This window comes from Scyliorhinus torazame, chromosome 17 (genome assembly GCF_047496885.1).
Source record: "Scyliorhinus torazame isolate Kashiwa2021f chromosome 17, sScyTor2.1, whole genome shotgun sequence".
Classification (NCBI taxonomy): domain Eukaryota; kingdom Metazoa; phylum Chordata; class Chondrichthyes; order Carcharhiniformes; family Scyliorhinidae; genus Scyliorhinus; species Scyliorhinus torazame.
This window is the reverse complement of record NC_092723.1, coordinates 42761387-42825396: the sequence shown is the minus strand read 5'-3', so window position 1 is coordinate 42825396 and position 64010 is coordinate 42761387. Positions and strand designations below refer to the sequence as shown.

At 46.4% G+C, this 64010-nt stretch overlaps 1 protein-coding gene across 1 annotated transcript; it reads left to right on the top strand.

Annotated features, from left to right (window-relative positions):
• Positions 1-9070: 9070 nt before the first annotated feature.
• LOC140393530 (peptidase inhibitor 16-like) lies at positions 9071-55258 on the top strand. Its single transcript, XM_072479831.1, has 6 exons — positions 9071-9386; positions 27514-27732; positions 37446-37555; positions 38367-38455; positions 51589-51867; positions 54753-55258. Exons 1-6 carry the CDS (start codon positions 9234-9236, stop codon positions 54848-54850), a joined length of 948 nt encoding a protein of 315 aa, XP_072335932.1. The 5' UTR covers positions 9071-9233; the 3' UTR covers positions 54851-55258.
• The last annotated feature ends 8752 nt before the right edge of the window (positions 55259-64010 follow it).

Below are 64010 nucleotides of genomic sequence, written 5' to 3'. Positions count from 1 at the left end.
TGCTGGGGCCTCTGTAGTATACATAAATGATTTGGACGAAAATGTAGCTGGTCTGCTTAATGCATTTGCGGATGACACCAAGGTTGGTGGAGGGGCAGATAGTGTTGAGGATAGTCCGAGGATACAGCAGGACCAGATAGGTTGGAGACTTGGGCATAGAAATGGTAAATGGAGTTTAATCCGGACAAATGTGAGGTAATGCATTTCGGTGAGTCTTAACATAGAGGGGAAGTATAGAGTAAATGGCAAAACTCTAAGGAATATAGAAAGTCAGGGGTCTGGGCGTCCAGGTCCACAGATCTTTGAAAGTGGCAATACAAGTGGACAAAGTAGTCAAGAAAGCATACGGAATGCTTGCCTTAATTGGACGGGGCATTGAGTATAAAAACTGGCAAGTCATGCTGCAGTTGTATAGAAACGTGGTGAGGCCGCACTTGGAGTATTGCGCACAATTCTGGTTGCCACATGACCAGAAGGATGTGGAGGCTTTGGAAAGAGTGCAGAGGAGGTTTACCAGGATGTTGCCTGGTCTAGAGGGTGTTAGCTGTGCGGAGAGGCTGAATAGACTTGGACTGTTTTCATTGGAACGATGGAGGCTGAGGGGCAACCTGATAGAGGTTTACAAGATTGAGGGGCGTGGATAGAGTGGATGGGCAGGCACTCTTTCCTGGGTGGAGAGGTCAGTCACAAGGTATAGGTTTAAGGTCCAATGGGCAAAGTTTAGAGGAGATGTGCAAGGCAGGTTTTTACACAGGGTGGTGAGTGCCTGGAACGAGCTGCCAGGGGAGGTTGTGAAAGCAGATATATTAATGGCGTTCAAAAGGCACCTTAACAAATATATGGACAGGGTGGATATAGAGGGAAATGGCACTAGGAAGTGCTGAGGGATTTGGCCAAGGGTGGTAATCATGACCGGCACAGGTTTGGAGAGCCGAAGGGCCTGTTCCTGAGCTGTATTGTTTTTTGTTTGTTCTCTGCATCTGTGTCATGTTGATGATTCATAATAACTTCCTTTCTATTATCTCTGGGTGATCTTTGAGTTCTGGCTTTTCCTGTATAGTTTCTTCTTCACGATCAGTAAATACTTCTAATCTTGATATTGGATCGGATCAGCCGCATTAAACATCTCTCCCAGGTTTTCGCTCCAGTGTGGTCAATAAAAAGGAAAATTGGGAAAAGTATATTCAATATCACCAAATGTTAATGTTACCCCTATTATATGACTATCCAATCTTTTGGCATGGATTGTGCTCTGCATCAATTACTTGTTTTACCAAAGTGCAACTTTAATCAACACACAGCCTGGAATATGAATACAAGATATAGATTTTGGATTCAAAAATTCAGTTTTGAATGTTTTACTAAAATTAAAAACACTGGAAATATATGGCACTCTTGTCAGTTCCTGGATTGAAAATAGTTAATGCTTGGAGTGTTGAAATTGAATTCTGATGAAGGCTGCTGTAGACTTTAACCACCAAGATTTTTATATTTTTAATGCTGATGGGTCTGTTGGATATTTCCAGGACTTTGTGGTCATTTATGTCAAGTTTCCAGCATCTGCAGAATTTGTTTTCTCTTGCAGCTTTGAATATTCACCGCTGAAGCGTCTCAATTAGCTCAAAGGTTGTTTACGTTTATTATTGCACAAGTGAAAGTTATTAGCTAATTCAGAGGTTTAAAAATATGGAGCCTAAAAATAGCATTTTACGGTAAACATTTAAAACTAAACCCCCAAGAGCTTTAGCAGATGTGAAGGTATTATAAATGTTCTTTATTCATTTTCTTGGATGCAATTGAAATGCAAATTTTGTCAAAGATCAGACTCTGTTTATAGATTAGAGCTGGGATATGTGGCATAATAAAAATGATTGTGATGGGTACATTGGAGAAATAGATTAGAAAAGGAAAAGTACACAAGTTAATGATGTCTGCTCCCACTTTTTTGACAGTTATGTAGTTAATCGCATCTATGCTCTTTTCATATATATCGATATTCATTTTAATGCGTGCTTTTTGGGGTAGGGTCACGTGTGGTGCCTTTGTGTCTGTTTTTGTCTATCGTGCTGTTTATTTGATCAGTGCTATTTGGCATAGAAAAGTTGAAAGAAGGTATCATACAGGTTTCATCTAATAATTCAACAGATTGCACAGTGGTTAGCACTGCTGCCTCACGGACCCAGGGTTCAATTCCGGCCTCGGGTGACTGTGGAGTTTACACTTTCTCCCCATGTCTGCGTGGGTTTCCACCGGGTGCTCCGGTTTCCTCCCACAGTCCAAAGATGTGCAGGTTAGGTGAATTGACTATGCTAACTTGCCCCTTACTGTCCAAAAGGTTAGATGGAGTTACGGGGATAGGGTGGAGGCATGGTCTTAAGTAGGGTGCTCTTTACCTGGGCTGGTGCAAAGCCGATGGACCTAATGGCCTCCTTCTGCACTGTAAATTCTATGATTCTGTGATTACTGATTTTTGTTTTTCACATTTTGACTCCAGGTGCCTTGTTGAAGTGTGATCCATCCAGTTATAGTGCTTCTTGTTTGACCTTGGTTGCATATTCTGTACTGGGACCAATGCAAATTTTTGTGAATGTGGATGAGCTTAAAGAAAGATGACATTCATCTCTATAGTGGCTGAGTAAAACAGAAGCAAAAGTAATTTAAACTTTAAAAAAACAATTTAAAAATTCAGTATTGAGTATTATTTTTAAGGGCAATTAGGGGTATAAATGCTGGCCTAGCCAGCGATGCCGCACTTCCTGTGAAAAAATAAAAATAGGCATAATGAAATGGATGCAGGGGAAGCTTTTTCGAATGTAATGCTTGCATTTAAAACTAATATATAGCTGCTATTCTGGCACCCAAGTTTTTAAAAACTTCAATAGTAATGTACCTTGTAAGGTTAATCTTTGCCAGCTAAAAGTTCTTTTCCCAAAATTAGCCATCCAAGGATCCCTGAAATTCCCTAGTGTCTGCAGATACTCAAAGATGGTACCTGAATTAAAATAATTTCATGGATTGTTGGGTATAATAGGCAGCTAGCAGGTCTAGGGTACACTGCATGAGCGGGACTCACTTGGAGCATTTGTGTGCGATTATATTGTCACAGATTCCCTTTGATTTTATAGCATGAAGAGTTAGGCTAGTTTGCAATTAATGCATTGAATATACATTTGTCCTGCTGGCTAATTGGGATTGATGTGCTAGGTGATTTTTGAGATGTTTGTGGGGTACAGTTTTATATTGAATAATGAATAGGAACCACTAAGTTTTTAAACTTTGGTATTAGTCTTATTAAACATGCACCCTGTGGTGAAAGAACATATAGTGGTGTATAAAGAAGAGCAATAATTGGTGTTTGTAGGATCTTTCGGTACACTATTTAGGTAGCTTCTTTGTTGACATAATATTGACTGCATTTCAGTTACAATTCATTGGATGTGAAATGCTTTAAGCCATATTCAGAAAAGTTGTAATTTAAATCAATTCCTTTTTTCTCTAAAACATGTTTTTCACTCGTTCTGTTCATTTTACAAGAAGCAGCTGTGCGTTGGATTTGTGTCCACAAGGGTGGAGATGGAAACAGCTGGTTGTTTTGCTTGTAACTCCCATTTACATCTGAATCATAATTTGGATCCTTCTTGGTGAATGATAATATTGTGCCAAAATCCAACGACTCAAAGTTTGCACAGATTTTGGAATATAACCCTCAAGTACAAACAGCTGAGAGTATTTAATAAGAAACAATAGCAGTCCAAGATAATATCCGTTCTCTGGGCTACTCTGGACCATTGTACAGACTTAGGAACAGTGATAATTGATTTACATTGAAGTGGTTAATGTTTATGGTGAAATTCCACCTTTGTCATTAAAAACATCTTATCTTAGCGGCCATTGTGCCGACAGATAGGAAAACAGAAAATACGGCAGGTCAGTCAACTTCTGTAAAGTGAAAATAACTGATATTTTGGATCAGTACTCTTCCCTCTTAGTACATCCATAGAAATTACAATATTTAAACATGTCATAGGGTGGCATAGTGGTTAGCACTGCTGCCTCACAGCTAAAATGACCCAGGGTTCAATTCCGGTCTCGGGTGACTGTATGGAGTTTGCACTTCCTCCCTGTACCTGCGTGGGTTTCCTCCCACAGATGTGGATTGGCCATGCTAAATTGCTTCTTAATGTCCAAAAGGTTAAGTACGGTTACGGGGACATCGTGGAAGCGTGGGTTTAAGTAGGGTGCTCTTTCCAAGGGCTGGTGCATACCCGATGGGCCGAATGGCCTCCTTCTGCACTATAAATTCTATGATTCAGTCCAACCAATCCAAGTCAGCATTTATTTTCCTTCATTCACAAATGCAATCTCATTTTGAGTATTGACACAGTTTTTATCTCAACAACGCACGGTGGAAATGCCTTTTGAAAGTCTCGGTACATCAGCCTCAACATTTGGGTGGATGTGCGGAGAGGCACAGGGCATGACCCTTGCAATAAAATGGTCCCGAGATGCTTCCTGATATTGGACTCCGGGTGTCCAGTGTAGGATGTAATTTAGTGCTATGGTGCATGGGTTTGGGGATAGTTGGGGTTGTGAAAAGTGGGGAAATTGATCAGATTGAGAAGTCAGCTTCAACCTGCTAAATTCTGCATTTAACTCCAGTGCATTAGGCTGTACGCAAGACAAACTTCCCTTTCCCAAGGAGGTTGCAATTTCAAACGGATTAAGTGTTCAATTACAGTGATGGTAACAGGGCGTTTGCAATTTGAAAGTCCATGGATTTTCTGGGTTCATGGAAATTGCAAGTGCTAGTAAGAGTGCAGCAGTAATTTATTGTGCTGAAGGCAATGAGGAAATGTGTCAGCAAGTACTGGCACCTCAGCTGTGCAAATGCATCACAGTATAATGCTGAGAAGTGACTTTCACACTTCTAGTTGCTGTGACTATTTGGAGATGTATGCCTGATTTCCACTTTGGCGTTCTGTTACAAGCAGATTGAAATAGATGTAATTTGTGCTGTTTGCCTTGGTGCTGACCTCAACAGCAGAGTATTGTATTCTATGTGACTAATATTGTCACCAGGTAGGTGGGACCCCACCCCCCACCACCACATATCTAACAGGCAAACAAGACAAGTGCCCACTGAGGTCTAGTGCTATCTCCACTGCAACTGCTAGATGCAAGACAGCAGGAGAGCCTTCTCTGGTTCTCTGCCTCTCCCCAACACCTTTTGCAATGAGGCTTAGAAGAGACCCATAATTGAGCCTATTGGCCAGTATGGATTAGATGGATGGAAAGCATTTGTTGTGCTTTACTATGAGAGAGAGGCATAACAGTGACAAGATGTCTCTTTAAATGTCAGAAAGACCAAGGAACTGATCATCGACTTCAAGAAGCATAGCACGGCACACACTCCCGCCTGCATCAATGGCTCCAAAGTGGAGATGGTTGATAGCTTTAAGTTCCTGGGAGTCACCATCAACAACAGTCTGCCCTGGTCCACTCACGTTGATGCAACAGTCAAGAAAGCCCAACAACGGCTCTACTTCCGAAGGAAGCTAAAGAAATTTGGCATGTCTGCATCGATTCTCTCAAACTTCTACAGCTGTGCGATAGAGAGCATCCTATCCGACTGCATCACAGGCTGGTATTGCAACTGTTCGGTCCAAGATCGTAAGAAACTGCAGAGTGTGGTGAACTCAGCCCAACGCATCACACAAGCTTGCCACCCCACATTGATTCTGTATACACCTCCCGCTGCCTCAGGAAGGCAGCATTATCAGAGACCCCTCCCACCCAGGCATTGCCTTCTTCCAGACCTTTCCATCAGGCAGAAGGTACAGATGTCTGAAGACCCGCACATACAGACATAGGAACAGCTTCCCCACAGCTATAAGACTCCTCAACGACTCCCCCTCGGACTGATCTGTTCCCTGTAAGAATATTATTCATGATGCCCTCTGCTGCACTTGCTCATGTATTTGCTTTGTTTGGCCCATTGTTCCATACTGTAACCAATCACTGCCGATGTACTATTTGTCAATGTACTCTTGGTTATTCTTTTTGTCTACTATGTACGTACTGTGTACGTTCCCTCGGCCGCAGAAAAATACTTTTCACTGTACTTTGGTACATGTGACAATAAATCAAATCAAATCAGATGAGGGCTTGGCTGTGTATGGAACAGATGGGAATGTGAGGAAGTGCATAGATGGAGAGGACTGAGTGCACCTATAAGGTAAATTGCTGTGAGGAGTGATGTGCAGGAGTAGTCTTGAGAATGCATAATGAGTTAGTGTGACATTTTTAATTCATTCATAGGATGTCATTGGCCAGGCGATCCCTAATTGCCCTTCAGAAGGTGCTGAGCTGCCTTTGTGAACTGCTGCAGCCCACATGTAGGAACACCCCACAGTGCTGTTTTGGAGTTGCCGGATTTTGACCCAGTAACAATGAAGGAACAGCAATACAGTCCCACATCAGGATGGTGTGTGACTTGGAGGGGAGCTTGCAGGTGGTGGTATTCCTATATATCTTCTGTCCTTTTCCTTCTAGGTAGAGGTCACTGGTTTGGAAGGTGCTGTTCAAGGAACCTTGGTGACTTGCTGCAGTCCATCTTGTAGATGGTGCACACTGCTGTCACAATGCGTCAGTGGGAGGGAGTGAATGTTGAAAGTGCAGGATACATTTCCGATCAAGATACATTCAACAGGATGTTGTTAAATGTGCCACTGTAATCCCGTTGCCCTGCTTAGGTCACTTGAACCAATGTTAGCATTGAGTGTGACCCAATACCATGAGTGTGACCCTGCTCCTGAGCTCATGGACTTCTTCATCCCAACTTGACTGGCAGGCTATCCTTTCATCATCGAATATCTCCCTACAAATCGCCCCATTTGAGGAGGCACAGACATAGTATGAAAACGCCTGATTATCGGAAGCTAAGCAGATTCAGGCCTGGTTAGTACTTGAAGGAAGGAGGCCTTGTGATGCAGTGGATTGTGTCCCTGTTCTTGAGCCAGAAGCTCCAGGTTGGAGTCACAGCCCAAGGCTGGATGGCCATGGGAGGTGAGTTCACATAATCATCATAGTATCATAGAATTTACAGTGCACAAGGAGGCAATTCGGCCCATTGAGTCTGCACTGACCCTTGGAAAGAGCACCCTACCCAAGCCCACACCTCCACCCTATTCCCGTAACCCAGTAACCCCACCCCACCTTTTAGACACTAAGGGCAATTTAGCATAGCCAATCCACCTAACCTGCACATCTTTGGACTGTGGGAGGAAACCGGATCACCCGGAGGAAACCCACACAGTCACGGGGAGAACGTGCAGACTCCGCACAGACAATGATCGAACCTGGGACCCTGGAGCTGTGAAGCGACTTAACCACATAACAGGTTTGAGTGTCAACCAGTCCCTGGTGACAGGCTGGTGACCTGTTCAGGAAAAAAACACTTTTGGGAACAGATGAGAAATCTACCCTGTGCAGAGAAAACAACAAAACATGGGCAACACAGTAGCACAAGTGGATAGTACTGTGGCTTCACAGCGCCAGGGGCCCAGTTTCGATTCCCAACTTGGATCGCTGTGCGGAGTCTGCACGTTCTCCCCGTGTCTGCGTGGGTTTGCTCCGGTTTCCTCCCACAGTCCAAAGACATGCAGGTTAGGTGGATTGACCATGATAAATTGCCCTTAGTGACCAAAAGGTTAGGTTGGGTTACGGGGATAGGGTGGAAGTGAGGGCTTAAGTGGGTCGGTGCAGACTCGATGGGCCGAATGACCTCCTTCTGCACTGTATGTTCTGTGGGTGCAGACTTTGCCCCTAACTCCTGTCGTCTTCATGTTGCATGTTTGCAACTTCAGTATTGAAGGAGGACACTCCAGTTTGAGCTTGGGTGGCTGGGGAGGACGCGCACAGTTCCTCGATCCAAGGTGGGGGGTTCTCTGGTAGGTGGGACCCAGAAGGACAAAACAATTTAGACCAGTTGAAGCCCGATTTGGTGCTGGAGTGGTCTCAACTGAATTTTAGTGGCGACGGCTACTAAACTGGCGGTTCTACTGGAGTAATCGGAAATCCAGTATTAACTTCCATTATTTGCAGGGGACATCACCCCATACCTGTTGTCCTGCCACTTTTATTGAACCCAACCCAGTACAGAATGCCTCCGGGGATGTTGAGGAGTGGGAGGTACAGGGTGGGTGGGAAGAGGGCCACCTTTTAACGTGGGTTGAGAAGCAGCCTTCCTGCTCCTATGAACATGGTGTTCCGATAAATCGGAATGCCTTAGTATGCGATGCTGCGAGTTGAACAGGTGGTGACAAAAAATGTTGGCTTGATCCAAAATGGAGAACAGCAGAATCCGAATTTAAATAAATCAATTGAATGTTGTTGAAGCCAGCACAATGTATCCAATATAGCAGATGGCCTTTCAGCTGCAAGTGGATGCATTGAGCCTGTCATACTGAAGGCTAAGAAAACTGCATTTCTGCTCTCAGCTTCTAGCCCATTCTAGTTGGAGAACTTTCAACCGCACGTCGATATTTTAATTTCTGCAAGAAATCCAGAAGGTTAGTCTGACAGGATGTCCCCTCTTGAATATAATTTGACTGATATTTGCCAGTTAATATTAGGCTCCTAATGTATATTTTTGATCAGTTGAGTCAATGTCTCACAAATGTGTTCGCAATCTCTTTAAATTGTAGAGCATTTTGGATAAGGGTATTTCACTTTCCCCTTCGGGGAAGAACATGTTGCTCTTGTGTTCCCTTTTACTTGGAATATCCAGACTTTTGTCCTATACAGCTCCTGATCCCATTAAACCCACGGTTAATCCGATATCCAGGCTAAGACTCGCCAGGGAGATTAGCTTGTCTGAAACTGTCTATATTGTGGGATTGGGACATAGAATAAATCTATGCATTTTAGATTTATGAATTTCTTGGGAATTACGTGACTCCCTTCTCTCTCTCTTTCCCCCCCCCCCCCCCCCCCACTCCCCCGGGTGTTCCCTATTCAGTTCTTGCATCCTCTTGCACGTCGAATGTTTTGGAACGACAGAGGGATCAATGTAAACTCGCAGCGGTTATAATAACTAGCGCAATGGAGAGCTCGCGTCATCCTCTCCGCGATTAGAAACACCAGAATCGCGCCTCCTTTCCGCTGATTCGGAGACACCCCCATCTATAAAGTGGAGCTGATCTGTGCCCAGCGGAATCGGGATCTGAGGAAGGATGGCAGCTTGGTCAGTGACAATGGCGCTGCTCGTTTGTCTGACATTCCCCGAGCCTGTCCGCCCTCTGTCCGAAGCAGAGAAGGAGGATCTGGTCCATGTCCACAATACGTATCGCTCCCAGGTACCTGATGCATCCAGCATGCTGAGAATGGTAAGGGACTCGAGTCCTGGAGATGAAGGACCTGTCCGTTTTTACTGCACTCTGCTTCTCGAGGCTACAAGTTCACTTGTACATTATTGTACTTGTACTGGTAATATTGACACTGACTCGAGTTGATATATTTATATTTTTTTTGCAGGAGAAATGCAATCGCACTTATTTATTAAAGGAGGGATTTTTTTCTCGCAGATCCGCAATATTTAATTACCTAATTAACAAAACCTTTATACTCGGGTACTATATTTATTTTCAGAAAGTTGCCTTCAATCCATCGGTATCGTTTGGCTTCTTTTTGGCGACAATGATTTAAATTGGATATTGAAATAAATATATAACATTCCAAAAGTTTTTTTAAAATTCGACTTAACCGAGTTTTTTCTCTTTTTTTTAACGTTTTGGTTGGGAGGAGACTGGAGGAGTCGTGAAGGGGCAGGGAGCAGGGTTTTTTTTTGTTGCAAAAATATATTTTGTCCATAAAATATCTCGCAAATATTACAAAACGTTTCAAATTGTCTTTAATATATACATAGAATTTGCAGTGCAGAAGGAGGCCACTCGGCCCTTGGAAAGAGCACCTCACTTAAGCCCACACCTCCGCCCCATACCCGTAACCCCACCCAACCCCTTTGAACACTAATGGCAATTTAGTACGGCCAATCCACCTAACCCGCATGTCTTTGGACGGAAACCGGAGCTCCCGGAGGAATCCCATGCAGACGAGCAGACAGTGACTCAAGCGGAAATCAAATCTGGAACCCTGGAGCTGTGAAGCAGCGATGCTAACCACTGTGCTGCCATGCCAAGCACGGAAATGGTAAAGTGCAATGATATTCCCATTTTCTCCCGAGGTCAAGGTGGGCTCTGAGGTGCTTCAATTCAGTAATAAGAACGTTACAAACTTTTCAATATTTTCATAACAAGGAATAGAAATCTTTTCGAACTGTATACATTGGTCATGTTGCATTCTATGGTTCTTCCATACAGTTCGATATGGTTAAGATTAAGCACACAGAGGGCAGCATGGTGGTGCAGCGGTTAGCACTGCTGTCTCACGGTGCCGAGGTCCCAGGTTTGATCCCAGCTCTGGGTCACTGTCCGTGTGGAGTTTGCACATTCTCCCCATGTTTGCGTGGGGTTCACCCCCACAACCCAAAGATATGCAGGCTAGGTGGATTGGCTATGCTAAATTGTCCCTTAATTGGAAAAAATGAATTGGGTACTCTAAATTTAAAGGAAACAAAAGATTAAGAACACAATCCAAGGGGTTTTACACAGTTACTAGCCCCTCAGTCTACATTGGCAGAAAGGCCTTACACTGTGGCCTTTCCCCATTGCACCTTTGTCAATGACTGCGGCCAGCTTAGTGTGTCCCTCAGAAAGTAGTCGTGGACCTTGTAATGTGCCAGTCTCCAACACTCAGTAGGGGATAATTCTTTGCACTGGAAGATCAGCAATTGTTAAGTAGATGAAAGATCGTCTTTCATCAAGTTGATGATCCTCCAGCAGCAGTTGATGATTGTCTCAGTGTGTGTCCCTGGGAACAGCCCAGAGTCCTGTCTCACAGTGATGCTCGAGATGAACCTAGACAAAAACCACCTCTCTCCAGACCTTCTTTGCAAAGACATATTCCACAAGGAGGTGGACATCAACTGGTGGCACGATAGCACAGTGGATAGCACTGTTGCTTCACAGCTCCAGGGTCCAGGTTCGATTCCAGTTTGGGTCACTGTCTGTGCAGAGTCTGCACGTTCTCCCTAAATCTGTGTGGGTTTCCTCGGGGTGCTCCGATTTCCTCCCGCAAGTCCCGAAAGACATGCTGTTACGTAATTTGGACATTCTGAATTCTCCCTCTATGTACCCAAACAGGCACCGGAATGTGGCGACTAGGGGCTTTTCACAGTAACTTCATTGCAGTGTTTATGTAAGCCTCCTTGTGACAATAAAGATTATTAAAATTAAAACTGATTATCTGTCTCTTCTTCCCCCGCCCCTTCGCCGCAGCTGCTTCTATAGCAGCATGTGGTGGCACTGAGACTTTGGGAGTGCCCTTCTCACCACCAGCCAGGCTAGGTCTTGATGCTTTTTTGAAAGTTCTGGCGAAGAGGCATTCTGCTAGATGACTCGGACTCTTTGCACAGGGAACCATCTTGACATGATCCGCCATCTCCTTTTCCCTCAGGGCTTCTAGGGCATTACGTGCTGATCACTGCTTGATCACTTCGTGGTCAAAGGTGTTGCGCAGATTTTTCCACAATGGACAGATGATACGGCATGGTCCAACTACTTGGGATGTTCCATGGCAACATGGTCAGACCCATCCTTCGCAACACCGGGGACAGATAGAACCTCAATATGGTGTTTGCGTATTGAGGATCTACACACAATTTGATGCAACTCGATCGGCTGTCCCCTAACCTTTGCTGCTACTACGGGTCATCCTGACCTATCCCAACGGGTATCGCAGACCCAGCTGGGGGAGCCTGTACACCGTCAGTCCGTTCCGGTCAAGTCTGTCTGATCGGACTGGGCGCTAACGCTATGTATGGGCTCTGCCTTTTTCTTATTGAGAGTACCTGTCTGTTGTCTGTTGGGTTCTCTGTGGTTTTTTTAGGACCATTGCATTCTTTGGCAAAATGTCCCAACTGTCCGCAATTGTAGCATTCTTGCGGTTTTGCTGGGGGGCTGCTCTTTCCCTCGTTTACCCAGGCGGGGTTGTGGAGAGTGGTTCTTACTGCCTGCACGTCTGCGGCGGCTTGGTTTTCCTCGGGGGTTCTAGCTGCTGGTTTACCGTGAGCCGCTTGTTCCCAAACGCGGGACAATCTTTTGACCACCCACTTCTCATTATGAGCCTCCTCCGAGGGGTCATAATTACTACAGGCATTCTGCCCTGCTTCCGTGGCATGGGAGATAAGGGTGCGGGTCCATTTGGCCATCTTGTCTGCGGACAAATGGGCACGGTCTACGTTGCCGAAAACGGCTTGAAAGTGAATCCACAAGTGTCCTGCGAACGCTGTGGGGTGTTCAGACATTTTCTGTCTGCATTTATTTAGATCGTCTACGGGGTCGCCCCGGTTGTACCTGATCGAATCCAGGATCGCGGTATGCATTTCTGCAAGGGTGCTTCCTCCTACATTCTGTGGGTCGGGAAGGGCTGCTGCGACCGATGGGTCTAAGCTGAGGACTGTGAGCTTTACCTGCTCTTTCTCATCCAGGCCGTACATGGTCGCCTGGTGTTTGACGGTGGCAAAGAAATGGCATGGGTCTGAAGCGGGGAGGAACGGTGTGATTTTCGCACACGCGTCCCATAATTGGGTCACTGTGAGGGGGGTGGAATATAAGACTTCCGCCTCGTCTGCTGTGGCGGTGCGGTGGGTTGTTACAGGGTTCATGGGAGCCTGTATTATCTGCTGTGTGGGGGGTGGGGGTGCTCTCCTCCTTTGGGGTTTTCCCTGCGCACATGCTCCCTGAACATATCTCTGCGCTGTCTCTTGCAGTTCTTCCCAATCAGGGCCGTCTTCCTGGTCTAAACCTTCCCCAAAGGTGTCTTGGAATCCCTTTTGGACAGAAAGCATTGCTTGCAGGTCTGCAATTTGCTTTCTGCCTTTGTTCCATTGTTGCAGCGTGGAGCGCTCTCTAGGCTGCCTTGAGATCACTACATTGCTTCTATAGTGTCTCCACCTGCTTCTCCGTCTCTTTCTTAACCAGGATGGCACACTGCGTGTCCTGATAAGCCTTTTCATACTGGAACTGGAAACTACTCAAGTGCGCCAGACAAGACTGTGACCTCGTTTGGCATCAGCCACCTCTTCGTCCTTTGCTGCTAATTTCCTTTTTAATTCCAGATTCTCTTTCTCAACCTCGCATACATCGATTTTACTCATACGATGTATGCCTTCTATTTCTTTGCGGAGCGTCCTGACGACCTCCTGTGCCTCGCAATTGTGCCAGACAGGACACAATTGCCATCGGCTTGCGCGCTTTTGCTAAGCTCTTTTTATGGTTCTCAGGTTCTCCCAACAAGTATGCCCTATGCTTCCGGGACCTGAATCGTCATTATTGCAGAAATCATTCCACATGGGCCATCCTTTGCCCTGCAGAAATTTGCGAATTTCCACTTCCCAAATGGGACACTGTCCCACTCTAACGCTGCTGATCGATGCGACCGCAAATTCTTCGGGGTTAATGAGATGCTGCATTGCCTGCATGGCTATCTCTCTTATCTGCTCGTTAAGTTCAAATTTGGAACAGGGGGCTAAGGTGGTGTCGTAGATGCGGGTACGGCTTGCGCTAATTTCCGAAAATACAGACTTCCGACAGTTTCGACGCAACAAAATCTATCAGTTTTACCTTATAACCCTGTTAGTTACGCATGCATACACACACTTCCGAATTGTGAATTATTAACCAGAACCGCTTGAACACTTGTGGGGTTTTTTTTGTTTTTGTTTCCGATTGGATTCTAATTCAAATTGTTGGGGTTCTCCCGGAGTGGTTTTCCACTTCTATGTAGGGTCCCACCAGAGTCGCCAATTATGTTGCTCTTTTTAGCCTTAGTTTATTAGCTCTGATTACGTCACCTTTGCTCACGAGTCGCCAGGTATCTTTCTGATACCGCCACGTGGTTCAAGTTATGATTAATAAGTCAGCACACCGCTTAGCAAGATTGAAATCAACGGTCATTTATTATATACAGCAAGTAATGTTTACACAATAATCCTACTATCTATATAATAAACCTATCACTACTGGCCAATACTTAACTTTAGGAAGAGCCCACCAGGTCAGGGAAACAAATGGCTTATCCAATCGGATCTGGCCCACGGGATTCAAAGGCTGCTGCAGTGATATCGGATAGCGATCGCTGGATTCAAACTTACGGTTGCTGGTTGCTGTTCTTGCGGCGGTCTCGAGCAGGCAAAGAAGGGAGAGAGAGAGAGATCTGAACTTGGCCCCTCACTTTATAGGGCCCAGGGGCTTCCCGCCTCCCGGGGCGGCCCTTGACCCTGAGTCCCAAGTGATTGGACCTGTTCCCAATCACTGGGGTCGATACGTCCAATTGCGAGGCGATTCCCCGATCGGGGGGTGGTCGTTCACCTGCCTTTGTTTCGGCCACTGCAGGCACCGACAGGCCTGGCCCGGTATTCAATTGCTAATATGTTGCAATTGTTCCCGGGGATAGCCGATTAGACTGCAGATGTCTGGATGGATGGGCTGTTAATAGCCCTGAGTATTGATCTGGTCCAACTTCCCCAGAGCCGAATATGCTATTCTGTCTGCAGCTGTCCGTTTCTGTCTTGTTACCTGCTTTTCCCAGCAGCCTTTCCGGTTAGCCATTTTAAATCGGGTTTTGGCCAAATTAATCGGGACGCAGCCATTTTACGTGGCTACACTTTAGATTACAGAGAGAGATTCATACACCTTCTGGCTGTGACTGCAGCTATCCAGCTCTGAAAACGAAACTAAAACACATCCTACAGCAAACAGCCTAAAATGAAAGTAAAAAGCTGACAGATAGCCCAGCTCCACCCACTCTCTGACAGCACTGCAGTAATAAACACCCATTTTTTAAAGGTACTCTCACTACAGATACTTAAATACACACCCATTTATAAACACCCATTTCTTCAAGGTACTCTCACATGACACGCGGCCAATTCACCTAACCTGCACATCTTTGCGTGGCACAGTGGTTAGCACTGTTGCCACACAGCTCCAGGGTCCCAGGTTCAATTCTGGCCTCGGGTGACTGCGTGGGTTTCCTCTGGGTGCACCGGTTTCCTTCCACAGTTCAAAGATGTGCAGGTTAGGTGGATTGGCCATGTTAAATTGCCCCTTAGTGTCCAAAAGAAAGGTCAGGTGGAGTTACAGGGATAGGGTGGAGGCATGGGCTTAAGTAGGGTGCTCTTTCCAAGGGCCGGTGCAGACTCAATGGGCTGAATGGCCTTTGCACTGTAAATTCTATGATTCTATGATTTTTTTTTGATCTTTGGACTGTGGGAGGAAACCGGAGCATCCAGAGTAAACCCACGCAGACATGGGGTGAATGTGCAAACTACACACAGTCAGCCAAGGTAGAATCGAACCTGGGATCCTGGCGCTGTGAGGCAGAAGTGCTAACCACTGTGCCACCCTGCTGCCCGAAACACTTTGTTTATTTTCACACTGTTTGGAAGGAAATTATATTGCTTCCATGATGAACAGCTGTGTAATATTGTTTTCTTATTAGTTAGTCTCTCAGGATCATGGATAACCTCCTCTCCACTCTAGTTCTGGGTTCTGAAATGGCTGAGAAGTTCAATGTGCGATCTGCAGACTCTACCGCATACAGGCAGGTGGCGCTGGAAGGGTCGGGCAGAGGGGGTATTCAGAGGTTTGTGCACGCTCTCCGATGCCTCAATTTCACCTCTGCGTGTGCCTGACAAAGTCTCTCGACGTGTTTGGTGCCTTCTCAAATATACCTTCTCCATTTTGGGTGGTCACAAGCTAAGACTGTCGTGAGTCAGTGGGCATGTATTTGACCTCTTCAGTAATGTTTTGTAGACATCCCTAAAGTGTTTCCGTATTTCTCCTCGGAGACTCCTGCTGCTGTTCTGAGTAGAATAGGTGCTTCGGGGGTTTTGTGCCAGGCAAGCAAACAGCATGTCTCACCCAGTGCTGTGGGAGTTGGTGTCTAATGAGGGATCAGCATGCTACTTCCATCTGCCATCAGCACATAAGCTCCTACACTTGAGGCAACAGATGAGTCTCAGGAGGCATTGTATTCCAACCTGGGGCAAACCCTAGCCCGAGTCCCAGCAAGGAATCAATTGATCCTTCTTAGAGATTTCAATGCCAGAGTCAGGAAGAATCTCTAGAAGGGGTTGATAGGCAGGGAAGGAGTGGGGAAGGCAAATTCCAATGGAGTCCACCTCCTGACCAAATGTCTAGAACATAAGATTGTTATAACCAACACCCTGTTCCATCAATAGACCTCATGGCATCATACATGGTCCATATACTGGCACTTGCTCGACTACATCATTGTTCAGTCAATGAATCGCAGAAATGTCCACATCACCTATGTCATGACAGTTACTGGCAACTGCTGGACCAATCACCACCCTATTACCTTATTTAGTCTACCGTCTCCTTCAGCCTGGTCCCCAAATAGCGAAAGCAATGGAAGCAATGCCGTAATAAAATTAACATCGTACGTCTCAAAGATTCCACCAAGGCAGCCCTTCTCAGTCAGTGCCTCACTGCCAACCTCTCAATCTCTCGTCACCATGAGCTCAGTGTGTCCATAGTGCCTGGATGATGCTAAATTACACTATAACAAGCACCTATGAAGAGATCTTTTGTATCTCCACTGGGAAACATCACAACTGGTTTGAGAAAAATGACCAAGAGGTACGGAATCTATTCAAGTATAAGTGAAGAACTTTCCTGGACTAGAAACTTTATCACATCACACGAGAGAAGCAAAAGTCTACAGGTAGTCAAAGGCAGTAGCACAGCATAGAACCTGTGACATAAAGAACAAATGTTGGATGGAAAGAGTGTGGGAGATACAACAACCCACAGACACCAATGACATGCATGGTTTCTAGAGTGCTGTCATGACCATCTTTGCCCCAAACACTTAAGGGCCCAGCTTGTTGAAAGCCAATATGGAGGGAAGCTCAACAAGGACAAGAAGGGAGTCTATGCTCGTTGAGGTGAACATTTGAAAGAAATACTCCACCTAGATTCTGTCAACATCTGCAACATCCTCAACTCCATTCCTCAGTAGCCGATCAAGCTCAGTTCCGGCTTTACCTTGGCCCTAAGCAAAGTTGAAAATTAATTCAACAGTTGAAAAACAACAAGGCCTCTGGAGCAGATGGAATCTCTGTTGAAATTCTGAAATCCATTCCTGGCATGACCTCATATCCCTCATCTGGGCTAGAGTGAATGCCATGGAATCTCAGAGATAGAATCATAGTATCACTACAGCACAGAGAAGGCCATTCGGCCCATCAAGACTGTACAGGCCCCCTATCCCCATAACCCAGTAACCCCACCTAATCTTTTGGACAATCGGGGCAATTTAGCATCTCCAATCCTCCTAACCTGCACATTTCTGGACTGTGGGAGGAAACCGGAGCACCCAGAGGAAACACACGCAGACACTGAGAGAACGTGCAAACTACACACAGTCACCCAAGGTTGTACTCAAACTCGGGTCCCTGGTCCTGTGCGGCAGCAGTGCTAAACTCCGTGCCACCCTAATTTTATTTAAAACTTCATTTAACAATGGGCTCATTACACTTGTTATTGGAGGTGAGAGTGGAGAGGGTAGAGGAGAGGAATTTAAAAAGACAGTTTGCAGTGGAGAAAATATTCCAATAGTTATGTAGCATCATAGGGCCATCCTGGAGTAATGAGTAGTTTTGACAGAGCAGGGTTTTACGTGGTTGAGATACTTTATAAAATAAATGTTCATGGGGTGGAAGTGTCACTGACTGGGCCAGAATTTATTGCCTGCCTCTAATGGACTGGACTTGAACTGAGTGGCTTGCCAGGCCATTTCAGAGGGTATTTTTACGATTCAACCACATTGCTGTAGATCTGACATCACATCTTGGCCAGACCAGTTTAAGGACAACAGATTTTCTTTCCTAAAGGACATAGTGAACCAGATGGGTTTTTACAACAATTAACAATGGTTTCATGTTCATTATTAGACTTTTAATTCCAGATTTTTATTGAATTCAAATTTCAATATCTGCCATGGTTGGATTCAAACCCAGGTCCTCCGAGCATAACCCTGAGTTTGTGGATTACTAGTGACAATACCACTACACCATTGCCTCCCCAATCTAGTGCTGAATAGTTAAACAAGGTGTCTGCTATATTTATACAAGTCCCCATCCCTTGGATATGGTCAGAATTATTTTTTCTTTGTGATGATATGATATCTAACATTATGCATCATGTCAGTCTTAGTTCAGTGACAGTACTCTTTCCACTTTATCAGAAATGAAATGAAAATTGCTTATTGTCACAAGTAGGCTTCAAATGAAGTTACTGTAAAAAGCCCCTAGTCGCCACATTCCGGCACCTGTTCAGGGAGGCTGGTACGGGAATTGAACCGTGCTGCTGGCCTGCCTTGGTCTGCTTTACAAAGCCAGCGATTTAGCCCTGTGCTAAACAGCAGATTATCATTCTAGAGACTTGACCGCATAATGTAGGCTGCTTTCTGAGCTGTCTGAGGCCTTGTTTTTCAGATGAAATATGAAACCAAAACGCTTTCTGCTCTCTTAGGAAGATATTAAAAATAAGGGTGTTATTTTGAAAAATGAAAAGGGGTTCTTCTGGTGTTTGGCCAACACTTCAACCTCATACACCACTAAAACCAGTTATCTGATCATTGTTTGCAAGGTCTCATTTGAAAATTGGCTGCCAGCTTTCTGCACTTCAAAAATACTTACTTGGCTGAGAAGCACTTTGGAATGTCCTGTTTGTTCTGTCTTTCCATGTAATCATAGCATCCCTACTGTGCAGTTGGAGGCCATTTCGCCCATAGGTCTGCATCGACTATCTAAAAGAGCACCGTATTTAGACACCCCCCCCCCCCCCCCCTCCCCGGGTCACCCCCATAACCCCACCTAATCTTTGGACACTGAGGGACAATTTAGCTTGGCCAATCCACCTAACCTGCACATCTTTGGACTATGAGAGGAAATCAGAGCCCCTGGAGGAAACTCTCACAGGCACTGGGAGAACATACAAACTCCACACAGACAGTCTCCCAAGGTCAGAATCGAAGCCAGGACCCTGGTGCTGTGAGGCTTCAGTGCTATTCACTCTGCCACCGTGCTGTCATTCTCATCCTTGAGTCATTTTACGAGCTTATAACTACATTTTTGAACTCTTGTTTGTATACCAGAGTCCCAGATGGAAGCCCCAGGATAGGAATTGCAACCTTCTTCCATTTCAGAGCAGAGGAAATAGGAGCAGGTGTAGGCCATTCGGTCCCTCGACTAGATAATGGCTGATCGCCTACTTCAATGCCATTTTCAAGCACTATCCCCGTATCCCTTAATATCCTTAATATCTAGAAATAGATCTCTGTCTTGAAGATACTCAATGACTATGTCTCCACAGCCCTCTGGGGTAGAGAATTCCAAAGATTCACCACACTCTGAGTGAAGAAATTCCTCCTTATCTTAGTCCTAAATGGCCTATCTCTTACGGGGAGACTTTGTAGTGTACCCTGACTCTGGATCAACTCCCCCCCCCCCCCCCCCCCACACACACACACACACACACACACACACTGCTAAACAAACCAGGGGAACATGCTTCTTGCATCTACCCTGTCAAGCCTTGTAAGAATTTTGTATGCTTCAATTCGATGACTGCAAATCCGTCTAAATTATAGAGAATAGAAGCCCAGTCCCCTCAATCTCTGCTCATAGGACAATCATGTCATCCTGGGGACCAGTCTGGTGAACTACTGTTGCACTCTCTCTATAGCAAGTGTATCCATCCTTAGGTAAGGAGACTAAAACTGCACACAATACTCCAGGTGCAGGGAACACCAAAGCTTTGTACAAGTGTAGCAAGACCAACCCCATATTCAAATCCTCGTGCATTAAAGGCGAACATTCCATTTGACTTCTTTAATGTCTTGCTAAACCTGCATGTTAGCTTTCAATGATTTATGAAGAAGGACATCACAATCCCTTTGGACATCAACATAATCTCTCACCATTTAAGAAATACTCTGCATTTGTTTTTCCTACCAAAGTGGATAAATTTGCATTTTTCATAATATATTCCATTTGCCATGTTCTTGCCCATCCCTGTCTAAATCAGCTTGAAGTTTTTGCATCCTCCTCACAACTTGCATCTCACTGTCTTGTGTCATCAAATATTTGGTAATATTACATTTGGCCCCTACATCCAAATCATTAACATAAATTATAAATAACTGGGGCCCGCGCATTGATCTTTGCGGTACCCCATTAGTCATAGCCTGCCAATATGAGAATGACCCATTTATTCCTAATCTCTGTTTTCTATCCATGAACAAATGAACAAATTCTCAATCCATGACAGGCTATTATCTTCAAACCCATGTTTTCTAATTTTGTTCACCAACTTGCTTATCAAAAGCCTTCAGAAAATCCAAATACACAACATCCACCGATTCACCTCTATCTATTCTGCTAGTTACATCATCCAAAACACGTTTGTCAAACATAAATTCTTTTCACAAATTCATGTTGACTCTGCCCAATCCTACCATTATTTTCTAAGTTTCCAATTGTCACATTCTTTATAATGCATTCTAGAATTTTCCCTCGTACAGATGTCAAGTTAACAGGTCTGTAATTCCCTATATTATCACTGCTTCCATTCTTAAATAGTGGGATTACATTTGCTACATTCAAATCTGAAGAAACCATTCCACAATTGCTGGAATTTTGGAAGACGATCTCCAATGTATCTACTACCTCTACAGTCACCTCTTTCAACACTCTAGGATGTAGATCATCAAACTGGGGATTCATCAATTTTCAGTCCTATTAATTGCTCCTGTACTACTTTGTCATGAATATTAATTCTTTCAGTTCCTCATTTTTGCTAGTCATGTTTTTTCTTTATTCTTTCATGGGATGTGGGGTTGCTGCCAAAGCCAGCGTTTGTTGCTTATCCTGAATTGCGTTTGAACTGAGTGACTTGCTCGGCCATTTCAGAGGGCAGTCAAGAGTCAACCACATTGCTGTGAATCTGGAATTACACATAGGCCAGACCAATTAAAGATGTGTCATGTGAGAATAGCTTTAAGAAATGGGTGTTTTAAGAAATGTACCTTTTAAGAAATGGAAGTTCTCATGTTACTGGAGTGATGTCAGAGTGTGGGTGGAGCTGAGCTCTACTTCTGCTTTTTAGTTTCAGTTTGAGAAAAAGCTTGGGTGTGTGTGTTTTTCAGTGAGCTGCATCTGAAGTCTCCCATCCAAAGACTATCTTAATCATTTGGTGAACCCAGAATTGTAAAAGGTTTCAGTATTGAATGTAAACCCTGATGTGCTTCTGTTTAGTGGTTTGTTAAGTCTTTTGGATGTTAAAAGAACAGCATACAGGTTACTTAGTGTTGTATTCTTTGGGGGGTGTATTTGAATTAATGATTGCTAAGATATTCACTGTTTGTTTTAAAAAGGTTAACTTGAGTTCATAGAATAAACATTGTTTTGTTTTAAAAAATACTCGTCCATTTCTGCTGTACCATACCTGTAGAGTGAGCCGTGTGTTCCCCATACCACAATCTATTAAAAGTTGTGGGTCAGGTGAACTCCATGATACACTTTGAGATTCTCTGAACCCTGACCCATAACAGATGGAAGAGTTCCTTCCCTAAGGGACAACAGTGACAGGGTTTTTGCAATAATCAATTATAGTTTTATGGTCACCATTACTTTAAAAAAAAAAAAATTTTTACACATTTTCTGCCAAATTTACACCCACCAACAATAAACAATAATCAGTAACAAATGGAATGTCAATCCCCATATCAATAACAACAATCCCATCCTCCCACCAAACCCCCAAACATTAGCCCGCATGTTAACATAAACAAATAACAAAAAGGAATCAGAAATCACCCATAGTCACCATTAACACATAGTCAGTCCCCCCCCCCCCACAGTGTTAGATGTAATCCAATTCTCGAAAATGCATAATAAATAACGCCCATGAATTGTAGAACCCCTCCATCCTTCCCCTCAGTTCAAATTTGCCCTTCTCAAGAGTCAAGAATTCCAGCAGGTCCCTCCGCCACACCAGGGCACAAGGTGGAGATGTTGATCTCCATCCCAACAGGATCCGCCTTTGGGCGATCAACGAGGTGAAGGCTACAACATCTGCCTCCGCACCCAATTCCAACCCCGGCATGTCCGACACCCCAAATATGGCTTTCCGAGGACCCAGGTCCAGTTTCACGTGGACCCTCCCCCCCCGCAACGCTCACACACAACTTCCACCCCCTCAAAGAGCCGGCTCATCCTCACCCTTCTGAGGTGCGCTCTATAATGGTCACCATTACTGACACTAGCTTCAGATTCATTAATTGAATTTGAATTCCATGAGCCCCCTTAGTTTTATGGTATTCCTGGGTGTTGTTGTAATCTTCCTCTGTGAAGACAGACACAAATTTGTTTAGTTTCTCTGCCAATTCCCTATTCTTCCCATTATAAATTCCTCCTGGTCTCTTTGCCTGTACTGGACCTACTTTGTATTTGCTAATCTTTCTCTTTTTACTTAGAAACTTTTGTTTCTTGTTTTTATGTTTCTGTTTTTATGTTTCTTGCTAGTTCATAGAATCATAGAATTTACAGTGCAGAAGGAGGCCATTTGGCCCATCGAGTCTGCACTGGCTCTTGGAAAGAGCACCCTACCCAAGGTCCACACCTCCACCCTATCCCCATAACCCAGTAACCCCACCCAACACTAAGGGCAATTTTGGACACTATGGGCAATTTAGCATGGCCAATCCATGCAGTTCACTTTCATGTTCTATTCCCTCTTTCATTAACAGTTTCTAAACCCTCCATGGTTGAATTCTAAAATACTCAGTGGCATGTTGCTGCAGAATGTGTACGCTCAGCTGAATTGCCAGAAAGCAGAAGCAGCCTTTTGTTTCACAAAACCCACAAAATCTTGGATTCTTCAGAGTGTTGTTTCATATACAATACAGGGACCGGGAGTAATGTGCACTTGCTGCCTGTGACCCAATGACAAAATAGAAATGTCTTAGTTGATGCCAGGTATTGCCGAAAATATATGGATTACAATATCTGTACATCACCCAACATCACAATTTACAACTGATTGTGTCACACATCTGTTGAATGAGAATTGTTCCAGGCTGGTCTTGCATTATCTATTCCTTGCTCTGATTTAGCAGATTTTGATGATTAATTTGCGCCAACACATTTATCTCCTTCGTATCCCATTGCGAGCTGCAGCGACCACATCTGCAGTAAGTGTTGGCTGCTCGAAGAGCTCTGGCTCAGAGTTGATGAGCTGGAGTCTGAGCTTCAAACACTGAGGCACATCCGGGAGGGGGAGACTTACCTGGACAGTGTGTTTCAGGAAGCAGTCACACCTGTCAGAGTAAGTAGTTTAAATCCTGCAGTGGCCAGGGACAGCAGGGTGTGACTGCAAGTCAGGCAGGTAAAGGGAACCAGCAGTCAGGAACTCAGGAGCCTCAGCCCTTGACTCTGTCCAACAGGTATGAGGCACTTGCTCCCTGTGTGGATGGCGAACAGGGCTGCAGGAAGGATGAGTCAGCTGACCAAGGCACCATGGTTCAGCAGGCCATTCAAGGGGAGGGAGTAAATAGGCAAGTTGTAGTTGTTGGGGATTCTATTATCAGGGAGATAGATAGTATCCTTTGTGAGCAGGATAAAGAGTCCCGCATGGTATGTTGCCTGCCCGGTGCTAGGGTGCGGGACATCTCTGACCGGCTTGAAAGGATACTGGAGAGGGACGGGGAGGATCCAGTTGTTGTGGTCCATGTCGGTACCAACAACATAGGCAAGTCTAGGAAAGAGGACCTGTTTAGAGATTATAAAGAGCTAGGATTCAAATTAAAAAAACAGGTCCTCAAGGGTCATAATCTCCGGATTACTGCCCGAGCCACGTGCAAATTGGCATAGAGAGGCAAGAATAAGGGAAGTTAACACGTGGCTGAAAGAATGGTGTGGGAATGGGGGCTTCCTTTTCATGGGACACTGGCATCAGTTTTGGGACAGGGGGGACCTATACCGTTGGGATGGTCTCCACCTGAACCGAGCTGGGACCAGTGTTCTGGCGAAAAGAGTAAATAGGGTGGTCAATAGGACTTTAAACTAAAGATTGGGGGGGAAGGGAAAGTCAGGGAACCAAGAGGTGAAGTAATCAGTGGGGAGCGTAGCTGCTTAGGAATACAAAAAAACACGAAAAGACAAAACTCAAGAGTGGTTATGATTGTCCCCATCCCACAAAATATGACAGTGTATGGAAAGGCTCAGTAAACCAAGGTCCACCACACTAAGAAAACAAAAAGGGATGGTCAATAGAGAATTAAAGGTGCTATATTTAAATGCGCGCAGTGTACGGAACAAGGTAGATGAGCTTGTGGCCCAGATTGTGACTGGCAGGCATGATGTGGTAGGCATCACAGAGACATGGTTGCAGGGGGTTCAGGACTGGCATTTAAACATCCAGGGATTCACAACCTATCGAAAGGACAGAGAGGTGGGCAGAGGGGGCGGGGTTGCCTTGTTAATTAGGAATGAAATTAAATCAATAGCACTAAACGACATAGGGTCAGATGATGTGGAGTCTGTGTGGGTAGAGTTGAGGAACCACAAAGGCAAAAAAAACATAATGGGAGTTATGTACAGGCCTCCTAACAGTGGTCAGGACCGGGGGCACAAAATGCACCACGAAATAGAAAGTGCATGTCAGAAAGGCAAGGTCACAGTGATCATGGGGGACTTCAATATGCAAGTGGACTGGGTAAATAATGCTGCCAGTGGACCCAAGGAAAGGGAATTCATTGAATGTTTACAGGAGGGCTTTTTGGAACAGCTTGTGATGGAGCCCACGAGGGAACAGGCCATTCTGGACTTAGTGTTATGTAATGAGCCAGACTTGATTAAAGATCTTAAAGTAAGGGAGCACTTAGGAGGCAGTGATCATAATATGGTCGAATTCAATCTCCAATTTGAAATAAAGAAGGTAGAATCAGATGTAAAGGTGTTACAGTTAAATAAAGGTAACTACAGGGGCATGAGGGAGGAACTGACGAAAATCGACTGGGAGCAGAGCCTAGTGGGAAAGACAGTAGAACAGCAACGGCAGGAGTTTCTGGGAGTAATTGAGGACACAGTACAGAGGTTAATCCCAAAGAAAAGAAAGGTTATCAGAGGGGGGATTAGGCAGCCATGGCTGACAAAGGAAGTTAGGGAATGCATCAAAGCAAAAGAGAAAGCCTATAATGTGGCAAAGAGTAGTGGGAAGTCAAAAGATTGGGAAGGCTACAGAAACAAACAGAGGATAACAAAGAGAGAAATAAGGAAAGAGAGGATCAAATATGAAGGTAGGCTAGCCAGTAACATTAGGAATAATAGTAAAAGTTTCTTTAAATACATTAAGAACAAACGGGAGGCAAAAGTTGACATTGGGCCGCTCCAAAATGACGCTGGTAATTTTGTGATGGGAGACAAGGAAATAGCGGAGGAACTAAATAAGTACTTTGCGTCAGTCTTCACAGTAGAAGACATGAGTAATATCCCAACAATTCAGGAGAGTCAGGGGGCAGAGTTGAATATGGTAGCCATCACAAAGGAGAAAGTGCTAGAGAAACAAAGAGGTCTAAAAATTGATAAATCTCCGGGCCCAGATGGGCTACATCCTAGAGTTCTAAAGGAGATAGCTGAAGAAATAGTGGAGGCATTAGTTATGATCTTTCAGAAGTCACTGGAGTCAGGGAAAGTCCCAGAGGATTGGAAAATCGCTGTTGTAACCCCCCCTGTTCAAGAAGGGAACAAGGAAAAAGATGGAAAATTATAGGCCAATTAGCCTAACCTCAGTTGTTGGCAAGATTCTAGAATCCATTGTTAAGGATGAGATTTCTAAATTCTTGGAAGTGCAGGGTCGGATTAGGACAAGTCAGCATGGATTTAGTAAGGGGAGGTCGTGCCTGATAAACCTGTTAGAGTTCTTTGAAGAGATAACAAATAGGTTAGACCAAGGAGAGCCAATGGATGTTATCTATCTTGACTTCCAAAAGGCCTTTGATAAGGTGCCTCACGGGAGTCTGCTGAGTAAAATAAGGGCCCATGGTATTCGAGGCAAGGTACTAACATGGATTGACGATTGGCTATCAGGCAGAAGGCAGAGAGTTGGGATAAAAGGTTCTTTTTTGGAATGGCAACCGGTGACTAGTGGTGCCCCGCAGGGTTCAGTGTTGGGGCCACAGCTGTTCTCTTTATATATTAACGATCTAGATGACGGGACTGGGGGCATTCTGGCTAAGTTTGCCGATGATACAAAGATAGGTGGAGGGGCAGGTAGTATGGAGGAGATGGGGAGGCTGCAGAAAGATTTAGACAGTTTAGGAGAGTGGTCCAAGAAATGGCTGATGAAATTCAACGTGGGCAAGTGCGAGGTCTTGCACTTTGGAAAAAAGAATAGAGGCATGGACTATTTTCTAAACAAAATTCATAATGCTGAATTGCAAAGGGACTTGGGAGTCCTAGTCCAGGATTCTCTAAAGGTAAACTTTCAGGTTGAGTCCGTAATTAAGAAAGCAAATGCAATGTTGTCATTTATCTCAAGAGGCTTGGAATATAAAAGCAGCGATGTACTTCTGAAGCTTTATAAAGCATTAGTTAGGACCCATTTAGAATACTGTGAGCAATTTTGGGCCCCACGCCTCAGGAAGGACACACTGGCACTGGAGCAGGTCCAGCGGAGATTCACACGGATGATCCCAGGAATGGTAGGCCTAACATACGATGGACGTCTGAGAATCCTGGGATTATATTCATTGGAGTTTAGGAGGTTGAGGGGAGATCTAATAGAAACTTACAAGATAATGAATGGCTTAGATAGGGTGGACGTAGGGAAGTTGTTTCCATTAGCAGGGGAGACTAGGACCCGGGGGCACAGCCTTAGAATAAAAGGGAGTCACTTTAGAACAGAGATGAGGAGAAATTTCTTCAGCCAGAGAGTGGTGGGTCTGTGGAATTCATTGCCACAGAGGGCGGTGGAGGCCAGGACGTTGAGTGTCTTTAAGACAGAAGTTGATAAATTCTTGATTTCTCGAGGAATTAAGGGCTATGGAGAGAGAGAGCGGGTAAATGGAGTTGAAATCAGCCATGATTGAATGGTGGAGTGGACTCGATGGGCCGTATGGCCTTACTTCTGCTCCTATGTCTTATGGTCTTATGGAGACACCTTTGGGTTTTTTTTCTATTCGGATGGAATAAATCCGAATTTCACTTAACTCTTAACTTAATGAGTGATTTACAATTAAGTCCCTATTTTGTGGTAACCCATTGACTCATGGTTGTTCATCAATGAATTCATTCATTTTTAGAATTGGGACAACGATTTAGCAGAAATGGCTGCTGAATATGCACAGAAATGTGTCTGGGGACACAATAAGGAGAGAGGAACAACTGGGGAAAATTTATACGTGGCTACCAGCCCACTCAATCTGAAGGAAGCAGTGAAGAAATGGTATTCAGAATTAACAGATTATACATATGAGACTATGGATTGTACTCCACAAAAGATGTGTGGTCACTATACGCAGGTAAGAATTTAAATTGTATTATATGTATCAATAGATTGCCTTTACTATTTGGATAGAGGGCATAGTTAAAGTTTTTCAATATATCTAAGGTGCTTTTTAAGAATATTTGAACCAAATGTAGGTATAATATGAATAGCAATTAGGAAAAATTGAATTTTAAACATTTGGATATGTCACAGGTCTTAAAAATGAATCATTTCAGACTTCCGGGTGCGGCTATGCAGAGCTAGGTCGCATGTTCGGTAGCTCCCACTTGGAACGGACCTTTGGGCCCTTTACAGGGCCCCCACGGCATTTGTTTGACATTTCCCAGTGTGGGAAGAAGACTGCAACATTCCCCCGACAGTGTCCCCCAGGAATGGTATGTCTCTTGGTTACCAGACCCGGCAGAAACAGTAAAAGATTTGGCTTAACTGCAGGATAAACAAAGCCTCTTCCAGCATGCGGGCGGGGGAAGGGCAAGCTTAAAGCTGCAAGCTGACTTGAGGGCCTTTATTAAAGGTGAATTCTAGCAGCACAGGGAACAACTGTGAAAAGATCTACCAAGGCCATTGAAGAAGCGGGGACGAGGCTTTCGGTGGCTGCCATGGAGGAGTAGGTCGCGCATTCGGCAGCTCCCATCTGGAACGGACTCTCAGACCTTTTTCAGGAGTTTCCACAGACTTTTTGGGGCAGATTGGTGAAGCGAACACTGCCAAAAGGATTCCCTCTCGAGACTTCTGGTTGCGGCTATGCGGAGCTGCGTCGCACATTCGGCGGCTCCCGCAAAAACTGACTTTTGGGCTCTTTTCAGGGCCCCCAAGGGCACTTTTTCAACGTTTCCCAGTGTGGGAAGGAGTTAATAATAGCACCCCGTCAGTATATGGCTTTAACTAGGAGCGGGGCGACAAAAAAGGCGGTGGTGGACCAGAAGAAGGGAGAGAAGAAGAACAAAATGGCGGTGGGCGGAGACCAGGCAGCGTGAAGGCTGTGGGCAGAGGAGCAACAGGTATCCAGCGCTGCCTCAGAGATTAAAACGGACCTGCTAGAGCCGATGAAGGCTTCTATTGATAAGCTGCTGGAGACACAGACGGCCCAGGGGGTGGCGATCCGAGAGGCTCGACTAAAGATCTCCGACAATGAGGACGAGATCTTAGGCCTGGCGGTAAAGGTGGAGGCGCACGAGGCGCTCCACAAGAAATGGCAGGAGCGGTTTGAGGAGATGGAAAATCGGTCGAGGCGGAAGAATCTGTGGATTCTGGGCCTCCCGGAGGGGCTGGAGGGGCCGGACGTGGGGGCCTATGTGGTCACCATATTGAACTCGTTGATGGGAGCGGGGTCCTTCCAGGGACCCCTGGAGCTGGAAGGGGCCCATAGAGTGTTGGCGAGGAGGCCCAAAGCTAACGAGCCTCCGCGGGCGGTGCTGGTGCGGTTCCATCGGTTTGTCGATTGGGAGTGTGTGCTCAGGTGGGCCAAGAAGGAGAGGAGCAGCAGGTGGGAGAACGCGGAGGTTCGGATATATCAGGACTGGAGTGCGGAGGTGGCGAAGAGGAGGGCCGGGTACAATCGAGCGAAGGTGGTGCTGCACAGGAAGGGGGTGAAGTTTGGCATGTTGCAGCTGGCGTGATTGTGGGTAACCTACAAGGACCGGCACCATTATTTTGAGTCTCCGGAGGAGGCGTGGGCCTTTGTTCAGGCCGAGAAGCTGGACACAGATTGAGGGTTGGGATGGGCGATTGGGGACTGCGGTGGGTATGTTATGCCTATTCTTAGTTCGGGGGTGGGGGGGGGGCTTTGCATTGTTTTGGGTTTCTTTTTCTCTGTGTTTTTCTCTTTCGGGTTGGGGAGGGTGGATGGGGTGGGTTGCGCACTGTTTTGGTTGCTGGTGGAGCCTGGTAGGTGGAGAGCGCGGGCTTTTTTCCTGCGCCGAAGACTGGGGGGGGGGGCAGGGCCAGGGCGGGGAAGCGAGGATTGTTTCCCGCGCTTAGAACGGAGGGGGGAGGGGGAGCGGGAGAGGAGGGTGTGCCACACAATGGGAGGAGTCGAAGGGGAGGCGGGAGTGGCCGGGGTCAGCAGGAGTCAGCTGACTTGCGGAGGTGCAATGGGGGGAGTAAACCAGCTAGGATGGGTCCTAGCCTGGGGGGGGTGGTGGGGGGGATCGAGCTGCTGTTGCTAAGGTCAAGGAGGAGCTGGAGCGAGTGGGGGGGTCGAGACGGGGGTATGCCGCTTTGGGGAACGGGCCGGGTGTGGGGTGCGGGCGCGTGGCTGGCCGAGGAGGGGTCATGGCTAGTCGGCGGGGGAGGGGGGTGGGTAGCCCTCTGATCCGGCTGATAACCTGGAATATAAGGGGACTGAATGGGCCGGTTAAGCGGGCCCGTATGTTCACGCACCTGAAGGGGCTCAAGGCGGATGTGGTTATGCTCCAGGAGACACACCTGAAGGTGGCAGACCAGATAAGACTGAGGAAAGGGTGGGTAGGTTAGGTGTTTCACTCGGGGCTTGATGCCAAAAATCGAGGGGTGGTGATCTTGGTGGGAAAGAAGGTGTCATTCGAGGCGTCGAGCATTGTGACAGATAATGGCGGTAGGTACATAATGGCAAGTGGTAAGTTACAGGGAGAGAGGGTGGTACTGGTCAATGTGTATGCTCCGAATTGGGACGATGCGGGTTTTATGCGGCGTATGTTGGGTCGGATCCCAGACTTGGAAGTGGGGGGCCTGATAATGGGGGGAGACTTTAACACGGTGTTGGATCCGGCACTGGATCGCTCCAGGTCTAGGACGGGTAGGAAGCCGGCGGCGGCTAGAGTGCTGAGGGGATTTATGGACCAAATGGGAGGGGTGGACCCTTGGAGATTTGCAAGGCCGGGGGCTAGGGAATTTTCATTCTTCTCACCTGTCCATAAGGCTTATTCTCGAATCGACTTTTTCATTTTGAGTAGGGCGCTGATTGCGAGAGTAGAGGATACCGAGTATTCGGCAATAGCCATTTCGGACCACGCCCCGCATTGGATGGACTTGGAGATGGGGGAGGAGAGGGACCAGCGCCCGCTGTGGCGCTTGGAGGTGGGGCTGTTGGCGGACGAGGAGGTGAGCGAGCGGGTCCGAGGAAGTATAGAGAGGTACTTGGAGATCAACAACAACGGGGAGGTCCGAGTGGGGATGGTATGGGAGGCACTGAAGGCGGTGGTGAGGGGAGAGCTGATCTCCATTAGGGCCTACAAGGAGCGGGGGGAGAGGGAGAGGCTGGTGGGGGAGATGGTGAGGGTAGACAGGAGATATGCGGAAGAGCCTGAGGAAGGATTGTTGAGGAAGAGGCGCAGCCTCCAGGCCGAATTCGACCTGGTGACCACCAGGAAGGCGGAGGTGCAGTGGAGGAAGGCCCAGGGGGTGGTCTAAGAGTATGGGGAAAAGGCAAGCCGGATGCTGGCGCATCAACTTCGGAAGCGGGACGCAGCTAGGGCGATCAGGGGAGTTAAGGACAGGGGAGGGAGCATGGTGCGGAGTGTGGTTGGCATCAAGGGGTCTTCAGGGACTTCTACGAGGAATTGTACGGATTCGAGCCCCCACGGGAGGAGGGAGGGATGGGCCGTTTCCTGGACCTATTGAGGTTTCCAAAGGTGGAAGAGGGACTGGTGGCGGGACTGGGGGCCCCGATTGGGCTGGAGGAGCTGATCAAAGCGATAGGAAGCATGCAGGCGGGGAAGGCACCGGGGCCGGAAGGTTTCCCGGTCGAGTTCTATAAAAAATATATGGACCTGTTGGGCCCGCTGTTAGTTAGGACCTTTAATGAGGCAAGGGAGGGGGGGGGCTTTACCCCCGACGATGCACTGATCTCCTTGATCCTGAAGCGGGACAAGGATCCCCTGCAATGTGGGTCTTACAGATCGATTTCCTTGCTAAATGTAGATGCCAAGGTGCGGGCGAAGGTCTTAGCCACGAGGATTGAGGATTGTGTGCCGCAGATCATCCATGAAGACCAGGCGGGGTTTGTGAAGGGGAGACAGTTGAACGCGAATGTGCGGAGGCTTTTGAACGTTATCATGATGCCGGCGAGGGAGGGGGAGGCGGAGATAGTGGTGGCGATGGACGCTGAGAAAGCCTTCGATAGGGTAGAGTGGGGTACCTGTGGGAGGTGCTGAAGAGGTTTGGGTTTGGGGAGGGGTTTGTCAGGTGGGTTAGGCTGTTGTATGAGGTCCCGATGGCGAGTGTGGCCACAAATAGGAGGCGGTCCGAGTACTTTCAGTTGCACCGAGGGATGAGGCAGGGGTGTCCCCTGTCTCCCCTGCTCTTCGCACTGGCGATTGAACCCCTGGCTATGGCACTGAGAGAGTCGAGGAACTGGAGGGGGGTGGGGAGGAGCATAGGGTGTCGCTTTATGCAGACGACCTGCTGCTGTATGTGGCGGACCCGGTGGGAGGAATGCCAGAGGTAATGAGGATCCTTGGGGAATTCGGGGACTTTTCGGGGTACAAGCTCAATATGGGGAAGAGCGAGCTGTTCGTAGTTAAGCTCGGGGACCAGGAGAGGGGGATTGGCGAGCTCCCACTAAAAAGGGCGGAGAGGAGCTTCAGATATTTGGGGGTCCAGGTGGCCAGGAGCTGGGGGGCCCTGCATAGGCTTAACTTTACAAGGCTGGTGGAGCAAATGGAGGAGGAGTTCAAGAGGTGGGATGCGTTGCAGCTGTCCTTGGCGGGTAGGGTGCAGTCAATCAAAATGACGGTGCTCCCAAGGTTTTTGTTCCTGTTCCAGTGCCTCACCGTATTTATCCCGAAGGCTTTTTTCAGGCGGGTTAACAGGAGTATAATGGGGTTTGTGTGGGCGCGAGGGATTCCGAGGGTGAGAAGGGTGTTCCTGGAGCGGAGTAGAGATAGGTGGGGGCTGGTGCTGCCCAACCTCTGTGGGTACTACTGGGCCGCCAAGGCGACGATGGTGCGCAAATGGGTGATGGAGGGGGAGGGGGCTGCATGGAAGAGGCTGGAGACGGCGTCCTGTGTGGGTACGAGTCTGGGGGCGCTGGCAACGGCGCATCAGCCGCTCCCTCCAAGGAGGTATACCACGAGCCCGGTGGCGGTGGCGGCCCTCAAAATTCTGGGGCAGTGGAGGCGGCATGGGGGGAAGTTGGGGCCTCGGCGTGGACCCCATTACGGGGGAACCACCGGTTCGCCCCAGGAAGAACAGGTGGAGGGTGTTCGGGGTGGCACAGGGCAGGGATACGAAAGTTGGGGGACCTGTTTGTGGACGGGAAGTTCGTGAGCTGGAGGAGAAGTACGGGCTTCCCCCCGGGGAACACCTTCAGGTACTTACAGGTAAGGGCGTTTGCCAGACGGCAGGTGGTGGAATTCCCACGGCTACTGCCACACACAGTACAGGACAGGGTGCTCTCGGGGGGGTGGGTGGGAGTGGGGAAGATCTCGGAAATTTACCAGGTGATGCAGGAGGAGGAGGAGGCCTCGGTGGTGGAGTTGAAACGTAAGTGGGAGGAGGAGTTGGGAGAGGAGATCGAAGAGGGGACGTGGGCAGATGCCCTAGGGAGGGTGAATTCTTCCTCTTCATGCGTGAGGCTCAGCCTCATACAGTTTAAGGTGCTGCACAGGGCACACATGACCGGGACAAGGATGAGCTGGTTCTTTGGGGGTGAGGACAGATGTGTTAGGTACTCAGGGAGCCCAGCAAATCACACCCATATGTTCTGGGCATGCCCAGCGCTGGAGGAATTTTGGAAGGGCGTAGCAAGGACAGTGTCGAGGGTGGTAGGATCCAGGGTCAGACTGGGCTGGGGGCTCGCAATATTTGGGGTGGCAGAGGAGCCGGGAGTGCAGGAGGTGAAAGAGGCTGGAATTCTGGCCTTTGCGTCCCTGGTAGCCCGGCGAAGGATTCTCCTTCAGTGGAAAGATGCAAGGCCCCCAAGCGTGGAATCCTGGATCAGCGATATGGCAGGGTTCATTAAATTGGAGAGGGTGAAATTCGCCTCGAGAGGGTCGGTGCAAGGGTTCTTTAGGCGGTGGCAACCGTTCTTAGACTTTCTGGCAGAACGGTAGACATTGGTCAATGGCAGCAGCAGCTCGGGGGGGGGGGGGGGGGGGCGGGTTTACTTCATTTTTGTTTATGTTATTTACACTGGAGGGTCTGAGGGGTGTATACACCTGTTGTGTTAAGTCGGAGTGTTCATGTTAATTTATTATTTATGTACAGGGGGAGGGGTTTGGGGGTTGCTTTTTTAGATTGTGTTTTCTACTTAACCCTGTTGGGTTCTTTTTTCTTTCTCGTTTTGTTATTGATATTTTATGAAAACCTTTAATAAAAATTATTTTTTAAAAAGTAAAAAATGAATCATTTCAATATTAATCTTTCCCTTCTCCCATTTTTAAAGAAGCTACTTCTCACTATTTTACACTTAGTTTCTCTCTGTCTGCATTGCTCCACATGAGGCCAGTTTAGCTCATTTGGCTCGACAGCTGGTTCATGATGCAGAGCAAGGCCAGTAGCGCAGGTTCAATTCCCGTACCGGTTGAGGTTATTCTTGAAGGCACCACCTTCTCAGATGTGCCCCTCAGCTGAGGTGTGTTGATCCTCGGGTTATATCACTACCAGTCAGCTCTCCCCTCATCTGGGACTATGGCGACTTTACCTAATCCACATGGAACCACTGATAATATGCAGGATGAATTGACTAGTTGGTTGGTCACTGATCAAAATGGACAAACACATGCTCACACATAGAATCCCAGTAAGTTGACTAAAAGCGCAATACCAGTACAAACTCATTTACTAATTGCCAACTCACTGTATAACGAGTAAAGACGCTATCAGGTCACCCACTGAGCCAATGGGTTAGGTTGGGCTAGGTGATTTTTTTTTTGTGGTGGTCTGCCTGTCTCTATCAACCTGATCAAGGAAAGGTCTATTTCTGATCGATATCCAATAACGGCAATCAGAAAATCGGTCTATGATTACTGAATGGGATGCCCCTGCATGGCGAATAACTTTTTGTCTTTGAATATTTTTATTGGCATTTTCAATTATACACAGTAAAACTTTACATTCTGTATTTACAGCACAAGAAGGCATACGGCATGCTTGCCTTCATTGGCCGGGGCATTGAGTATAAGAATTGGCAAGTCATGTTGCAGCTGTATAGAACCTTAGTTAGGCCACACTTGGAGTATAGTGTTCAATTCTGGTCGCCACACTACCAGAAGGATGTGGAGGCTTTAGAGAGGGTGCAGAAGAGATTTACCAGAATGTTGCCTGGTATGGAGGGCATAAGCTATGAGGAGCGATTGAATAAACTCGGTTTGTTCTCACTGGAACGAAGGAGGTTGAGGGGCGACCTGATAGAGGTATACAAAATTATGAGGGGCATAGACAGAGTGGATAGTCAGAGGCTTTTCCCCAGGGTAGAGGGGTCAATTACTAGGGGGCATAGGTTTAAGGTGAGAGGGGCAAGGTTTAGAGTAGATGTACGAGGCAAGTTTTTTACGCAGAGGGTAGTGGGTGCCTGGAACTCGCTACCGGAGGAGGTAGTGGAAGCGGGGACGATAGGGACATTTAAGGGGCATCTTGACAAATATATGAATAGGATGGGAATAGAAGGATACGGACCCAGGAAGTGTAGAAGATTGTAGTTTAGTCGGGCAGTATGGTCGGCACGGGCTTGGAGGGCCGAAGGGCCTGTTCCTGTGCTGTACATTTCTTTGTTCTTTGTTCTTTGTTCACATGCAGTGCTGTAAATTCACTTGTTCTTGGTGTTTCCTCCCCCCCTTCCCCTCTTCCTGCTCCCCCCCTCCCAAGGCCCCTCCTTGGCATTCCCCCTCTTTCGTTCAGGGAGTTCTGTCCCCTAGCTCCTATTCTCCCCTTTCCCCCCACTTCCTTTTATGTTTTCTGTTGCTGGCCTTGTGGGTTCAGGAGGGATGGAGGGCCTTCCGCACCCCCCCCCCCCCTCCCTCCCAATGCTTCTCCCTGTAGTTCCCCTGAGATTCCATCTCTCGTCCTCTCCCTTTGCCCTTAGAGTTGTGTATCTCTGTCTACTTTCTCTCGTCTCTCGCTTTTTCCCTATTTGCTGTTGGCTTCGAACAGGTCTTGGAATAGGCCGACGAACTGCCTCCATGCTTCGAGGAAGCATTTTTCCGACCGTCTGATGGTGGACTTGATCTTCTCCGGATGGAGCAATTCCGCCAGGTCTCCCAGCCAATCTGCAGCTGTGGGTGGTGCTGCTGATCGCCAGCCGAGCAGGATTCTCCGGCGTGCGATTAGGGAGCATGGTGAATAACGTGCTGATACTCTGCGCCTGGCCTACACATGAGAAATTACCATGTTGGAACAGTATCAGTTTACTGCAGTCGGCAACCTCAAGAGAGGAGGGGAATCCGAGTAGAAAATTGGAAAGGAAAATCTAATAAAGGCATAACCAACTGTCTCACTAAATAGTTAGGAACATACAAAAATGAAAGCTTGGTGAACCCAATCATCATGGTTTGATGATTCGAGTTCCCCCATCGTGAACCTTATCAATTGCCTTCTCACAACCAGTAACCAGAAAATCTTCTGGGAGAGGCAAAAACCAGAGAATGATCCTTTTGCCAATTTATGAAAAAGCTCAGAAATATCTCTCTGACCTCCCACCCCAACCACCAAAGGTGATCATTGTGTTCATTATAATATGGTATTTCATAGTGCGATTGACAATAATGGGAATTGTCAATAAATCCAGGACTATATGCATACAACAAGTGATCAACAAATAATTGCGGCTGAACCCACATTATTGATTTGGTGGAGGAAAACATATTAATTTTGATCATCAAATTTAACAATGTGTTACGGACCCCTGGGCTAGTGTACTGTCAATTCCAGCCCCACCTGACCCAGAGTCACAACAGGGGTGAAATTAATTTTTATTTTAAATACCCAAGGTCTTTTGTTACCCAAGAACTACAGTCACTAGGTTTGTAAATATACACACAGTGAACTTCTAATAATTAACAGTGATTATAATTAAATAGACAAAATAAATACACTGGTATCTGCTATCTGATTTCAACCCCCCCCCCCCTTTCCAACTCACCCCACCCTCTATACACACACACAAACAAACAAAATAAAAATATAATGGTCTTTGTTTCAGATGGATGTCTTCCAGTTAGTTTCTTTCTCAAGTTCAGGCCCTTCGTTGGGGTATTTCCTTTTCCTCTGCTTGTAATCTTCACTGCAGAACCGTTGGGTTTCTTTGCCTGGGATAAACCAGGCACTCACTGAGAGCGCTGGCAGAGAGAGGGAGAAAACACAGCTCTTCTTCCTTCCAGCGTCTAGAGCCGTCTGCCAGATTCTGCTTGAAACACCACCTGGCCAGAACCAAATCGCTAACTGTTGTCAGACACTGTCACTGGCCAACCCAATGGTTGCCATTTAGCCAACTGAATCAAATCCCCCCAGTCTGCTGGGTGCCTGAAAGTCTGAGCTCTCTGGCTCCAAATGTAAAACTTCATAACATGGTGTCACAGTTTGAAACTTTCGAGTTCACGACATGCTCTGCTCTTAAAGGTATGTCTCAATTAACTATCCATGGACCAAAAACAATAAGGAGAAAATAAAAAAAATAGGAACTAAGGAAATCAACAAGAAGGACCCATACAAATGTTACATTTAAAGTTTATTGTTAGTAACTGCATTTGATGCCATAAAACATTTCAAATTCATATTTATTTAAAATCTGTGATTATACTATGTTTGCAGATCATCTGGGCAAATAGTAATAAAGTGGGCTGCAGTAGTCACTCTTGTGATGAAGTGAAAGGCCTGGAATATAAAAACCTGTCTCTTCTGGTCTGCAACTATTTGCCTCCGTAAGTATAAATATTACTGAAATCTCGACAGGTAGCCATTTCTAATCCTGCCATGTTAAAATCTATGATATGTGTTACTTTTGCACAAATGCTGCTTGGTTATGGGGGTCGGTTTAGCTCAGTTGATTGGACAGCTAGTTTGTGATGCAGAGCGCAGCAACAGCACCGGTTCAATTCCCGTACTGACTGAGGTCATTCATGAAGGCCCTTGTCTTCGCAAACCTTTTAAAAAATAAATTTAGAGTACCCAATTATTTCTTTCCAATTAAGGGGCAATTTAGCGTGGCCAATCTATCTAACCTACACTCTTTGCATTGTGAAACCCACGCAGACACGGGGAGAATGTGCAAACTCCACACAGACAGTGACCCCGGACCAGATGTCGAACCCGGGTCCTCAGTGCCGTGAGGCTGCAGTGCTAACCACTGTGCCACGTGCTGCCCGTGTCTTTTCTAACCTGCCCCTAGCCTGAAGTGTGGTGATCCTCAGGTTGAATCGCCACCAGTCAGCTCTCCCCCTCAAAGGGGAAAGAACTCTGTGGTCATCTCGGACTATGGCAACTTTACTTTTACAGTTAACTTCTGCAAGGTAAACTAAATCTATGATACTGCAGTATGTTTTTACATGTTGTGTTAAACTGGAAGCACTTCTCTCTATTTGAGTACTTCTATAAAGCAACTGTATCTGCTCTTTTGTGATGCCACGTTTAAAAAGTCACACAGCCCTGAAGTGGTAAAAGTTAGATTTGTTTCTGTGCACCATGTTTATCAGAGAATTGGTGAGCCCACTCAAACTTTATTTCTATTTCTAGAGGTAACGTAGTCGGAGAACATCCATATAAGAAAGGAACCCCCTGCAGTGAATGCCCAGATGGAACCAAATGCATTGAGAATCTTTGCAGTGAGTATCCCCCGTGAAACGTTTTGGGTTTAAGTTAGTTAAATCCAAGTCTAGATTCTGCAAAAATCACCTGTCTGACAGAAACTTTATCTGCCAGGATTATGTTTTAGGAATACAGGGATATTTTCGTCCCATGATTTTCCATTTGGAACTGTTTCTGGGCCTTTACCAGAATTGCTATCTTGGAACAGCACTGACGGTACAAAATAATCAAAATCCACCCATTTACAGTTTGACCTTGAGCTAGAGCCATAAGTTAAGTTGTTTCCTACAATATGGCCTTGTTTCTGAGACTGATTCCTGCTACCACTTTGCTCTTATGACATTCTCAGCTCTTTCACCGTGTGTGATTCTTTGCTGCAGATTGAAGAACATTACAAATGATGTTCTCTATTCGTCCTGCAATTTCGGGAGCAGTGAAGAAATTGTTTCCAGACATTTTATCTTCACTGACCATTAAGTCAGCCAGGTTTTCCTCTGCAGAAGGACAGGGGCTTAACTTAACATGACATCAACGGGCTGCAACAGCATTTTAATTTTGGCATTCAGGAGTCCTGCAAGGGACCAAGTCTAACATCTGTCCCAATAAGAACTGTATGGAGTGGTCAGCAGAGACCAAGACAAGTTTCAAAATGTTACTTGGAAGCTGTGCTCCCTTGGACCCCAGAAGGACTACTTGAGTTTCCTCAACTCCAGCCCTGTCTCAATCTTCTCCGCCACAACCAGCATTTGTTTGGCAACCCCACCATTCATATTTTATGCTGGAACCTGCTCCCTTGGGTCCCATCAGTGTCTGGCTCATGCTCCAAGTCCACTCCTGCTTACTGACATTGTTGTTATTCCTGCTGGCAGGGGACAGATTTAAAATCTTCATGAGACCTGTCTATCGACATTGGCCAGACATTGCTTCCTTCATGACTTCCAGATGTGCCACATCCCTGGGGCCCCACACATTGGCCCGACTTCCTCAACAGTTAATTAAATACACATAAGATGAACTCATCAACTTCAGTCATCAAAGACCTTACCTTGATCATAAGGTCAGAAGTTGGGATTTTCACTGACGATCGCAGTGTTCTATTCTTAATTCCTCAGATAACAAAGCAGTCTGCGTCCACATGCAGCAAAGCATGGATGACATTCAAGCTTGGGCTCGTATGTGCCAAGTAAAATTCCAGACAATGATTGTCTTCCAATAAGAAAGACTCCAAATACCTCCCCTTAGCATTCAATGACATTACTGAATCCCCCACCATCACCATTAACCACTAACTTCACTGAACCAGGCAATTAAACACCATGAAAGCAAAAGCAGGTCAGAGATTCAGCATTCTGTGGCAAATGGCTCACCTCCTGATTCCCCAAAGTTTTTCCACCATCTATAAGGCTGAAGTCAGGAATGTGATGGAATATTCTCTCCAGTTGCTTGGATGAGAGAACCTCCAACAACACTCAAGCTCAATATCATCCAGGACAAAGCTAAACTCTTGATTGGCGCCCCATCCACCACCTTAAACCTTTACTCTCTCCACCAGCGACTACCATGCCTGCAGTGTATACCATCAACTTGATGCTCTGTGGTATCTCCCCAATGCTTCTTTGACATCACCTCTCAAATTGACAACCCCTACCACCTAAAAAGGACAAGGATAAGTGGGACATGGGAACACCATTAACTCCAAGCTTCCCTCCAAGTCATGCTCCATCCAGACTTGGAAATATATCGGGGGGATTTTCCTGCCATTCCCGGCAGCTGGATCTTCCGGTCCTGCCAACGGCAAACCCCCGCCAAGGGTTTCCCGGCAGCGGGGGTTGGCTTCAATGGGAAATCCCATTGACAGCGGCAGGACCAGAAGATCCTGTCCACTGCCCATGGCGAACTGCCTCCAACCACCGAGACACATGCCGCGGGGAGGTGCAGTAAATCACCCCCCCCCCCCCATCGTCTTTATTCATCATCACCGTGTAAAAAGTCTGGAACTGCATACTGCGTTTGACAAGGTCCAACATGGCAGACTGGTACAAAATCTAAAATCACATGGAATTCAGGGTGGGCTGGCTAGATAGACACAGAACTGGCTTGGTTATGGAACACAGAGTAGGAGTGGAAGAGTGTATTTAAAATAGTGATCTGTAGCTAGTGGTGTTCCGCATGGATCAGTGCTGGGACCTCTGTTGTTTGTAGTATATATAAATGATCTGAAGGAAAATGTGGGTGGTCTGATTAATAAGTTTGCAGATGACACGAAGATTGACAGAGTTGCTGGTGGTGCCGAGGATTGTCAGAGGATACAAAAGGATATAAATAGATTGGAGACTTGGGCACACAAATGGCAGATGGAGTTTAATCCAGACAAATGCGAGGGGATGCATTTTGGAGAATCAAATCTAGGTATGAATTATACTGTAAATAGCAGAACCCTTAGGAACATTAACATAAGAGGGATCTGGGCGTGCAAGTCCACAGTTCCTTAAAAGTGGCAACATAGGTGGCCAAGGTAATTAAGAAGGCATATGTCATGCTTGCTTTCATCAGCTGGGGCATTGGGTACAGGAGTTGGGAAATCATGTTGCAGCTATAAAGAACCTTGGATAGGCCGCAATTGGAGTATTGCGTGCAGTTCTGGTCACCACATTATCAGAAGGACGTGGAAGCTTTGGAGAGAGTGCAAAGAAGGTTCCCCAGGATGTTGCCTGGTTTTGAAGGTGTTGACTATGAGGAGAGGTTGATTAAACTAGGATTGTTTTCACTGGAAAGCCAGAGGCAGAAGGCAGACCTGATAGAGGTCTACAAAATCCTGAGAGGCATAGACCGAGTGGATAGTCAGAGGCTTTTCCCAAAGATGGAAGTGTCAATTATAAGGGGGCATGGGTTCAAGGTGAGAGGGGGAAAGTTTAAGAGGGATGCACGGGGAAAGTTTTTCACGCAGAGAGTGGTGAGTGCCTGGAACGCGCTGCCAGAGGATGTGGTGGAAGCAGGCACAATGGCAACATTTAAGATGCATCTGGATGGGTACATGAATAGGGAGGAAATAGAGGAATATGGACTGAGTAAGGGCAGAAGGTTCTGTCTTAGTTAGGGCATCATGATTGGCACAGGCTTGGAGGGCCAAAGGGCCTGTTCCTGTGCTGTACTTTTCTTTGTTACCTTCACACAGGCTGCAGTGGTTTATTAAGGCAACTCATCATTATCGCTTCAAGGGCAATAAGGAATGGGATTAAAAGAAACATTTACGACTTTCTGTCAGCTTCAAATTTCAATTTGTTTTTTTATTTGTACATGAGTTGCTGATGTTGGTAAGTCCACATTTATTGACCATCCCTAGTTATCATGAGAAGAAAGATGGGAATGGGCCTTCTCCTTGAACCTCCTTGCAATCATTGTTGTGGTGGTATGTGTTTTGGAGGTGAATCTGGAGCTTATGTTGTTTCCATGGCATTACTGCCCTTATCATTCTTGGTGTCTGCAGGGGAGAGAGAGTGCAGTGTATCCTGTAGATAAAACATACTGTGGCTACAGTGCCTTGGTTGCAGAACAACTGGGTATTGTGTGCAATGGCAGGCATACCAACGAAATGATCTGCTAGGTCTTCGATGGCATCATGTTTCTTGAATGTTGTTGCAGTTGCACATATTCAGTCCTTACCTAAGCCTTGTAGATTCTAGATGGGACTTGAGGGGTCTAGCGATGATTAAAATACCCAGACTCAGCCTTGCTGCTGTTGCCACATTTGTTAAATATATTTGGTGCAGTTCACCTTCTGGCTAATGGTGACCCCATGATGTTGAAGACAGGGGACTAGGTGATGATTTAGTTGAAATTCAGGGGATAAGGGCTGATGATTCAATTGTTTACGATGCTGATTATTTGGCACTTAGGTTTTGCAAATATTATCCATCATTTGTTAATCAAAGCCGAAAATCACTCAAAACATGTGTAAATTAGCACGGGCTGTTTCACGATTGGAGGAGCAGTAAACAAAGTGGAACATTGTGGAGCTTCAGGGAGCAATTCCAGTCCTGATTCTTTTTTAAAATATTTATATTCACACCAGAGAGTACATAAACATGAACACATAAACTTTCAAGAACATAACACAATCCCCACATTGACATTTTTCCCTTTTTCTTCCCTTGACATCCCCCTGCCCTCCCCACCCCTACCCTCTCGCAAATAAAAAGTCCTCAAACCAGGGACAAGAACAACATCCAACTCACAAAGAACCCTCTCACCACCCCCACCCCCCCCCCCCCCCCCCCCCCCACGACACTTCCTGAGGGCGATCTTAATCTTTTCCAATTTAAGGAATTGTGCTACATCCCCCAGGAACACCGACACTCTTGTTGGCTCCACTAACCTCCACTCGAGTAGAATGTGCCGTCGAGCAATCAGAGTGGCGAAGGTCATCACTTTGGAACTCTTCCCCTCCAGCAGCTCCGGTAGATCCGACACTCAATAATAGCTACCCAAGGGCCTGGTAACATCTCCACCCCCTCGATTTTCGATAATGCTTCGAATGTCGGGCCCCAAAAGCCCACCAATCTTAGATATGACCAAAACATGTGGATATGATTTGCCGGCCCCCCTCCACATCTCTCACCCTTATCCTCTATCTCTGGAAAGAACCCGCTCATCCGAGCCCGCGTCACGTGGGCCCTATGCACCTCCTTGAACTGTACCAAACACACCCTAACATAGGACGACATTACATTTACCCGGTGCATTATCTTAGAACAAAGGACAAAGAAAAGTACAGCACAGGAACAGGCCCTTCAGCCCTCCAAGCCTGTGCCGACCATGCTGGCTGTCTAAACTAAAATCTTCTACACTTACGGGGTCCGTATCCCTCTATTCCCATCCTATTCATGTATTTGTCAAGATGCCCCTTAAATGTCACTATCGTCCCTGCTTCCACCACCTCCTCCGGCAGCGAGTTCCAGGCACCCACTACCTCTGTGTAAAAACCTTGCCTCGTACATCCCCTCTAAATCTTGCCCCTCGCACTTTAAACCTATGCCCTCTAGTAATTGACCCCTCTACCCTGGGTAAAAGTCTCTGACTATCCATCCTGTCTCAGCCCCTCATAATTTTGTAGACCTCTAGCAGATCGCCCCTCAACCTCCTTCGTTCCAGTGAGAACAAACCAAGTTTATTCAACCTCTCCTCATAGCTAATGCCCTCCATACCAGGCAACATCCTGGTAAATCTCTTCTGCATTCTGCACCTTTTCTAAAGCCTCCACATCCTTCTGGTAGTGTGGTGACCAGAATTGAACACTTTACTCCAAGTGTGGCCTAACTAAGGTTCTCTACAGCTGCAACATGACCTGCCAATTTTTATGCTCAATGCCCCGGCCAATGAAGGCAAGCATGCCGTATGCCTTCTTGACTACTCTCCACCTTTGTTGCCCCATTCCGTGACCTGTGGACCTGTCCACCTAGATCTCTCTGACTGTCAATACTCTTGAGAGTTCTACCATTCACTTTATATTCCCTACCTGTATTAGACCTTCCAAAATGCATTATCTTACTCCAAACCTTCCCCCCTAACTCCACACCCTACTCTCCCTCCCTCTTCTGCTGAATCTCCTCAATTGGTGCTTTCCCTGTGCTCACTAGCCATCCATAAATATCCACAATCTTCCCATCCCCCAACTTGTCTGGAGATAACAAGCTGTCCAATGGAGTGTGCTCAAGTATCTGAGGGAACGAGGGTACCTCCTTCCACACAAATTCTCGTAACTGTATATAACTGAACCCCCCCCCCCCAGCAATTGGTATCTCTCTTGGAACTCGCCCACCCTTGCAAACCTTCCTTCCATGAACAAGTCCCTCACTCGTTCCACCCCTTCCCTATGCCACCGCCTATATGTCGAATCCAGTCCTGCTGGGGTGAACCAGTGATTTTCAGGAATAGGGCAGTACCGACATGCCTCCCACACCAAAATGCCATCTCAGCTGTTTTCAGACCTTTGTGGACAATGCCACCACTGGACTCATCTTGTGCCTCTCTGGGTAGAACAGAAAGGGCCTTAACTTTAAGCTTACCCCAAAACACAACGCGTTCTCCAGCTGCACCAACTCCAACCCGTCCACCCCCCACCACTGCCGGACCATCTCCATGTTTGCCGCCAATAATAATACAACATATTCGGGAGCACCAGCCCTCCCATCCACCGCCTCCTTTGTAGAAACTCCCTCCAAATCCACGGCGTCTTGCCAGCCCACATGAATGCCGAAATTAGCCTACCCAGCTTACAAAAAACGGCTTTTGCAGGAATATCGGGAGAAACTGAAATACAAAAATCTTGGCAGGACGTTCATTATGACCGTCTACACCCTCCCTGCTAACGATAGTGGGAGGCATCCCACCCCCTCAAATCCCCTTTCACTCCCGCCACCAAGCCGGCCAGATTCCATTTATGCATCATGGCCCAGTCATAGGCCACCTGAATACCCAGGTATCTGAACCTACCCCAGGCCAACCTAAATGGTACGGCACTCAAATCTGCCCCTCTCCCCAGGGCGGTTCACCGGAAACACTTCATTTTTGGCAATATTCAATTTGTAGCCTGAAAATGCACCAAACCTCTCCAATATGCCCATTAACCTATCCATACTTTCCAATCGATTGAAAATATACAGCAGCAAATCATCTACGTTAGGTGAGACTCTATGCTCCCTGCCTCCCTTACAATGTCCGACCACTTGCCTGATGCCTAGAGCGCAATGGCTTAGGGTTCGAATGCCAACACAAATAGAGGTGGGGATAATGGGCACCAACGCCTCGTACCCCGCGTAACCGGAAATCACCCGAACTAATCAAATTTATCCTGACGCTAACTGTGTAGGCTGCATGGATGTGGGAATACCGACTCGTGACGTTTTCGTGTAAGACACAGGTCTCAATGGCGGTCGCTAGTGTGAGCTGCTTTACTTTGAGGAGCTGCTGTCGTAGGGGGTCCGACTGAACACCTAAAACGATCTGGTCAGGTATCATGGAGTCGGAGGTGGGCCCGTAGCTGCAAGACTGCGCAAGGATGCGGAGGTGCGTGAGAAAGGATTGGAAAGGATCATCCTTACCCTGCAAACGCTGTTGGAACACGTAGCGATCAAAACTTTCATTCACCTCTACGCTGCAGTGAGTGTCAAACTTGAGGAGGACTGTCTTGAACTTTGTTTTATCTTCATCATCCGCAAAGGTGAGAGAATTGAAAATGTGGATGGCACGGTCCCCGGCCATGGATAGGAGGAGAGCAATCTTCCTGGTATCCGAGGCGTCCTCCCTGTCTGTGGCTTTGAGGAAGAGCTGGAAGCGCTGTTTGAAAATCTTCCAGTTGGCCCCTAGGTTGCCAGCGATGCGGAGCGGCGGCGGGCTGATGTTGTCCATGTTGCAGGATGACGAAATGCTGGCGAAAGGCAGATCACTTGCAGGTAGGTCTAAGAAGTTCTAATATCCCTCAGCTCCTGGTATCATGATGTGTTGGATGTTCTGGATCCATGGAACACATACAGGTCACCAACACTTGAAATAGTGCAACACTATTTTATTGAATCATTAACTGTTTAACATACTCAGACTGTGGGTTAACACGCTACTAGCTTTAACTAAAGACCTTTGCCTTGTCCTAACCAGTCGATGCACTCAGTACATGGTGAATGTCTGTCCTGCAGGCTGTGAGCTCTGTCTTACATAGAACATAGAACATAGAACGATACAGCGCAGTACAGGCCATTCGGCCCACGATGTTGCACCGACATGGGAAGTCAAAAAACAAAAGCCATCTAACCTACACTATGCCATTATCATCCATATGCTTATCCAATAAACTTTTAAATGCCCTCAATGTTGCCGAGTTCACTACTGTTGCAGGTAGGGCATTCCACGGCCTCACCACTCTTTGCATAAAGAACCTACCTCTGTCCTATATCTATTACCCCTCAGATTAAGGCTATGTCCCCTCGTGCTAGCCATTTCCATCCGCGGGAGAAGGCTCTCACTGTCCACCCTATCTAACCCCCTGATCATTTTCTATGCCTCTATTAAGTCTCCTCTTAACCTTCTTCTCTCTAACGAAAACAACCTCAAGTATATCAGCCTTTCCTCATAAGATTTTCCCTCCATACCAGGCAACATCCTGGTAAATCTCCTCTGCACCCGTTCCAAAGCTTCCACGTCCTTCCTATAATGAGGTGACCAGAACTGTACGCAATACTCCAAATGCGGCCGTACCAGAGTTTTGTACAGCTGCAACATGACCTCATGACTCTGGAACTCAATCCCTCTACCAATAAAGGCCAACACACCATAGGCCTTCTTCACAACCCTATCAAACTGGGTGGCAAGTTTCAGGGATCTATGTACATGGACACCGAGATCCCTCTGCTCATCCACACTTCCAAGAATTTTACCATTAGCCAAATATTCCGCATTCCTGTTATTCCTTCCAAAGTGAATCACCTCACACTTCTCTGCATTAAACTCCATTTGCCACCTCTCAGCCCAGCTCTGCAGCTTATCTATGTCCCTCTGTAACCTGCAACATCCTTCCGCACTGTCGACAACACCACCGACTTTAGTGTCGTCTGCAAATTTACTCACCCACCCTTCTGCCCCCTCCTCTAGGTCATTTATAAAAATGACAATTAGCAACGGCCCCAGAACAGATCCTTGTGGTACGCCACTTGTAACTGAACTCCATTCTGAACATTTCCCATCAACCACCACCCTCTGTCTTCTTTCAGCTAGCCAATTTCTGATCCACATCTCTAAATCACCCTCAATCCCCAGCCTCCATATTTTCTGCAATAGCCTACCGTGGGGAACCTTAGCAAATGCTTTACTGAAATCCATATACACCACATCAACTGCTCTACCCTCGTCTACCTGTTCAGTCACCTTCTCAAAGAACTCGATAAGGTTTGTGAGGCATGACCTACCCTTCACAAAGCCATGCTGACTATCCCTAATCATATTATTCCTATCTAGATGATAATAAATCTTGTCTCTTATAATCCCCTCCAAGACTTTACCCACAACAGACGTGAGGCTCACCGGTCTATAGTTGCCGGGGTTGTCTCTACTCCCCTTCTTGAACAAAGGGACCACATTTGCTATCCTCCAGTCCTCTGGCACTATTCCTGTAGCCAATGATGACATAAAAATCAAAGCCAAAGGCTCAGCAATCTCTTCCCTGGCTTCCCAGAGAATCCTAGGATAAATCCCATCAGGCCCTGGGGACTTGTCTATTTTCAGACTGTCCAGAATTGCCAACACCTCTTCCTTACGTATCTCAATGCCATCTATTCTAATAGCCTGGGTCTCAGCATTCTCCTCCACAACATTCTCTTTTTCCTGAGTGAATACTGACGAAAAATATTAATTTAGTATCTCGCCTATCTCTTCAGACTCCACACACAACTTCCCATCCCTGTCCTTGACTGGCCCTACTCTTACCCTAGTCATTCTTTTATTCCTGACATACCTATAGAAAGCTTTTGGGTTTTCCTTGATCCTACCTGCCAAATACGTCTTACTAGGAAGCTGCAGCTCGAATGAGCGGGAACTCTGATGCCCCTGTCTTTATAGTGCGTGTGCTCTAACTGGTGATTGGCTGTGGTGTTGTGTGTGTTGATTGGTCCCACTGTGTGTCCATCAGTGTGTGTCTGCACCATGATACACTGGTGTATATTATGACAAACCCCATCAACTGCTCCATTGGCAATGGGGTGGACGACACAACTCTACCTCTAGAGCCGTCGCCGTGTTCGATTTCCGCTGGGTGCAATCCTACACTCTAACAATTAATCAAATGTTGTCTTAATGGGAAGTGAGGAACTCACACCTTTCCTGGCATTCAGCTCTTTGCAGGGAATTGGGCTGGATTCATCCATCCCGCCTGCTGCAAGATCGCCACGGGCAGGACGCGGACTATGGAAAGGTCTATTGACCTCAGGCGGGAATTTCCGGTCACCGGGCAGGCATGGTTGGAGAATCCTGCCCAGAATCTTTACAAGTAAAAGTTCCAATAAATGCATTAAAAGACACACAAGACAATTCGTTACCTAGAACTATTTACATTGTTGTGAAATGTGATTTTAGTTTTAGTTTCCTTAAATCTTTGGAAAATCAGACCATAAGATGGTGTTCCTTCTCCCGGCATACGAGCAGAAACCCAAATGGGAGAATCCAGCTAAGAAGGTCGTGCAGTGCTGGTCCGAGGAAACGGAACAGCTCTTACGTGATTTCTTGGAGACAGTGGACTGGTCCATATTTAAGAACTCAGCGACCAACTTAAATGCGTATAGCACCCCTGTCACAGACTTCACCAACAAATGTGTGGACGACTGCGTGCCAAAGCAAGCAGTACGTACGTTCCCCAACCGGAAACCATGGCACAATCGCGAGATTGACTCCCTACTGAAGGACAGGTCTGAGGCGTTCAAGTCAAGCGACCGTGACCTGTACAAGAAATCCAGGTACAACCTCCGCAAAGCCATCCGAGATGCCAAGAGAGAATATCAGACCAAGCTAGAGTCACAAACTAGCGTTACAAATTCGCGGCGGTTGTGGCAAGGCCTAAACAACATAACAGGCTACAAAGCGAAGCCGAGCAGTATCTCCAGCAGCAGCGCAACCCTCCCGATGAAATCAATGCATTTTATGCTCGGTTCGAGCAGGAAACCAACGATCCGCTGTCGAGTGCCCCAGCAGGCCGTAACACACCCAAATCCACAGTCACAGCTTCCAAAGTCAGATCTGCCTTCCAGAAAGTGAACCCTAAGAAGGCGACGGGTCTGGACAGGATTTCTGGTTGTGCAGTCTGAGTCTGCGCGGACCAGCTGACAGATGTGTTCGCGGACATCTTTAACCTGTCCCTACTCCGCTCCGACGTCCCCACCTGCTTTAAGAAGACCACCATCATGCCGATGCCAAAGAAGAGCCAGGCAATGTGCCTCAATGACTACTGTCCACTGGCCCTGACATCAGTCGGAATGAAGTGCTTCGAGAACTCCCAGAACGCCTTCTTCCACTGCAATTCACATACCGCTGCAACCGGTCCACAGCAGACGCCATCTCCCTAGTCCTACACTCATCCCTAGAGCATCTCAACAACAAGGATTCCTACATCAGACTCCTATTAATTGACTATAGTTCTGCCTTCAACACCATAATCCCAGCCAAGCTCATATCAATGCTCCAAAACCTAGGACTTGGCTCCTCACTCTGCTACTGGATCCTTGACTTTCTGACCCACAGACCACAATCAGTAAGAATAAAAAACACTTCCTCCACAATAGTCCTCAATGCAAGGCTGTGTACTTAGCCCCCTACTATACTCCGTGTACACACACGGCTGTGTGGTAAAGTTTGGTTCCAACTCCATCAACAGGTTTGCTGACGACACAACCATACTGGACCGGATCTTGAATAATGACGAGTCAGAATACAGGAGGGAGATAGAGAACCTAGTGGAGTGGTGCAATGACAACAATCTACCTATCAATGCCAGAAAAACTAAAGAGCTGGTCATTGACTTCAGCAAACAAAATACTGTACACACCCCTATCTGCATCAACGGGGCCGAGGTGGAGCTGGTTAACAGCTTCAAATTCCTAGGGGTGCACATCACCATAAATCTGTCCTGGTCCAGTCATGTCGACGCTACCACCAAGAAAGCACAACAGCGCCTGTACTTCCTCAAGAAATTAAGAACATTCGGCATGTCCACATTAACTCTTACCAACTTTTACAGATGCACCATAGGAAGCATCCTATCTGGCTGCATCACAGCCTGGTATGGCAACTGCTCGGCCCAGGACCGCAAGAAACTTCAGAGTTGTGAACACAGCCCAGTCCATCACACAAACCTGCCTCCCATCCATTGACTCCATCTACACCTCCCGCTGCCTGGGGAAAGCAGGCAGCATAATCAAAGATCCCTCCCACCCGGCTTACTCACTCTTCCGACTTCTTCCATTGGGCAGGAGACACAAAAGTCTGAGAACACGCACAAACAGACTTAAAAACAGCTTCTTCCCCACTGCTTCCAGACTCCTAAAGGACCCCACCTCAACCCATTTGTTTTCATCCCATTTCATTTTAACTGTCTTTTACCATGTCCTTCTCTCGTTTTTCTTTATATATATTTACCCCCCCCCCATTTTATCCACCTTTCATTACCCTTTCTTCGCTTTGCTTCCCTATTCCCCTCCCCCACATCTAAATCTGTCACAGTTTAACCTCTGATGTTAGTTTCTCTGCAGTTTAGCCTTTCACACCTTTTGTTCTCTCTGGGGACTGCCATTAGCACTCTTTCCCCTTGCTTTCTGTGGCTATTAGCACCCCGAGGTTTCTGTGGCTATTAGCACCCCTGGGTTTCTGTGGCTATGACTCATCTTTCATTCTCACTCCACAGTATAAATATTCCCTACTTTCTCTTTCTTTGGCTTTGACAAAGGTTAATCTGGACTCGAAACATTAATTATTTTCTCTCCCTACAGATGCTGCCAGACCTGCTGAGATTTTCCAGCATTTTATCTTTCGTTTCAGATTCCGCATCCACAGTAATTTGCTTTTATCCTAAACGACCCTCTTATGGACTGACTTGATTAATACTATACCCCTTTATGCTTCACCCGGTGCCGGTGTCTATGTATTTACATTGTGTACCTTGTGTTGCCCTATTACGCATTTTGTTTTTCTTTTCATGTATTTAATGATCTGTTTGAGCTGCTCGCAGAAAAATACTTTTCACTGTACCTCGGTACACGTGACAATAAACAAATCCAAATCCAAAACTCTTAGTTATGAGCATTAGAAATGATAGTTGCTGAGAAAAAATGGTTTTAGATCAACTTATTGTGGTGTTGGGTGCTCTGATGCACAGATGAACCAACACAGTTGTATTTGGTACAACTCTATTTTATTTCAACCTCTATATACAATTCGGTCTGGATACTCTGCACGTGGTGTCTCCCTGAGTGTGGTTCAGGTGTCGTGTTTGTCCTTTTATACTGCCCCTGTCCTTGTCTGTGATTGGTTGTGGTGTTGTGTTCTGATTTGTCTGTTGGTGTGTCTATCATGATGTGTGTGTTTGAATATCATGACACTTATAAATTGCTTTTTCCAGCATCCGAACAAGAGCCAGAGACACAGCCAGAACCAAAACTGGAGGCAGAACCAAAATCAGAGCCAGGGACAAAACTGGAACCAATCACAGAGCCAGAGACAAAACTGGAGCCAGTCACAGAGCCAGAGACAAAACTGGAGCCAGTCACAGAGCCAGAGAAAAAAACTGAACCGAAAATGGAGCTAGAGACAGTGTCAAAACCAGAGCCAAAATTGCAATTAGAGAGAAATTCAAAACTGATTCAGGAGACAGACCACAAGCTCGGGCAAAAGTCAAAAAGTAAGAAATTGTTCTTTATCTAATGATTGTGTAATTTATTTCACTGTATAAAATTCTTCCTCACCCATTTGCATTCTCCCAGATCCCTAGTGTGTGCTCCCCATGTGGACTCTCTTCTCTCCTGCCAATAAATTGCCTGCAGTTATTCATCTGAATAAATGCCCAGTATCCCTCTTATTTGCCTGTAACTCAAAATAAGCGGACCAAAGTTCAAGGTTTTTTTTTTTAAGAATTTGCTTTTCATCTTCAAACTTCTTTGCCCCAGCAATACCTCATCTTGGGATATTCAGAATTGAAATGCAACTGTAAAAAGCTTTTAAAACAAATTTCTATTTTATTGAGAAAACCCCCCCAATGTGAATAAAGATTGAGTAAGCGGTATCGGGGCTCAAATTTCTCTTTTGCCATCAATGTATTTGGAGATGAGAGTTCCTTAATATAACAAGAAATTTCTTCACACATTACACTAATTTTCTTGGCTGTATTTTATGGTTACCTGAGCTTATTTTTTTTAAGTGTTAATTTTTATGTTTCTTTTTCATTCCTCTTCTCTCTACGAAACATTTTCTTTCCCCTATCTTTCCCTCGCTCTCTCTCTCTCTCTCTCTCTCTCTCTCTCTCACACACACACACTGCCTCCCCTACTCACTCTGGATTTCCCACAAGCTCTTAAATATTTGTGGATGTATCAATCAATTATCTAATTGCACTAAACTATTGTAGTCAATGAGGAACCCCAAAAGGGTTAATTAAAAGTAGTTTATTTCCTACTCACAGCTAGGAAATACAGTAACTAAGCAACACTCCAAGTCCCAACTGGGACCATCCTGCGATGCCGGCTCCCTTTTCAGCCTGCTTTTATCTCGGGGAATTAACAAGTCCAGCTGTTGCCTTCTCCCCTGAGTGGGGAGGAGCTCATATTCCTCGAGCTGCACGGGGAGATCAATTGGGTCGTCCCGTGAGTCTCATGGGAGTTATAACAGCAACCTTGACCAACCTTTATAAAATAAAGAACGTATAATTGATTTTCACATTACTTTAGGAAGCATATTACATATAAGGTGGGAATTCAGCACCTTGCTGCAGACACTAATCATGTTACAGTCTGTATTAGTAAGTAAAGTCACCATAGTCCTAGATGACCATAGGCTGCTTTCCCCTTTGAGGGAGAGAGCCGACTGTTGATGATTTAACCTGAGGATCACCACACTTCGGGCAAGGAGCAAGGTTGAGAAGGTGGGCCTTAATGAATAACCTCAGCCAGTTCGGGAATTGAACCCGCGCTCTTTTGGCCTCGCTCTGATCACGAACCATCTGTCCAGCCAACTGAGCTAAACCAGCCCCTGTATGCTGAAAAATGTACGTGACAATGAGAGTAACTTGCAACTCTTATGGTGAGTCGAAAGGGAATATCCAATCCCCTGTCCACCTTACTCCCCCCCATCCAATTTTCCTTTCTGTTGGCTTCAATAGCAAGGAGTGTCAGGCATGGTCTCTATTTACCACTGCCTGTTTTGTGCCCTTGGTGATGCTGAAACACAAAGAATCTTTCGAAGATAAATTATGATCTTCAACACGGCAAGCGCAGACCTTTGCTTGCGGGGGCACACATTTTCAACTCGTACAGTCATAATTCCCTGATATGCACTCATAGCATTTTAAATTGTGAAATGAGGAGTGAAGATTAAAATTGCTGGCAGGGTCTTTAACTCATCTTGGTCACTGGAATTCATTCTCAAACATAGTCAAGTTATTTTCCTTGACTAAGTTTGTGGCTATTCTCCTTGTTCCCACAAAAAAGCTTGTTTATTGTGTGAACAATCCCGGCAAAGTATGAGACAAATTAATTCAATTCTGCCAGGTTCGGAATTCAACAGAATTATTTTTTAAAATTGTGAGGTATAGGACAGTGGTAAGAGGCACATTTATTACCCACCCACAGTTTCCCTTGAGAAGGTGTTGTTGAACCATCTTGTTGAATCACGGTAATCCATGTGGTGAAGTTGCTTCCACAATGCTGTTGGGCAGTGAGTTTCACGATGTCAATCTCTTGGATTATTTATTTTTGCTAATGGCACTGTTTATAAGAAATTCGATGTCCATGTACAGAAAATGTGCAGTCTTCTTGCCCTCCTTCTCCTTTGTCATTCCGATTTTCTTGCTTTTTCACTCTCTCTTCAGTTTACAATCTTTTTTCCCCCTTCTTCTTTATTTTTATTTCACTTTTGGTCTCTGGACTCTGTCTGTGTGGCTGCAACTCTGTTCCGTGTTGGCCCTTCTACCCCTAACACTCTGCTTCGAAGCACCAGCAAAATTAACTGAACATTGTGCAAATCTAAACAGTGCAGAAGATGTTTGCCTGTCAAACCAAAATTTTGTTGGTCATTCACGATAGGGACCATGGACCTTGTTACTTGGCAATCCAACAATCTAGTGATTATTTTTATTTCCCCTAACATGTCATTCTTTGAGGGTTTTATGGATCTTGCACTCTGGACTAGTGCCAGTGCAGACATGATGGGCCAAATGGCCTCTTCCTGCACTGTAACAATTCTGTGATTCTGTACATCCTGTCTACTATGAGCTTTACAAAGTCCAGGAAAACTTACTTAAAATGACAAAATAAATTAAAGGCGCAAATTAAAGACCAAAATAGACCAGCTTAACACAAGATAATACAGGCGAGGACCTGGTGGTTATCAAGCAGGGAGCTTCCTGCCATTGATGAATAAGGGAGTGACAGCTTATCCGACACAATGTTGTACGTTTGTGGTAAAAGAAAACTATACTAGTTCTGCCAAGTATTTGGGATTGTAAAAAATCATTTTATTATTTCTAAACTTAAAATATGAGGAACTTACAACTTTCATCTTATTTTTCAACAGGTGATAAATCAGCTACTGATAATGGAAATTTAGCACTCCCCTCTGGTATTATTCTAACTTTCATCATGTTATTGGTTTTCTATTCTGCATCAAGTTAGAAATCATCATCAGTCTCTCAGTAAGATTCCCTTAGGCTTTCATGATGTACTATATTCAACTTATTAATGTAAACACAATGATTGTAAATATACCAGCTTTCAACCCCAATTTTGAAAAAATGGAAGAAGACCAATTCCTGGAACGCTTTACCTTGATCGGTATTTTTGCTGGATCTTTTAAAATGTGCTTGAAATTTTTCAGATTGTAATTTGATGTTCATGTTACCATTGCTGTTCAAATAGCAAACTTGTTGATTTGTGATAAGAGAACAAGGAAGATTTGTGTACCCCTCTGTTGTTTAATAGCCATGATGTGGAGATGCCGGCGTTGGACTGGGGTGAGCACAGTGCGAAGTCTTACAACACCAGGTTAAAGTCCAACAGGTTTGTTTCGATGTCACTAGCTTTCGGAGCGCTGCTCCTTCCTCAGGTGATCCTTCACCTGAGGAAGGAGCAGCGCTCCGAAAGCTAGTGACATCGAAACAAACCTGTTGGACTTTAACCTTGTTTAATAGCAGCAGCTGAGTGGAGCATGAAATCTGATGGAAAACCAGGAGATGACGTGTAGCTGCCATTTTGTTTCCTATGCTGTTTCTTGTTCTTCACCGAAAAAACAAGGGGAGCGAACATTTTTTAAAAATAGATTTATTTCTCATTAATGCCTTTGAAGGCCTTATTAATTAGCTTACAGGGGAAGGTAAAACAGCATGTTACGAATAGATGTTAAATAACCAGGTAGCAAATAGCTAATCCACTGAGGGGTTAGTACAATAATGGAACAGCTAAACCCTTTGGTGGAGTACGTGTTCAACTTGAAATTTGCCAATATTACAATATGAGTCGGTTCAGTCTTGCCGTTAGTGGGAATAAAGGCAACATGAAATGAAATGAAACCATCAGCGATCAAGCACCCATTCCATCAATTACCATTGGGCATTTAATTTGCTGTTGTGTTTATGAGGACCCAGACTTCAGTCGGCTGAGCAATGCTCTGCTCCAAGAGACTTAACCAACTGAGCAGCATTTGGTTGAAAATTTCCATCTGCTCCCCTGCTGTATATTTCACTTTCTTCGGCAAAATTGATTACTTACATAAATTATTACAGCAAAACAACAACTGGGGCGGTGCAGTGGTTAGCACTGCTGCCAAACGGCACCGCGGACCCGGGTTCGATCCCGGCCCTGGGTCACTGTCCGTGTGGAATTTGCACATTCTCCCCGTGTCTGTGTGGGTCTCACCCCTACAACCCAAAGATGCGCAGGTTAGGTGGATTGGCCACACTAAATTGCCCCTTAATTGGATTTTTTTAAAAAAACAACTGGTGTTTATCTGGTGCCTTTAACATGCTAAAATGCCCTCAAGATGAACCTTTTCATCTTGCACCCGTCAGGACACTTTGCAAGAATGTCAGTATGAGGGGAAAACAACAATCTTCAATGAGCAATACACAAGTTCTGTACCACCGAACGACTATTAGAAACTTTGCCACTGGGAATTACGCTCATGAGCACAAACATATATTGGTGTTTTTTTTAACCACTTTTCACTTGGGCCAGGCAGTGCATTAGTTTGATAATTAAATCATGCAGCCCGTGTGTGTTTGTGTGTGCACGTGCATGTATGAATGTGTGTATGGATGTATGTATGCATGTGCATGTTATGTGTGTATGTATATATATATATGCATGTGTGTATGTATACATGTGTATGTATGTGTGCACACATGTATGTATACATCTGTGGAATAAAGGCAACATGAAATGAAATGAAACCATCAGCGACCAAGCATCCGTTCCATCAATTGCCATTGGGCATTTAATTTGCTGTTGTGTTTATGAGGACCCAGACTTCAGTCGGCTGAGCAATGCTCAGCTCCAAGAGACTTTAACCAACTGAGCAGCATTTGGTTGAAAATTTCCATCTGCTCCCCTGCTGTATATTTCACTTTCTTCGGCAAAATTGATTACTTACATAAATTATTACAGCAAAACAACAACTGGGGCGGTGCAGTGGTTAGCACTGCTGCCAAACGGCACCGCGGACCCGGGTTCGATCCCGGCCCTGGGTCACTGTCCGTGTGGAATTTGCACATTCTCCCCGTGTCTGTGTGGGTCTCACCCCTACAACCCAAAGATGCGCAGGTTAGGTGGATTGGCCACGCTAAATCGCTCCTTAATTGGAATTTCTTTTTAAAAACAACAACTGGTGTTTATCTGGTGCCTTTAACATGCTAAAATGCCCTCAAGATGAACCTTTTCATCTTGCACCCGTCAGGACACTTTGTAAGAATGTCAGTATGAGGGGAAAACAACAATCTTCAATGAGCAATACACAAGTTCTGTACCACCGAACGACTATTAGAAACTTTGCCACTGGGAATAACGCTCATGAGCACAAACATATATTGGTGTTTTTTTTAACCACTTTTCACTTGGGCCAGGCAGCGCATTAGTTTGATAATTAAATCATGTTTGTGTTTATGTGTGTGCACGTGCATGTATGAATGTGTGTATGGATGTGCAGCCCGTGTGTGTGTTTGTGTGTGCACGTGCATGTATGAATGTGTGTATGGATGTATGTGTGCATGCATGTTATGTGTGTATGTATATGTATCAATGTGTGCATGTTGTGTATGTATATGTATGCATGTGTGTATGTATACGTGTGTTATGTGTGCACACATGTATGTATGCATCTGTATGTGTGCACACGTGTATGTATACATATCTATGTATGTGTGCACGCGTGTTGCTCTTATTAGCCTTAGTTTTATTAGCTCTAATTATGTCACCTTTGCTCACGAGTCGCCAGGTATCTTTCTGATACCGCCACGTGGTTCAAGCTCGAGTTATGATTAATAAGACAGCACACCGCTTAGTAAGATTGAATTCAACGGTCATTTATTATGTACAGCAGTAGATACTTACACAATAATCCTACTTTCTATATCACTACCTACCACTACTGGCCAATACTTAACTTTTGGGGATGGCCCACCCGGTCAGGGAAACGAATGGTTTATCGAATTGGATCTGGCCTGCGGGATTCAAAAGGCTGATATGGGTCGATGGCTAGGACTCTATCGGGTAGCGATCGCTGGAGTCAAACTTACGGTTTCTTGTTGATGTTTTTTTGCGAAGGTTGCGAGCAGGAGAAGAAGGGAGAGAGAGCGAGATCTGAACTTGGCCCCTCAATTTATAGGGCCCAGGGGCTTCCCGCCTCTCGGGGAGGCCCTTGACCCTGAGTCCCAAGTGATTGGACTTGTTCCCAATCACTGGATTCGATATGCTCCAATAATGGGGCGATTCCTCAATCGGGGGGTGGTCGTTCACCTGTCTTTGTTTCGGCCACTGCTGGCGCCGAGAGGTCTGGCCCGGCATTCAATTGCTAATGTGTTGCAATTGTTCCCGGGGAAAGCCGATTAAATGGCACATGTCTGTGTTGATGTGCTGCTAATAGTCGTAGGTATCGATCTGGGCCGACTTCCCCAGAGCCGAATACGCTATTCTGTCTGCAGCTGTCCGTTTGTGTCCTGTTGGCTGCTTTTCCCATCAGCCTTTTCGGTTAGCCATTTTATATCGGGTTTTGGCCAAATTAATAGGGAATCAGCCATTTTAGGTGGCTACAGTCCCTCCTTGTGATCCTAACGCGAAGTGTGAAGGATCGCATAAATTTTGTCCTTTCCGTTCCCTGACCGGGGGGGACACCTCCTACATGGCCACTACTCTGACCCTAGTTATGCACAAAAATTTACCTAAACAATTCTCAAGGGCGCTATGTCAGGCAGGGGCATGCATCTATAAAATAAAAACTTGGAACCTCTAATTTTACCTAAATACACTCATCAAGCATTGCATCATCCTATCTCTCTAAAACATATAACAACAATCCTAACATTCCATATACTCTTTCCTGGCTTGGCAGTCAAGCTCAGGATCATACATTTTTTTTTTTGTTAATGGCAGTTTTGTACATCTTTTATTTACAGAAAAACGCAAGTGCTTGTTCTTTATTTTTGTATTATAGGTCGCGGGGGTCTGGGGTCTGGTCATACCCGAATATAGGGGATCGGATCCGATATACCGGGGTTCGAGCGCGGTACGCTCTCCTTTTCCATTTGCGGAGGCGCATAGTCTGCACTGCACAGCAGAGTATGGCCAACGCTAATAGTGCTTCAATTACGTACGACAGGGAGTACCAAGTTATGAACTTGGCACACCAGGATAATGCAGCATGGCTGGTGACTGGGCCCTCGGTACTGCGGGGCAGTGAAACATTAACGGCAGGGGGGTTTGGAGTAATGGGGTCCGCGTTCCCGCACAACCAAATGTTCATCATGAAAATTTTGATCACGATGAAAGAAGTCCTCATGGCATCCTCATGGCTGTCCTCCTTTTTCTTTCTTTGTGTTCTGTTTTCCTCCGGTCCTGGAGATTCTGGAGTTCTTCAAGACAAGCATAGTATCTGTAACTACCTTGGTATAATATCCGGTATGTTAGTGTGTCTGTCCTTCTTGGGGCCAATTAAACCCTTACAATTGGTCACTATATGTGACTCCCCCTCCCCCCCACCCCCACCCCATTTTTTTCAAAACAAATGTTAGGACACGGCACACTTCCCAATGGTGGACCAGTGCTAGGTTTATCATCCAAATGTTCCTGGATGTAAATAGCATGAGGCAGCAACCCAAGGGTCGCCTAAATAAATACAAGTGTTTTGAAAGGAAAAGGTCGAATGAGGTGCGTATGGGCCGCGACGGGTAAGATTTGGATGGAGTCCCCGGGTAGGACGGCTACCAATACTGTATCTCCCCTACCCGAGCGTTTTTGACCAACGTGGGGGTCCCCAGGCAGGGCGGGTCTCACGCCGTTTCTCCACTGCCTGAGCAACCAAAGAACGGGCAAAAATGTAGTCATCGTGGTGGGGTTGGTGCTGTGCTTCTACCCTCGAATCAGAACGGGCGTCTGGTACCTGAACAGGTATCAGCTAAAGTGTCTGCACCGGCGTCTGGTCTGTGGACCAGGTATCTGTGGACAAGTTGGTACCGCTGAACAAGCGTCTGGCCGCGGTGGGTGTCCGTTGGAGAGAGCTAAAAGGTTTCAGGTGAATGGGTATGTGACGGTGAGAAACATTCTCCTGTCGGACGAACAACACTTAAACAAAACATACAAACAACATAAAACATCCTGCAGGTTCCATCAGGAAGGACAACACTTTTCCCCAAGTGTTTCCTTTAAATCATCATGTGGACACCTCAGTTCTCTGTTGCGAACAGGGTCGCAAAGGGGTTGGCGGCTTGGGAGTCAGACCCGAGGTCGTCACCTATCCCGGGTGCCAAACTCTGGAGTGAATTAGGGCGGAAAGGGCTGCGTGGTGAGAGTTGGGGTTGCTCTCGTCGTTGCGGCCGAGTCTGCAGGAGTTGTCGCGGTGCCAATGAGTTGGGTCCAGTTGGGTGGGGACAAAGTCGGGGTCATCCGTGTGGTTCGGTGGTCGGTGGTGGGATTTGTTTAGATACGTGATCAGGAAGGGATCACTGGGATCGTAGTCGGAGTCGCTGGGTGTGGGTCCGGTTGCATGGGGGTAGTAGGGAGGCGTGCTGTGGTCATCGTCTGAGTCACAGTCGCTGTCCCTGCTGCTGCAGTCTGTGGGCGTTCCGGGGCGGAGTGTATATTTTGGGGGTGGAGTCGAGGTCGAGTCCGTTTCTGGGCTGGACGTGCTGGGGGTTGGTCGGGTGACGTTGGCTGTGGGCGGGGTGTGGGCTGCTGCGTCAAGCATGACGTGGTGGGCGTGGTTTGACTGAGCTCCATAAGCCTTTAACTGGTTAATATGAAACCACGCAGTTTTACCATTTGGGTATTTGATTTTATATACCGATGGGCTTACTTTATCCGTAATGGAGTACGGACCCGAGTATTTCGGAGACAGAAATGTGCTGGGGTTATACACAGACAACATCACTTGTTGTCCTATATTATACTCCGTAGCATGTACTGCCTTATCAAAACAGGCCTTGCAAGGGGGCAATGGACCTATAAAATCGATCTGGAGGTTAGTCCAGGGGCCGTTAACGGGTCGGGTGTGGCTGAGTTGTGCCTTTTTGGCATATCTATCTGTGTTGTTCTGAGGGCAGATGAGGCAATTCTCAATGTAATGGGATACATCCTCTTTGAGATTTGGCCACCAACAAAGCTGTTTGAGGTGGGCTGCGGTGGGATCGATTCCCTGGTGTCCATGACCATCATGGAATAAACAGATTATTTGGTTCCTATCCTGCTCAGGAACTACATAAAGGGTGTCCTTTAGCACCACACTGTCATGTGTGGTTATTGCATTTCTGTACCTCTCGTATGAGGCTGGGAACTTCCCTTTCACAATTTCAGTGAGAGCGCTATCCTGCTTCTGGGCCTCTCCTAGATCTTCGATCCTAGTCTGCACGACCTGAACTGCACTCACTGGCGCACTCACTGGGGCGCTTTCGGGGGGCTTCCAAAAGTACCCATGCCTGGATCCTGCCTTAGCCAGTGCGTCGGCTTTTACATTTCCAGGGGGGGGGAGGAACGATGGTGGCTGCGGACTTTTATAATGCCATAGGTCCGGTCCTTGGCTTTTTGCAAAATATGGCGGAGTAATGGGGCTGAGGGGAGGGGTTTCCCATCCATGGAAACAAATCCTCTTGTTTCCCAGAGGGGCAGAAATTCAGTGAGGCGGTTGCACACATATAGACTGTCTGAATATATGTCTGCTGGGCTGGGGAAGGAATCTGGGTGCTCTACAATGTAAGCGATGGCCGCAAGGTCTGCTGCCTGCGCGCCTAAGTGCCCGGGTAATTTTAATGCGATTTCCTCGAGGGCGCGTCCATGCGCGTCCTCCACATAAAAATCACAACCTGTTATGCGTTGCCCATCCAGGACTGTGGAAGATCCATCCACATAGATCCTAATGGGGTCACACGTGTCCTGGTGAGGGGGGTTCTGAGATGGAGTGGCTAGTTTTCTGGCGGGTGTTTTAGCTATAAAAGGGCCTGTATTATGGTGGGGCGAGATGATTTCACACTCATGGGGGGTTCCGGGGTACTATAGATTGTCCGCTAAGTATGTGTGTGTTTTGGTCCGTTTGACTGTGATGTCCCATCCTTGTAAGAGAAGGGTCCACCTAGCAGCGCGGATTTGGCTGACGGTACCGTCTTTAAGTCGTCCGTCTAGTAAAAGTTGGGTGGGGGTGTGCTCGGTCAAAATTGTGATGGGGTTCAGTCCGATAATGTATGAAAAGTACTGGACTGCCCAGAAAACTGCGAGCAGGTGCCTCTCACAGGCTGAGAATCCCTGCTCCACAGCATCTAAAATTCGGGAGGCATAAGCCGCGGGTCTTAGCTGGTCGTGCCGTTCCTGCAGGAGCACGGCTGAAAGGGTGCGGTCTGTGGTCGCTACCTCTATGGCGTAAGGGGAAAGCGGGTCGGGAACTTGTAGTGCGGGGGCAGCTATGAGCGCCTGTTTTAATGATTCCACAGCATCCGTATGCTGCGGAAGCCACTCCCAGGGGGCTCCTTTCTTTCGGAGGTCTGAGAGGGACGCTGCCTTGCTGGCAAAACCGTCAATGTGGTTTCGGCAGTAGCCAACCAGTCCTAAAAATGACCGGAGGGCTGAAACGTGTTGGGGAAGGGGCAATTTAGCGATCGAGTCAATTCTTTTGTGCTCGATCTCGCGTTTGCCGTGTGTGATAATAGTACCCAAATATACCACCTTTTCTTCCAATATCTGGGCCTTTTTGGGGTTGACTTTACAGCCAATGGAATGTAGTAATTCCAGGAGTTCGGACAGAAGCTCAATGTGCTCTTCCTTTGTGTCTGTCTGCAGTAGTAGATCGTCTACATACTGTACCAGACATTCGGGGCGAGAAAATTTCGCTAGTCCATTTGCCAACTGTCGGTGGAAAATGGAGGGGGAGTTGGGGAAGCCTTGTGGCAGGCATGTCCACGTGTACTGCTGCGCTCTGAAAGTGAAGGCAAATTTATACTGGCACGCCTTTGCCAATGGAATGGACCAGAATCCATTACTGACGTCCAAAACCGTGAAATATCGGGCATGGAATCCCTGTTTGAGCATGGTCTCGGGACTTATTGCAACGGTGGGGGCTGCTGCGGGGGTGACTTTATTGAGTTCCCGATAATCAATGGTCAAGCGCCATGATCCGTCGGGTTTCCTTACTGGCCAAATCGGGGCATTATTAGTTGAGGCTATCGATCTTAGGACGCCCTGCTCTAATAAACTTTCTATAACCTTTAGGATTTCTCCCTCTGCTTCTAGGGGGAATCTGTACTGCTTTTGGGGTCTTGTTATTTGTACGGAGCCAGTCATCCGTCTACAGTCGTACTTGTGGGTCGTGAATGCTGCCCTGTTCTTTTGCAGGACTGCCCTAACCTGTCGGTCCGTGCTGAGTGTGGTGGGGTTGAACCAAAACTCGCCCACTGCGCTAATTTTGTTCATATAGTCCCCTATGGTGAGCGTTGCGGGTGCTCTAGCGGACTTCGCCATCTTCCAGACACACTGGTTGACTGGGTCGAAAGATAGGTGGTGGGAATTCATGAAGTCGATCCCTAAAATGTGCTCTGCTGTTGGGGGCAGGTCGACTAAAACAACGGGGTGTTTTGTGTTAACGGTTCCGAGTTGGATGGGTACAGGGGTTGTGATGTGTCCCTGCTGTGAGTGGCCTGTAAAGCCGCTGAGGGTGATAGTGGCTGTAGTGGGCCACGTGTCCTTACCAAGGGTGGAGGAATTTAAGGTGGTGCGGGACCCTCTTGTGTCCCAGAGAAGCTCGATCGGCTGTCCCCTAACTTTCGCTGCGACTACGGGTCGTCCTGACCTATCCCAAAGGGTATCGCAGAGCCAGCTGGGGGAGCCTGTACACCGTCAGTCCGTTCCGGTCAAGTCTGTCTGATCCGACTGCGCGCTAACGCTATGTATGGGCTCTGCCTTTTTCTCATTGAGAGTGCCTGTCTGTTGGGCTCTCTGTGGCCTTTTAGGGCCATTGCATTCTTCGGCAAAATGTCCCAACTGTCCGCAATTGTAGCATTCTTGCGATTTTGCTGGGGGGCTGCTCTTTCCCTCGTTTACCCAGGCGGGGTTGTGAAGAGTGGTTCTTACTGCCTGCACGTCTGCGGCG

What these genes read in the sequence shown, in the direction of transcription:
- LOC140393530 (XM_072479831.1), top strand. Translation starts at nt 9,234, where the DNA reads ATGGCAGCTTGGTCAGTGACAATGGCGCTGCTCGTTTGTCTGACATTC. An exon ending in CATCCAGCATGCTGAGAATG is followed by an intron (nt 9,387 to 27,513) that starts GTAAGGGACTCG and finishes ATTCATTTTTAG; the next exon opens with AATTGGGACAACGATTTAGC. An exon ending in TGTGTGGTCACTATACGCAG is followed by an intron (nt 27,733 to 37,445) that starts GTAAGAATTTAA and finishes CTATGTTTGCAG; the next exon opens with ATCATCTGGGCAAATAGTAA.